Source organism: Amblyomma mixtum, chromosome 9, assembly GCF_055824585.1.
Source record: "Amblyomma mixtum isolate Tamu chromosome 9, ASM5582458v1, whole genome shotgun sequence".
In the NCBI taxonomy this organism is placed as follows: Eukaryota; Metazoa; Arthropoda; class Arachnida; order Ixodida; family Ixodidae; genus Amblyomma; species Amblyomma mixtum.
In genome coordinates, this window is record NC_143020.1 from 62,776,532 (window position 1) to 62,847,857 (window position 71,326).

At 46.0% G+C, this 71,326-nt stretch overlaps 3 protein-coding genes and 1 long non-coding RNA gene across 9 annotated transcripts; 3 read left to right on the forward strand and 1 right to left on the reverse strand.

The window, feature by feature from the left end:
- The first annotated feature begins 1,135 nt into the window (after positions 1–1,135).
- Positions 1,136–12,659, forward strand: LOC149329322 (uncharacterized). 3 transcript variants are annotated; one of them, XM_089561921.1, is made up of 4 exons: positions 1,136–1,300; positions 4,446–4,595; positions 7,171–7,224; positions 7,775–12,659. In XM_089561921.1, exons 2-4 carry the CDS (start codon positions 4,532–4,534, stop codon positions 8,497–8,499), a joined length of 843 nt encoding a protein of 280 aa, XP_089418047.1. In that variant the 5' UTR covers positions 1,136–1,300; positions 4,446–4,531; the 3' UTR covers positions 8,500–12,659. The 3 variants fall into 3 exon arrangements, with proteins under 3 accessions (XP_089418047.1, XP_089418046.1, XP_089418048.1); XM_089561920.1 differs by having other exon boundaries at positions 1,136–4,595; XM_089561922.1 differs by lacking the exons at positions 1,136–1,300; positions 4,446–4,595 and adding an exon at positions 6,246–6,264.
- Positions 12,660–12,978: 319 nt separating this feature from the next.
- On the forward strand, positions 12,979–28,625 carry LOC149329323 (uncharacterized). 4 transcript variants are annotated; one of them, XM_089561908.1, is made up of 4 exons: positions 12,979–15,345; positions 17,505–17,654; positions 20,323–20,376; positions 21,188–28,625. In XM_089561908.1, exons 2-4 carry the CDS (start codon positions 17,624–17,626, stop codon positions 22,078–22,080), a joined length of 978 nt encoding a protein of 325 aa, XP_089418034.1. In that variant the 5' UTR covers positions 12,979–15,345; positions 17,505–17,623; the 3' UTR covers positions 22,081–28,625. The 4 variants fall into 4 exon arrangements, with proteins under 4 accessions (XP_089418034.1, XP_089418035.1, XP_089418036.1 ...); XM_089561909.1 differs by having other exon boundaries at positions 12,979–14,988; XM_089561910.1 differs by having other exon boundaries at positions 12,979–14,363.
- A 10,839-nt stretch (positions 28,626–39,464) lies between these two features.
- Positions 39,465–49,028, reverse strand: LOC149329324 (uncharacterized). Its single transcript, XM_089561951.1, has 2 exons — positions 41,952–49,028; positions 39,465–41,397 (listed from the first exon to the last, which is right to left on the reverse strand). The coding sequence occupies exon 2, from the start codon at positions 41,294–41,296 to the stop codon at positions 40,589–40,591; it is 708 nt and encodes a 235-aa protein (XP_089418077.1). The 5' UTR covers positions 41,297–41,397; positions 41,952–49,028; the 3' UTR covers positions 39,465–40,588.
- Positions 49,029–51,317: 2,289 nt separating this feature from the next.
- On the forward strand, positions 51,318–53,784 carry LOC149329325 (uncharacterized). Its single transcript, XR_016285801.1, has 2 exons — positions 51,318–51,905; positions 53,686–53,784. It is a non-coding gene; the product is annotated as an uncharacterized LOC149329325 (long non-coding RNA).
- Positions 53,785–71,326: the final 17,542 nt, after the last annotated feature.

The following is a 71,326-nucleotide window of genomic DNA, read 5'->3' on the forward strand; positions in this document are numbered from 1 at the left end:
TGTGGACACGCATGCCCTTTGGACTAAAGAACGCCCCTTTAACGTTTCAACGTGCCATGCAACTCATCTTTCAAGACCTTCCACCTCCGGCAAGGTCGGGTGTCAGAGTGTATTTGGACCACATCCTCGTGTTCGCATCGTCCTTCACAGGCCCACCTATCTCCAGGACTATGAAGTGGACCTTTGAAAGTGCTGTGCTTGTACTTTTTGGCTTTCTTTTGTGTTATTCATGCCCGTCTTTGACTTTGCCTTTAATTTGTAGTGCTTTTGTGAACCTGCCAGGCCTATTGTTAGTTGCCATTTGCCACATTGCCATTTCCCACATTGCCCAGGGTTTACTTTCCTTTTTGCGCTCATCAAAAGGGACTTTGATGAAAAAGTGGGGCCGGATGTGAGGTAGTAGCTCCTCTGAAACACACAGTTCGCCACTACCCCACAGATGGCGCCACCTTCCCAGCGACGACGCCTTCCCCGCTGCCGCTCGGAGCTGGGGAGACGACGAGTGTGTTGTTGTGTAGTCGCCCGCCCGCCAAGCGGTGCGCTCTCCTAGCCCCTCTCAAGCCACATGCCCCGTGTAATTATTGTAAATAAGAATTGGCCGCAATAAAGGCTGACTTCTGTAGTACGCCAGCCTGGCACGTGATCGTCAAGCCCCAGCAACGCCCTCACACTGTAAACAGGCCGTGGACATGCAAAAAGTACAGGGTACGCGTGACATGCATTGCGCGCGGCGGCATCGAGCTCGTCGCGTTCTAGTGCTGCGCATTCAGCGCGTCGGCGGAGTGTAGTTTCAATACAGCGGAAAGTACGCAGTGGCGATGAGCAAACCATCGCAAGTATAAGTCAAGCCGGATATAAAATTCGTATACAAAATTTAAGCATTGCGCTCCATCGGGTGCGATATCGAAACCAGAAGTGTCAAAATTCGGTTTTGCTTTCGATCTGCCTGGAAGGTCACAACAGACAGCCACTCTTCAATAAACCATACTTTGCGCACAGTCCAGACTTTTCTTTGTCATTAGTACTAAATTTAGGTTGTCTACATGGTTCACATTATGTTTTTTTTTTATTATTTAATCGTGCGCACCAGCCATGCAGAGAAGATGTATACGATGGCGCAAGCTGCATCGCGGGCGGCATCAGCAATGCACACATTTCGTTTGTTGCCGGTTGTGCCAGTTTCTCAACCTGTTACATTGCATGTTCGTTTTTGTGTGCTCTCAGTCTGTAAGAAGGAGAAGCTGTGCAGAAGGAAATCTATGCGCCTACGGACAGAGCAAGGATAACTTCGTGCAACCCGGTGAACGTCACTTTTGCAGCGTGCGCGTGTGTAGACATGGCCCATCTTTGTGCGCGCATGCCCAAATGTGACCGCGCAGTCACGAAATATTCGGGCTTATTAACGCCTTTACCAGTAAGGTGAAAGCCGCAGAAGTGTAAAAGCCACAATACCAGGCAAATTTTCTTCAGTAAAACTTGCCGGAGTTATTCCTTTAAACCTGTCATTTCGACACTTGCAACTGCGGGGAAGTGGACGAAATAAATTGCAAAGCTTTAATTGGCGTTCATTTATGTAAATTCGTTAGGTATGTATCTTCGACCATGTCCATCTCACTGAATCAATTGCCAGTGAACTTTCCACGCCTTACTTCTCTTGTAGCAGGCTTTAGCAAAGACTGCACGTTCGTGGAGATCGCGCGCCCGTTCGCATTTCTTCTCGGATGTGTGCATTCTTCTGTCTTCGTAATCGCGTAGCAGATGCAACAGATAGTTATTTTGCAGTCTAGAGCTTTGCGGTAAAAAGGCTGATGATTTATGAATTCGGTGGCGATTTGTGTGATAGCCGTTCGTGGTGCGTTAAGGTGACTTGTGGTGAACCATATCCCGATGGCGGTACGTGTAACCAGCAGTTTACGCCCAAAACTGGTACAAACAGCTTTATGGCATATCACCAGTATTTTTTTTGCGTGTGTGTGTACGGAATTAGTCTCCTTGCTCCTTGGCCTGCAAGTATAAAATTCTTTTTCCGCGTCCTAATATACCCGCTTCACAGGAATGAAAAGTGCCTGACATGCTCCGGTTCCACTAAATGGTCTTTTTTAAAAAGGAGGACTACGTCCCACAGCCGTATTGCACAATGCTGGTTTCGTTTTTTTGTGTGTCTGCTGGGCTTCTATTGTGTGTTCTCAGTTTTTCAGACATTGAGAAGCACCAGTAGAAGGGGAAGAAGATTCCAGCGGAACTGCGGCCAGTCTGTGCTGGCCCATAGCTTGATGCTCCTATCCTGTAAAATATGTATTCTGGGTCCTGTCTTTGTTCGATGCACCAAGAGATCTCTCCTAGATAAATAGATAACTATTGGCATCCCCTTTGCATAAGGCCTGTGGCGTGTGCCACCTCGCCTAGTTAGTTAAAGAGGTTGATTGTTTTTTCTACGGAATCATCCTGTTTTTAAGCTTTGATTAATCCTGGCCTGTTTATTTTGTTCCCATTCAAGGCTATCTTTTGTATTCTATGCTATATTCCTTTGATATCTGTGATGTGTTGTGCAATTTTTTCATTCTGCTTTTTCTTATAGTCTGGTGGCTCATTTGCATTGTGTTTTTTATAAGAGTTCCTTGGAAGTTACGCACTATCTCCTCTAGGTTCACAAATTGTCCTGCATTTCTTAGTTGTGGTAATGCCTCTCCTCTAGCCATCATTCAATTTATTTCATATCTGCTTTTTTGTCTGTCATTTGGCATAATATTTGTGCTTGGAAATTTCAGGTGCAAAAATTGCTTAAAAGTAAGCCAGTGGTTATTTTGGCAGTGCAGTTGGATATTCAGCTCGAAATCACAACTGAAGCAATCTTTTTCTGGTTGAGCAAATCCTATATTTGGTACTGCACATCTCACTTCCCGGATTGAAAATGCTCTATTGAAATTGTTTTGGCTTGTTATAGTGCATGATTGTTGCCATATATTTACGTTTAGTCGTGCCTTCAAAGGGTCAGTGGAGGAGGTCTCTTCCTGACCTATGTACTGTATTGCCACATGTCATCACAGCGACCATTAGGCCACAGCCACAAACGTGGTCACGTGGCGTCACAAGTCAAAATTTTTCGGTGGCAAGGCAAAGGGTCGCATTGTAAACTGGCAGTTGGTCGATGCCAAGGTGAAAAAGCCTGAGTGTTGGACGCGGTGCATTATCCCGTGACGTCCCTGCGGCCTCATATGTGGCCAGAATGCGTGACCAGTTTCTTATCTTCTTATCTGCTGCCTGCTTAAGTAATCTGGTCATGCTTTTCCGCCTTGCACATGTGTGACTCTAGAGATCTGAATTAAGGCTCATGAATGCATGTTCTTGGTCTGATGCTCTTTGGTTTAGGTTTGTACCCTGATGTTTTCAGTTACATGTTTAAAGTTGCATGGGCCACATTTTTAAGCACAGTGCTGGTCATTTCTATTTTGCCTTTACGCCACAACTCTCAGCAGTATGGAGGAACTCAGACAAAGCTACCAGCTCATTACTGCACCCACGTAAACTAGCAATGGGGATCGGAGAAAATGCAGTCTTCCCTGCTTCTGCGGTATCCTCTTCTTCGGTCGCCCACAGAAGTCGCCGGCTTGCTTCGCCCTCAGGTGTCCTTGATTGGGGCAGTAGATCATTCCTCCTCTCCGCTGTTTTAAAAAATTGAAAAAAACAGCTAAGCATGCACCGTTGTTGTGAAAACACAGATCGTAATATGAGCCTGAGCGCGGACTTGCTCACGACTCGCATCATAACCTGAATGTGAGTTCGGACTCACTGACGATTCAGATCATCATCTGAATATGAGCCTGAGTTTATGGTTTATGGGAGTTGAATGTCCCAAAGCAGCTCGGTCTATGAGGGATGCCCTAGTGAAGGGCTCTAGAAATTTCAACCACCTGGGATTCTTTAATGTGCCATCACATTGCGTAGTATGGGGGCCTCTAGAATTTCGCCTCTATCAAAATTCGACTGCTGCGGCCGCGATACAACCCACATCTTTTGGGTCAGCAGCCGAGCATCATAATCACTGATCCACCGCGGTTGCTGGATATGAGCCTGAGTGAGAGTCTTCTCATGACTCAGTCCGCTGATCTAGGACTGCATTATATGTATTCAATACACAAAGCATATAAACAATGCTGTGTGGCATTAGAGACTTCTTACACTGCTACGCTCTGTTTAAAATAGCAGGCATGAGGAGGAGTGTTAGGAGGACACAGAGTACATGCCTGATGAAGAACCTTTGAATGCAACCTACTGCTATGAACACATCTAGAACAAAGAAGGTGACAGAATGTGTAGTCAGGCGTGGATTTTGTGCATTCTTGTTCCTTTGTGCATTGCTATTAACATCACAGCACAGACGCCGCTGCTTGTGGCATTTGTGTTTGTTTTACAGTGACGCTTAATTGTTCTCCGTTATTTTGCAGGCCGTTATCGATAAGCCAACGTGTTCAAGGGTCCAGAGCAAGAAACCTTGGATGCCACGGCTGCCAGCCTTCCATGACTCCATTGCATGATGCTCATAACCTGGAAGATTGCTTGTGCAATGATCCCAGTGCACTGTGTTTATGCGCAAAGTGAGGTGGAAGTGTTTTTAATGATTTTGCCTGAAATACAGGGATTTAAACAATAAGGAAAATGGGAACCGCCGTCAAAACAAAATTTTATTTTGTGAACTCATTTCGAAAATGCTTTCACAGGAATGGCATTAGGCTTGGGATGGAGAGGGAAGAAGAGAGTAACGGGAATAAATATAGGCACGAAGTTCTTTCTTCTTCTTAGCTCAAGAGTCGTGTTGGAGAAGTCACTGGCATGCATTGGTTGAACAGTTTGAGTTAAGCTCTCAATGGGATTCCCATACCAGTTGGGGTACTAACAGAACATAGAGCAGTCGAGTGAAGTTCAACTTGTGTACTCTTGTGGTGGGCAATTAGTAGTAATCATAGAATCACATTACTTGGTCACTCAGAGGCAGAATGGCCGTGGAGCATTCCAGAAGACAATGGGTCAGATTGGCATATTTTTTAGGGCAGTTATAACATTCAGGAGATTGTTGCATATTTTTGTAAGAAAGTCTGTGCCAGTGTCGGAAGGACATCGCACGTCACTTAGCAACTTTGTGACACGAAAAATTGAAAAAAAAAAAGCATCTGGTGCGCACCTTTAACAAAAGAGGCCCATGGGTTCCAAAATATTATGCTCAATCAGAAATAGAAATGGCAGAAAATGATTACCTTAAATTTGGTGCAAATTTTGTTGAATTGACCCCATCCTGTTATTGAGAAATCAAAGCAAGATCACCTCTGAGGTGATGGTCATTGTCAAAAACCTCATGTGTGACATCACATGAAACCATGAAATGCAATTATGCTGGTACTTGTGTGATTGTTCTGTTATGTGGACTAAATTATTTTTTCATGTATACAATATTCTTTAATTTTTCAATCGAAGCGAAAACATCCATGATGAAAATTGCATGCTTTGGAACTTTTAGCCTTTCGTGCCTCTGTGTCTGACTTATCAATCTTTTTCCTGATTCTTGTGCTGTAAGGCCTCAAATATGCGATCGGTTGCTTATGCAGTTCAATGTAACTCCACCACTCTGCACACCTGGTTGGGGCTTTGTGATGACTGTAGCTCTGCAAAACCTGTGCTGTATCGTGTGGTGAATTTTATATTGTATTGTACTTGCCGCTGTTTACTGTTTTTTGGGCACCCTTTTAGCTTTGGTGAACAATGCACTATGATTCCTTGTTGTTGTGGAATTCATTGCGTATGGATTTCATTTCATGATGGTGGTACCAGCTTTTATTTTTCTTTATGGTGGAAATTGTTTTATTATAATGCTAAGCCTCTTAAAGACTTCCTAGGCTTTTGTTAACCTGTGTGCTGTAGTGATGCTATGCACTATTGCACAATGCAGCGCCAGTTTTACCAGATTTTCTCACCCGAAGTGTCCGTTTTGTAGTTTTGCCCGACCGGTTCTCTTGCATCACAGGATGTGAAATGATAATAGTTATGCTGTGATTTATGCTCAGAATATTGCAACCATTGATGGCAAGTTGCACCTTTACTCGCTGTTTCTCGCTACATTCACTCTCCCTGCAATGGTGGCCTAGTCATTGGAGCGTACATCTCGCATGTAGGATGTGCAGGGTTGGATTTTCTGTGCCACTGGGTACCCACCAGTGGTACAATACGCAAGCTTCCACCCTGGCTTCTGCTGGAGTGAATGCCTGGAAATGGGTCTTAGACTTCCCCTTGTGTTCGTGATGGTCCGTTATACCACGATGCATCATCAGCTCTCACTCTCATTACTGTCCAATGAGCTCACCTGATCAGCACGTTCTCAGGGATGGACTTCTTCCGTGCTGTCTATGGTGTTCGAAAAGCTGGCCACCTTAAACCTCGTTCAGAGCAGCGCATTGAGAAACTTCCATCACGGTTGTTTCCTCCTTTTTTTCGCCCCGATTTCTTTTCCCGAAATTTGAGATGAGGGTGTCACAAAAGTAAATATGGTATGCTCTAACTGCACTTAAGACAGAGTAGTGTGCAGTTGCAGACGTGCTTCTACTTGATTAGTTGCGCTCTTGGAGAATGTGGAGGCGGAATATTATGTTGGGCATATTGGCAACATTCGTTGGCAGCTGTAACCCGGGCGTTTTTACCAGTAGCTATTCTCTGAAAGTCCTTTTTTTTCTCCTGTTGCAGTATAACGGGTGTAAAATGTTTATTAAAAGAAGAGTGCTCGGTCAATGTGCTGTGTTGTTAAAAATAACTGACACTCGTTAGTTCTTAAGCCTGTGTAGGCAGACATTTACTGCTCTTCTCTTGAAGCCAGAAATTGTGCATGTTCATTCGTCTATATAATGGCTGTTGGCTTTGTTTCGGTAAGCCTATAAATTTGTAGGCAACTGTCAGATTTTCGTGAGCATGAGTATAGTAGTCGTCTGCATGCAGAATTAAAAGTCTGGAATGTTTGCTTTGGAACTCGCTTCTTTTCAAGTTCGCCTTACTGAATGTACACAACCTGGGAAAGCTGTTTTACGAATGTGCATTCCATATTCACCGCCTCATGCAGATACCACCATGTGAGTGTTCACACTCGTAATCTTTTGTGCTAATTAGATGCAATCTGGCTTTCACATGCAGGCTCGAGCTCCGGGGACCACAAACATGGCGTACTTTCATGGCAGAATTCACCAGGTTAGGAACTGCAGTTTTTCTCCCTATATGCTTTTGTTAAGGTTCTCTTTCAAAAAGCAGTCTTTAGGGTATGGAAGCGGTAGTTTAATGAACTGTGGTGGAGTATATGGGCCTTCGATATTCTGGAAAGTTGTTTTCTGTGATATGTCAACTATACTCATCGAACTAGGACCGATATGGGTTCTGTTCATTGCAGCAAGAAATTGTACAGGAGACCAAGGCCTCGTAAGGCTTTTAGTCTTTAGCCTTTTCCTCCTATTAGACACTCTCTGAGGAACAAATAAAAAAAAATGGCATTATGCATTGGGCTAAGCATAGCTGACCGCCACTTGTTTTGCTATTAAGCCCACATGTGACTGTAAAGACATAGAGACATCTTGTTTCAGACCTCCGTTCTCTGTTGCAGATCTCTTGAATAAAACTTTTCATAGACATTCGCAGCTTTTAATCAGTGTGTCCTCTGCATTCAACTTTTCTTCCTAATTCCAAGTGAACTGTTGGATTGTTGGTTCAGGCACTTTATTTGAAGTACTCTGCTTGTGCAACACAGGTTCATTCGTCACACAGAGCGACCATGGCGCATCTCCTGTGCAAGATTCAACCAGTGAAAGGCACCCTGTGAGCTGCTGCGTGGAATCTACTCCTTCTGGCATGGGTAACCAGCGGGATAATCCCACAGGAGATAAGCTGCACAGATGCACCCACTGCAACAAGTTATTCAAAAGAAGATACCAACTAGTGGTGCATCTCCGAGTCCACACTGGCGACCGCCCTTACCATTGTGACGATTGTGGGAACAGCTTTGCAGATAAGTCCAATCTGAGGGCACACCAGCGCACTCACACAGGCGACCGCCCTTACCATTGTGACGATTGTGGGAACAGCTTTGCAGATAAGTCCAATCTGAGGGCACACCGGCGCATTCACACTGGTGAACGACCTTACCATTGCGACCACTGTGGTAGCAGCTTTGCACTGAAGTTCACCCTAGAGCAACACCAGCGCACTCACACCGGCGAGCGTCCTTACCGTTGCGACCACTGTGGTGGCAGCTTTGCAAGCAGGAGTAACCTGGTGAAACACATCCGTACCCACACGGGTGAAAAGCCATATCAGTGCCAGCTGTGCCCCATGGCTTTTGTGGGGCATTCAGATCTTGCAAGGCATATTAGATCCCACAAGGGCGAAAAGCCCTACCAATGTGACTTGTGCCAAAAGAGATTCAACCAGCGAAATGATTTGAAACGGCACAAAAAAGCGATTCACAAAGAATAGCACTGGTTCGGGGTGCCCTTAATCAACAGGTTTTTCTAGGTACCATTTGAATGCAAGCTGACGATATTCTGGCTGAGTACCCTATGAAAGGTGTTGGTAACTAAACTTTATCATTAACTTAATTTGTAAGTTTTGTTCACCCTAACGCAGTTTTCAGAAAACAACATTTGTTCCCTTAGACAACCCAGACAGTCACTCAGTCTTTCCCGAACAAGGAATTTGAGCCTGCTATGCTCGTAAATTTGCATGAATGGAAATAAAATCATGATAGGACGTGGAAGGTATCAATCCTTGTTGGAGCGACACTTTCAGAAACTTTATATCGAATATTTACCGCTAGTGCCTGCATCGGCCTGCCTCACTAAAGACATTTTGTGGAGTAAAAGTGCACAAAACGATTCCTTTTCATCTTTAAGCTCGAGTGGACTAATTTTTGCAACAATGAATATAAATTCAATCATTTATATCCCTGAACCTGTCATGACATGGGTCTAGTTTATTTTGAACATGCGGGGCCGATCGAGTGGCATCTATGAGGTGCCGCTTTTAATGCTGTCAGTGCTGATGAGCGGTCACATAAGAACAAATAAAAGATCTGTGAATGCATCAAACTGTCTGGTTGGGTTCTCATTCATTCTGAACTGTGTCTTTCTCAGTCCCCTTACCCTTAATTTAAAATCGGCATAATTTGCCCATGTGCTGTGCGATGTCAGTGCACGTTAAAGAACCCCAAGTGGTCGAAATTTCCGGAGACCTTCACTACGGCGTCCCTCATAGCCTTAGTTGCTTCAGGAGGTTAAACCCTAATAAACCAAACCTAAACCAAACCATAATTTGAACAGATTTTCAGTCTCAACAGTTTGAAGTACTGACACGTCGAGATTGTCGGGAATTGGGGTGACGCGTACCCGACGGCTCGAGGGGAACGCTTTCGCATGCAGGTTTGAAGAAGAAAACAAATGAATCAAAGAAAACAAAACGAAGCCGTGTTTATACTTTATAGAAAGGAGCCTTTTGAAGAAACAAAAACACGCACTAGACTCGTGCCAAACACTACAGATAAAAAGGAGAGAGTTCACCGGGCACAAAGCGTCCGAGGTGGAGCGGGAATGCCTTGCAGACAGCAAGGACGCGGGTTGGCGACCTGCGATGCGTCTTTGATGTTATGTCCAGGGAGGCGGTGGTAGAGAGCCAGGAGGTGAGGAACGGAAATGGACACAAGAGACACTGATGAACTCCTGTCAGCCGCCCCCAAGAACTGGGTAGCTGCAGCAGGAAAACAGGAGCCAGGTCCCGTCAAGGGCGTTTTGAAACACTGTAGGCTTATGCAGCCTATCCAAGGAAGCCGTGGCAGCACGGACCCTCAATCCGTCGGCTGCCATTTCCAAGCTTCAACGGGGCGCAGTGGTCTTGCGTCGATGATCCAAGGGAAGTCACCGGCAGTACGGACCCAATGTCCGACAGCTGTCACTTCCACTCTTGAATGGGCAGACTTGTGCTGCGGTGTCTTCCTCTACACCTCGGTTTGCTGATACGTCAGCTGTCCGCTCCTAGTGCCTGCCTCGCACGCACGATTCGCACACGCAATGCGGGGCTGGCACACACGGCGCTCCGCTGTCGACACGCCGCATTCCAAAAATCCCTCGATGGTTTGATGTGCACATCACAGAGATATGCCCAACCATTGGTGCTTGGCCTTGGAATGATATATATCCCTTCTATGGCATGTGCACAATTTGGCCGTAAACGTAATGGCCATTGGATATATCGTCTTCATTTTCAAAAGTCTTGTCGCAAATCTCGAGAGTTTACTTGCAACAAACATAAATATAACACTGCTCAAAGAGAGCACGCAGCTACAAAATCACCGTGCCGCACACACGTGTCCACCCTTGCTACCCTTACTTCGAATAGAATTTGACCAAAAGTTTGAGTTAAAAAAGCCGGCACAAAACAACGAGAGTTCACCGTGTGTGCATGTGTTTGAGGAAGGGTCGTGCATAATAAGTTTTACCGGTAAAAGCACTGATCATGGTGGTTGCATGCGGTACAGCGAAACGGTGATACTGATACAAGATGGAAATGTGCCTTATATGTTGTTCCGCAGCTGGCGCTTCTATAGCTCTCGCAATGAAAAGTGGAGGGATTGATATTTCTCTCTGCAAAACAAACATCGATTAGAACCCTGCTGTTACATTCACAGTTGGTGCGTTTTGCCAGTGCTACGTTTTCATATGAGCCAGTCCAGCTGCCATACATCGAAGTCCATGTAAAAACTCGATCGCCTGTATCTGTTACGTAATGCAATTTTTGCATCATTCCCGAATCGTACGTCGCGAGAGTCACCTCACAGTGGTAGTTTACACCATTCCGGCGTTCGTTCAATGTGTGTGCTATGTCGATGCCGGCCAGAAAAAGCTTGACTATATATACACTCTGTTGGCGCTTGTCCTCCGCTATGTCCGGCGACTTCTGGTGGGAAGCGCCCACGCTAAAGCAGCACGCTTACAGACTGTGACATTTTTGGTGATGCTGGCCCAATTCCATCGTCGCTGCGACGCTAGCGCGAATGACCCTAAAGCGCGAAAATGGAAGCATGCCCCAGCAGACGGCAAAAGCGGGACTGTAAGAGATGTGCTTGCGCGGGTTGGCTCCGACGATTTTGTTTCTGCCATCTGCTTTATTCTAGTAACCTGCACCTTAGGATGCGCAGGTTATTCCAACAGGTGATGATTCTAGGCGATTAATGTGACCACTGCGATAGCAGCGAAGAAGAGCGTGCGTACTGCAGCTTCGCACGCTCTAGGCATGCCCCCTCTTCGCTGATAAAACTCTTCCACAGACAGTTGCTCAGAAGTAGAATGGACATTTCAGCTAGTTGGTATGGCATCATAGAAAAAATAGCGCACTCATGTTGCTCGGTCTTCCTTGTCCGTTGTCCTGAGTGCGGTATTTTTTCCATGACAGCTGCTCAGGCTAACCGAGACTCATCACAGTGCGTTTCAGAAGTTTTGTGCATGCAGAATGACCGTGAGAACCACAGCCTTGTTAATTCCAGAGAAGGATATTGTGCACACGTCATAATAATAAAAAAACTTCAGGCAACGGTCCACAATTTTTTGAATGCTAAACATTCAGGTACTGCGTTTCCTGGCTGTTACATTTTTTTTTTCATTTCCAGTCCTATGAAAAATGCTGTAACAATGTTCTGTTGCATTCAACGCTCTGATGCATTTAACAACTATGTGGCCACATGAGTGCATATTCAACTCTCACTTTCGGTTGTATATGGACATGTGTAGCCCAAAAATTCAACTTGATATTGTCTCTGGCATTTTAAATAAAATAAGTGTTTTTTTGCTGTATATAATGAGATCAGATCATCTTTAGAACATCAAATCACACCTATATGATTCAGCACATTAACATGCCAAAAAATCATGTATATACATATGTTAGATTTCACCCCCTTTCATGTCAGCTAAGTGGCAACAGCAACTGCTGTGAAATGGATGGAGCGGGAGGTGTACATGGCCCTAAGAGCGTTCTCTCCCAGATGCATTCAAATCTCTTACATCACCACCTGGCTGACATGACCAGAGATGTCATGCATACTCAAGAATGCTGATTCTATGGCTGCAGCCAAGGTTTTCAGCCAGAAGCATGGGTAACGGGGCGAGCTGGCACAGGTTGATCGCTTGCAACAGAGAAGTAATCTCTGGCGAAATGCGTCGCAGTATAAGCACTGACAATTGCAGCTGAACTGGTTTTTATGCTATGTGAAATGTGTAGAAGTCACTGAACAAATTAAGTAAAGCGTGTATTGCACAACAACAATATCCATTCATCAGGTGAATGTGAGAGTTTTCAATTGCGAAGTATATATGCCGATCCTAACCTATCTTAGAGAAAGTACTCTGTAAGCTATAATCACTCGAAAATTGATCTGCAGAGTGCTTCACCGAAGATGTAATAATTTCTTAAATAGATTTTTTTGTGTTCCTCATAATCACCTTAAAAGATTTACACACGGGCAAATTTTCCTCTGTTATGATACAAACTTTTATAGAATCAGTACTATAAATGCGTGAATTTATACTGATCGTAACAAAAATTAGCCCACTCGGGCTTCAAGATTAAAAGGAATTGATTTGTGCACTTTTACTCCACGAAATTTCTTCACTGAAGGAGGCCGACAGCAGGCACCAGCAGTAAATATTGGATATAAAGTTTCTCAAAGTCTCTCCAACAAGAAGTGATGCCATCCACGTATTACCATGATTCTATTTCCGTTCATGCAAGTTTACGAGAAGAGCAGGCTCACATTCCTTGTTTGGGAAAGACTGAGTGACTGTCGCTGTGTTGCCTAAGGGAAGAAATGTTCTTTTCTGAAAACTGCATTGGAGTGAACGAATTTTACAAATTAAGTTAATGATGCAGGTTAGCTACCAACACCTTTCATAGGGTATTGAGCTAGGATCTCGTTAGCTTGCATACAAATTGGTAGCTACGAAAACATATTGACTAAGGACATCAAGAGCAACAACCAACTGCAATACATATGTGTACTCTCAGTGAGGACTGGTTAATTAGCAAAGTTTTCTCATCACTGTTTATAGAATTTATAGTGGGTACAATCGATGAGATTTATCTTGAAATTTCTTTTTCCTGAAGAGCTTCATTAACCCAAACAATGGAAAAAGCTCTCCATTGAAGAGCAAAAAGTTATCAGCTGGAACCACAAATCCCAGTTCAAATTTAAACCAGGAAGCTGTATATGTAGTTGGGACGAGCAGATTACCGCTGGAACCAATTGGTCCTGTGTACTGTGCACAGGCCCGTGTACTGTCCGATGTGAGCGCACGTTAAATAACACTAAGTGGCCGATACTCCCGGAGCCCTTCACTGCAGCATCCCTCTTAGCCCTAGTCGCTTTGTGCCGTCGCATAAACTTGAACCAAACTACTGAAATCAGCTTAGCAGCACAAACCGGCAGATTGCCAGTTTGGAACCTTCACCTGTGGAAGGAGCTCGGATCCTAGAATATGACCTCCTTTGCTCCACTACGAATGCGCCTATATCCGTTACAACAGGTAGAACGTTAGGACCTACAATAGCAACGAATTCACGTATCTCCAAAGGATCTCATTGCATAGCGTCACCTAATCGCGTTTTCTGAAAGCAAGCCCTGACAGGAGCTGTATTTTAAAACTCTGTACATGATCAGGTCCTTGCAAACAAAGGCCGTGGACATGCAAATCTACAGGGTACGCGTGACATGCATTGCGCGCGGCGGAATCGAGCTCGTCGCGTTCTAGTGCTGCGCATTCAGCGCGGCGGCGGAGTGTAGTTTCAATAAAGCGGAAAGTACGCAGTGGCGATGAGCAAACCATCGCAAGTATAAGTCAAGCCGGATATAAAATTCGTATACAAAATTCAAGCATTGCGCTCCATCGGGTGCGATATCGAAACCAGAAGTGTCAAAATTCGGTTTTGCTTTCCATCTTTCTGGAAAGTCACAACACAAAGCCACTTTTCAATAAACCATACTTTGCGCACAGTTCAGACTTTTCTTTGTCATTAGTACTTAATTTAGGTTGTCTACATGGTTCGCATTATGTTTTTTTTTTTTTGTATTTAATCGCGCGCACCAACCCTGCAGAGAAGATGTATACGATGGCGCAAGCCACATCGCGGGCGGCATCAGCAATGCACACATTTCGTTTGTTGCCGGTTGTGCCAGTTTCTCAACCTGTTACATTACATGTTCGTTTTTGTGTGTTCTCAGTCTGTAAGAAGAAGAAGCTTTTCAGAAGGAAATCTATGCGCCTACGGACAGAGCAAGGATAACTTCGTGCAACCCGGTAACGTCACTTTTGCAGCGTGCGCGTGTGTAGACATGGCCCATCTTTGTGCGTGCATGCCCAAATGTGACCGCACAGTCACGAAATATTCGGGCTTATTAACGCCTTTACCAGTAAGGTGAAAGCCGCAGAAGTGTAAAAGCCGCAATACCAGACAAATTTTCTTCAGTGAAACTTGCCGGAGTTATTCCTTTAAACCTGTCACTTCGACACTTGTAACTGCGGGGAAGTGGACGAAATAAATTGCAAAGCTTTAATTGGCGTTCATTTATGTAAATTCATTAGGTGTGTATCCTCAGCCATGTCCATCTCACTGAATCGATCGCCAGTGAACTTTCCACGCCTTATCTCTCTTGTAGCAGGCTTTAGCAAAGACAGCACGTTCGTGGAGATCGCGCGCCGGTTCGCATTTATTCTCGGATGTCTGTGTTCTTCTGTCTTCGTAATCGCATAGCAAATGCTACAATTATTTATATTGCAGTCTAGAGCTTTGCGGTAAGAAGGCCGATGATTTATGAATTGGGTGGCGATTTGTGTGATAACCGTTGGTGGTGCGTTATGGTGACTTGTGGTGAACCATATCCCGATGGCGGTACCTGTAACCAGCAGTTTACGCCGAAAACTGGTACGAACAGCTTTATGGCATATCTTCAGTATTTTTTTTTGCGTGTGTGTGCGTACAGAAGTAGTCTCCTTGGCCTGCAAGTATAAAATTCTTTTTCCGCGTCCTAATACAGCCGCATCACAGGAATGAAAAGTGCATGACATGCTTCGGTTCCACTAAATGGTCTTCTTTAAAAAGCAGGTCTGCGTCCCACAGCCGTATTGCACAATGCTGGTGTCGTTTTTTTGTGTGTCTCCTGGACCTTTATTGTGTGTTCTCAGTTTTTCAGACATTGAGGAGCACCATTAGCCAGGGGAAGAAGGTTCCAGCGGAACTGCGGCCAGTCTGTGCCGACCCATAGCTTGATGCTCCTATCCTGTAAAATATGTATTCTGGGTCCTGTCTTCTTACCATGCACCAAGAGATCTCCCCTAGATAAATGGATAACTGTTGGCATCCCCTTTGCATAAGGCCTGTGGCGAGTGCCACGTCGCCTAGTTAGTTAAACAGGTTGATTGTTTTTTCTACGGAATCATCCTGTTTTTAAGCTTTGATTAATCCTGGCCTGTTTATTTTTTTCCCATTCAAGGCTATCTTTTGTATTCTATGCTATATTCCTTTGATTTCTGTGACGTGTTGTGTGATTTTTTGATTCTGCTTTTTCTTGGAGTCTGATGGCTCATTTGCCATTGTGTTTTTTATAAGTTCCTTGCAAGTTACGCACTATCTCCTCTAGGTTCACAAATTGTCCTGCATTTCTTAGTTGTGGTAATGCCTCTGCTCTAGCCATCATTTAATTTATTTCAGATCTGCTTTTTTGTCTGTCACTTGGCATAATATTTGTGCTTGGAAATTTCGGGTGAAAAAATTGCTTAAAAGCAAGCCAGTGGTTATTTTGGCAGTGCAGTTGGATATTCAGCTCAAAATCACAACTGAAGCAATCTTTTTCTGGTTGAGCAAATCCTATGTTTGGTACTGCACATCTCACTTCCCGGATTGAAAATGCTGTATTGAATTGGTTTTGGCTTGTTATAGTGCATGATTGTTGCCATATATTTACGTTTAGTCGTGCCTTCAAAGGGTCAGTGGAGGAGATCTCATCCTGACATACATACTGTGTTGCCACATGTCACGACAGCGACCATTAGGCCACAGCCACAAATGTAGTAACGTGGTATTACAAGTCTAAATTGTTCGGTGGCAAGGCATAGGGTTGCATTGTAAACTGGCAGTCGGTCGATGCCAAGGTGGAAAAACCTGAGTGTTAGACGCGGTGCATTATCTCGTGACGTCCCTGCGGCCTCATATGTGGCCAGAACGCATGACCAGTTTCTCATCTTCTTATCTGCTGCCTGCTTAAGTAATCTGGTCATGCTTTTCCGCCTTGCACATGTGTGACTCTAGAGATCTGAATTAAGGCTCATGAACGCATGTTCTTGGTCTGATGCTCTTTGGTTTAGGTTTGTACACTGATGCTTTGAGTTACATGTTTAATGTTCCCTGGCCACATTTTTAAGCACAATGCTGGTCAGTTGTATTTTGCCTTTACGCCAAAACTCTCAACAGCATGAAGGGACTCATACAAAGCTTTCAGCTCATTACTGCACCCACGTAAACTAGCAATGGGAATCGGAGAAAATGCAGTCTTCCTTGCTTCTGCGGTATCCTCTTCTTGGGTCACCCACAGAGGTCGCCGGCTTGCCTCACCCTCAGGTGTCCTTGATTGGGGCTGTAAATCATTCCTCCTCTCTGATGTTTTAAAAAATTAAGGAAAGAACAACTAAGCATGCACCGTCGTTGCGAAAACACAGACCATAATATGAGCCTGAGCGCGGACTTGCTCACGACTTGCATCATGACCTGAATGTGAGTTCGGACTCACTGACGATTCAGATCATCTGAATATGAGCCTGATTTTATGGTTTATGGGAGTTAAACCTCCCAAAGCAACTCAGTCTATCAGGGACATCCTAGTGAAGGGCTCCAGAAATTTCGACCACCTGGGGCTCTTTAATGTGCCATGACATTGCATAGTATGGGGGCCTCTAGAATTTCGCCTCTATCAAAATTTGACTGCTGCGGCCGCGATCCAAGCCACATCTTTTGGGTCAGCAGCCAAGCATCATAACCACTGATCCACCACAGTTCCTGAATATGACCCTGAGTGAGAGTCTTCTCATTACTCAGCCTGCTGATCTAGGACTGCATTATATGTATTCAATACACAAAGCATATAAAGAATGCTGTGTGCCGTTGGAGACTTCTTCTTACTCTGCTGCGCTCTGTTTAAAATAGCAGGCATGAGGAGGAGTGTTAGGAGGACACAGTGTAGATTCCTGATGAAAAACCTTTGAATGCAACCTACTGCTGTGAACACATCTAGAACAAAGAAGGTGACAGAATGTATAGTCAGGCGTGGATTTTGTGCATTCTTGTTCCTTTGTGCATTGCTATTAACATCACAGCACAGACGCCGCTGCTTGTGGCATTTGTGTTTGTTTTACAGTGACGCTTACTTGTTCTCCGTTATTTTGCAGGCCGTTACTGATAAGCCAACGTGTTCAAGGTTCCAGAGGAAGAAACCTTCGATGCCACGCCTGCCAGCCTTCCATGACTCCATTGCATGATGCTCATAAGCTAGAAGATTGCTTGTGCAATGATCCCAGAGCAGTGTGTTTATGCACAAAGTGAGATGGAAGCGTTTTTAATGATTTTGCTTGATTTACAGGGATTTAAACAATAAGGAAAATGGGAACCACCATCAAAACAAAATTTTATTTCGTGAGCTTACTTCGAAAATATTTTCACAGGAATGGCATTGGGCTTGGGACGGAGAGGGAAGAAGGGAGTAACGGGAATAAAAATAGGCACGAAGTTCTTTCTTCTTCTTAGCTCAAGAGTCGTGTAGCAGAAGTCACTGGCATGCATTGGTTGAACGGTTTAAATTAAGCTCTCAATGGGATTCCCATACCAGTCGGGGTACTAACAGAACACCTGACCACATAGAGCAGTCGAGTGAAGTTCAACTTGTGCACTCTTGTGGTGGGCAATTAGTAGTAATCATAGAATCACATTACTTGGTCACTCAGAGGCTGAATGGCCGTGGGGCATTCCAGAAGACAATGGGTCAGATTGGCATATGTTTTAGGGCAGTTATAACATTCAGGAGATTGTTGCATATTTTTGTAAGAAAGTCTGTGCCAGTGTCAGAAGGACATCGCACGTCACTTAGCAACTTTGTGACACGAAAAATTGAAAAAGAAATAAGCATCTGGTGCGCACCTTTAATAAAGGAGGCCCATTGGTTCCCGAATATTATGCTCATTCAAAAATATAAATGGCAATATAAAAATATAAATGGTAAATGGCAAAAATATAAATGGAATTATGCTGGTACTTGTGATTGTTCTGTTATGTGGATGATATGTTTTTTTCATTTATACTATATTTAATTTTTCAATCGAAGCAGAAACATCAATGATGAAAATTGCACGCTTTGGAACTTTTAGCCTTTCGTGCCTCTGTGTCTGACATATCAATGTTTATCCCGATTCTTGTGCTGTATGACCTCGAATCTGCAAATGCTTGCTTACGTAATTCGATGCAACTCCACCACTTTGCACTCATGGTTGGGGCTTTGTGAAGACTTTAGCTCTGCAAAACTTGTGCTGTATCGTGTGGTGAATTTTATATTCTTTTGTACTTGCCGCTGTTTACTGGTTTATGGGCGCCCTTTTAGCTTTGGTGAAGAGTGCAGTATGATTCTTTGTTGTCGGTCACAATTAAGTGACTGACCTCACTTTGTCATTGCATATTGCATTACTGACTCTGTCCAAACTGTATTTATTGCTGCGCTCATTTAGCCTGCATTCTGACATCGTTCATTTTGGCTGTATGGAGTGTGCGGTTATAATGTTTATTTTAGTTTTCTAACAATACTGAATGTTGATCTGCACACGTGGAATTCATTGCGTATGGATTTCATTTCATGATGGTGGTAGAAGCTTTATTTTTCTTTAAGGTGGAAATTGTTTTGTTATAATGCGAAGCCTTTTAAGAAACTTCCCCATATTTTTGTTAACCTGTGTGCTGTAGTGATGCTATGCGCGGTTGCACAATGCATCGAGAGTTTTACCAGTTTTTCTCACTCGCAGTGTCCGTTTTGTAGTTTTGCCCGACCGGTTCCCTTGCATCACAGGATGTCCGTGAAATGGTTATAGTGATGCTGTAATTTCTGCTCAGAATAATGCAACAACTGATCACAAGTCGCACCTTTACTCGCTGTTTCTCGCCACATTCACTCTCCCTGCAACGGTGGCCTAGTCATTGGAGTGTGCGTCTCGCACGTGGGATGTGCTGAGTTGAATTCCCTGTGCCACTGGGTACCCACCTGTGGTACAATACGCAAGCTTCCCTCCTGGCTTCTGCTGGGTGGAATGCCTGGAAATGGGTCTTAGACTTCCCCTGGTGTTGATGATTGTCCCTTATACCACGATGCATCATCGGCTCTCACTCTCATTACTGTCCAATGAGCTCACCTGATCATCATGTTCTCAGGGATGGACTTCTTCCATGTTGTCCATGGTGTTGGAAAAGCTGGCCACCTTAAACCTCTTTCAGAGCAGCGCATTGAGAAACTTCCGTCACGGTTGTTTCCTCCTTTTTTTCGCCCTGATTTCTTTTCCCGAAATTTGAGATGCGGGTGTCACAAAAGTAAATATGGTATGCTCTAACTGCACTTAAGGCAGAGTAGTGTGCAGTTTCAGACGTGCTTCTACTTGATTAGTTGCACTCTTAGAGAATGTGGAGGCGGAATATTATGTTGGGCACATTGGAAACATTCGTGGGCAGCTGTAACGTGGGCGTTTTTACGAGTAACTATGCTCTGAAAGTCTTTTTTTTTTTTCCCCTGGGTGCAGTAAAACGGGTGTAAAAGGTTTATTAAGAGATGAGTGCTCTATCAATGTGCTGTGTTGTTAAAAATAACTGTCACTCGTTTGTTCTTAAGCCTGTGTAGGCAGACATTTACTGCTCTTGAAGCCAGAAATTGTGCATGTTCATTCGTCGATGTAATGGCTGTTGGCTTTGTTCCGGTAAGCCTATAAATTTTTAGGCAATTGTCAGTTTTTCGTGAGCGTAAGTGTAGTATTCATCTGCATGCAGAATTGAAAGTCTGGAATGTTTGCTTTGGAACTCGCTTCTTTTCAAGCTCGCCCTACTGTATTTACACAACCTGAAAAAGCTGTTTTACCAGTGTGTATTCCATATTCACCGCCTCATGCAAGATAACACCATGTGAGCGTTTGCACTCGTAATCTTTTGTGTTAATGGATACAATCTGCTTTTCACATGCAGGTTTGAGCTCCGGGGACCACAAACATGGCGTACTTTCATTGCAGAACTCACCAGGTTAGAATCTGCAGTTTTTATTCATATATGCTTTTGTAAAGGTTGTCTTTCACAAAGTAGCTTGTAGGGTATGGAAGCTGTAGTTCAATGAACTGTGGTGGATGATATGTGCCTTTGATATTCTGGAAAGTTGTTTTCTGTGATATGTCAACTATGCTCATGAAACTAGGACTGATATGTGTTCTGTTCATTGCGCCAAGAAATTGTACAGGAGACCAAGCCTTCTGAGGCTTTTTAGCCTTTAGCCTTTTCCTCCTGTTAGGCATGGTCTGAGGAGCAAATAAAAGGAAAAAATGGCATTGTGCACTGGGCTAAACATAGCTGACTGCCACTTGTTTTGGTATGAAGCCCACCTGTGACTGCAGAGACATCTTGACTGCATAGACATCTTGTTTCAGGCCTGAGTTCTCTGTTGCAGATCTGTTGAATAAAACTTTCGATAGACATCCACAGCTTTTAATCAGTGTGTCCTCTGCATTCAACTTTTCTTCCTAGTTCCAAGTGCATTGTGCCGCCACGGTGGCTCAGTGGTTATGGTGCTCGGCTGCTGACCCAAAAGACGCGGGTTCGATCTCGGCCGCGGCGGCTGGAATTTCTTTGGAGGAGAAATTCTAGAGGCCCGTGTACTGTGCGATGTCAGTGCACGTTAAAGAACCCCAGGTGGTCGAAATTTCCGGAGCCCTCCACTACGGCGTCTCTCATAGCCTCAGTCGCTTTGGGACGTTAAACCCAATAAACCAAACCAAACCAAGTGCATTGTGGATTGTTGCTTCAGGCACTTTATTTGAAGTACTCTGCCTGTGCAACACAGGTGCAGTCGTGACACAGAGCGACCATGGCGCACCTGCTGTGGAAGATTCAACAGGTGAAAGCCACCCTGTGGGCCACTGCACGGAATCTACTCCTTCTGACATGGGTAACCACTGGGGCAATCCCACAGGAAATAAGGTTCACAAATGCACCCACTGCAGCAAGGGATTCAAAAGAAGATACCATCTAGTGCAGCATCTCAGAGTTCATACAGGCGACCGCTCATACCATTGTAACGACTGTGGAAATAGCTTTGCAGAAAAGCACCATCTGGGGAGACACCAGCGGACTCACACAGGCGACCGCCCTTACCGTTGTGACGATTGTGGGAACAGCTTTGCAGTTAAGTCCAATCTGAGGGCACACCAGCGCACTCACACTGGTGAACGACCTTACCATTGTGACCATTGTGGCAGCAGCTTTGCACAAAAGGCCCATCTGGAGAGACACCAGCGCACTCATACAGGCGAGCGACCTTACCGTTGTGACAGCTGTGGTAGCAGCTTTGCACAAAAGTTCACCCTAGAGCAACACCAGCGCACTCATACAGGCGAGCGTCCTTACCGTTGCGACCACTGTGATAGCAGCTTTGCACAAAAGTTCACCCTAGAGCAACACCAGCGCACTCATACAGGCGAGCGTCCTTACCGTTGCGACCACTGTGGTGGCAGCTTTGCAGGCAGGAGCATCCTGGTGAGACACATCCGTAGCCACACGGGCGAAAAGCCGTATCAGTGTCAGCTGTGCCCCATGGCATTTGCAGTACATTCAGTTCTTGCGAGGCATGTTAGATCCCATAAGGGTGAAAAGCCCTACCAATGTGACTTGTGCCAAAAGGGATTCATCCAGAGCCATAATTTGAAACGGCACAAAAAGGCGGTTCACAAAAAGTAGCAGTGGTTCGTGATGCCCTTAGTCAAAATGTGTTTCTAGTTGCCATTTTGTATGCAAGCTAATGAGATTCTAGCTGAATGCCCTATGAAAGGTGCTGGTAGCTAACCTCCATCATTAACTAAATTTGTAAGTTCTGTTCACTTTGAGGGAGTTTTCAGAAAACAACATTTGCTGTTCCCTTAGGCTACATATTCCTGCTAAGTATTTCCGGAACACGGAGAGTCAGCATGCTGTGCTCGTAAACGTGCATGGATGGAAATGAAATCACTGTCATACCGGTATGGCATCACTTTCTGTTGGAGAGTGCCTTCCAAAAACTGATCTCCAATGTTTATCGCTGCTGGCAGTTGTCAGGCTGCCTCAGTGAAGAAATGGTGCGGAGTAAAAGTGCACAAAACAATTATTTTTAATCCTTAAGCCTGAGTGAGCTAATTTTTGTGAGAATGAGTATAAATTCAATCATTTATATCACCAAACTTATATATTGTCACAGATGGGTCCTTAATCACACAGGCTAGGCACAGGCCGCAAACAGAGAAACAGTCTCAGCTCCGAGAGCACGCGAGTTACTCACTTCTTCGTCCTTTAGGCGCCGCACGGGGACACCTGGCGGCATTATTCCCCCTCCCCCAAAAAAAGAAAGCAAAAACGTGGGCGCACATTGAGTGAACGGGAGGAAGTAAGCAAGTGAACAAACGGTCACATGCCGCTCAACGGCTGCAGGTACAAATAAAAAGAACACACGGAAGAGGCTACGTTCCTTACTGTGTACAGTAAGGCTTCATGCGCAGTACGTGCACGACCTCAGGCTGAGGTCGACGGCGCGAACTCGGTAGAGTGCCATCGGGGAGGACTTCATACGTCACATCCGTGATACGGCGCAACACTGTGTACGGTCCAAAGTAGCGGCTCAGGAGCTTCTCCGACAGTCCTGGGCGACGTACTGGGGTCCATACCCACACTTTGTCGTCGGGGTGGTACTCTACGTGTCGATGTCGTTGGTTGTAGCGTTGTGCATCCGTGGCCTGCTGCCGTCGGATGTGCATACGGGCCAGTTGCCGGGCTTCCTCTGCGTGCCGGGTAAACTCCTCGGCGTCCGACGTGAGCTCCTGGTCGTCAGGGGCGCACGGAAGCATGGCGTCGAGCATTGTCTGTACCTCACGCCCGTAGACGAGGCGAAACGGCGTAAAGCGAGTCGTTTCCTGAAGCGCCGTGTTATAGGCAAACGTCACGTATGGGAGGATCTCGTCCCAGGTCTTGTGCTGTACATCGACGTACATGGCGAGCATGTCCGCTAAGGTTTTGTTGAGGCGCTCCGTGAGCCCGTTTGACTGCGGGTGGTATGCAGTAGTCTTGCGGTGGGTCGTGTGACTCAGCTGGAACACCTCGTGCATGAGCTGTGCAGTAAACGCAGTGCCTCTGTCGGTGATTACGGAAGACGGGGCGCCGTGTCGTAAAACGATGTGGTGTATGAAGAAATGCGCGATTTCCGAGGATGTACTGCGCGGCACCGCCTTGGTTTCCGCATAGCGCGTCAAATAATCAGTCGCAACTATAATCCACTTATTGCCAGATGCTGATACAGGAAATGGGCCCAGAAGATCAATGCCGACTTGGTCAAAAGGTGTGCGGGGTGGTTCAATTGGATGGAGCAAACCTGCAGGCTTTAGCGGTGGCGACTTACGACGCTGGCACTCACGGCAACCTCTGACGTAGCGATGGATGGTCGCTGCAAGTTTAGGCCAATAATAGGCCTGACGCACTCGAGCGAGCGTGCGTGCAAATCCCAAGTGGCCAGATGTGGGCTCATCATGACACGCTGAAAGGATGTCGTCGCGGAGGTCTGATGGCACAACTAGGAGGTAGGTCCGGTCACCGTTACGTGAGTTTTTCTTGTAGAGTACGCCATTGCGAATACAAAAAGAGGACAGGTGGCGGGAAAAGGGTCGAGGTACGTTGGAAGCATGGCCCTCTAGGTGATCCATGACAGACCGCAGGTCAGCGTCAGCACGCTGCCTTGCCACCAAGTCCGAACTGCTGACCACACCTAGGAAACGATGGTCGTCCTCTGTGCTGTCATCAGCTTGCTCGACGGGTGCGCGCGAGAGCGTGTCGGCATCTTCGTGTTTACGTCCGGACTTATAGACAATTGTATAATCAAATTCCTGAAGGCGAAGGCTCCAGCGTGCCAGGCGGCCTGATGGGTCCCGGAGATTAGTCAGCCAGCACAAGGAATGGTGGTCTGTGACGACTTTGAAAGGGCGACCGTAGATATAAGGCCGAAATTTCATCGTCGCCCAGATGACGGCGAGGCACTCCTTTTCTGAGGTGGAATAGTTGATTTCGGTGCGCGAGAGTGCGCGACTCGCATACGCGATCACACGTTCCACGCCTTCTTGATGCTGAACGAGGACGGCACCAAGCCCAATATTGCTAGCGTCGGTGTGTATCTCGGTAGCAGCCTCCTCATCAAAGTGAGCAAGCACAGGGGTAGTGTGCAGCCGTCGGCGCAGCTCTGTGAAAGCAGCCTCTTGCGCGGCAGTCCAGACGAACGGTGTATCTTCACGCGTTAAGCGGTTCAAGGGTTCAGCGATGCTGGAGAAGTCTGCGATAAAACGGCGGTAGTAGGCGCACAAACCCAAGAAGCGCTTGAGCGCTTTCTTTGTAGTAGGACGGGGAAACTCGGCTACGGCGGCTGTTTTCTCGGGGTCGGGTTTTACACCGTCGGCGCTCACAACATGGCCAAGAAACCTGAGCTCTTTGTAGCCAAAGTGGCACTTCTCGGGTTTAAGTGTTAAGTCGGCCAATCGCAGGGCATCCAGCACGGTTCGCAGGCGTTCAAGGTGTTGGTCGAAGGTTTCTGAGAACACCACCACGTCATCTAGATAAACCAAACAGGTTTGCCATTTGAGGCCAGCCAGGACAGTGTCCATCATGCGCTGAAACGTCGCAGGCGCTGAACAAAGGCCGAAGGGCAACACCTTAAATTCATATAGGCCGTCGGGTGTGATGAAGGCAGTTTTTTCGCGGTCACGTTCATCAACCTCAATCTGCCAATATCCGCTCTTGAGATCGATCGATGAAAAATACTTGGCGCGGCGAAGTCTGTCGAGTGAGTCGTCGATGCGAGGCAGCGGGTAGACGTCCTTTTTCGTTATGGCGTTCAGCTTACGGTAATCAACGCAAAAGCGCAAAGTCCCATCCTTCTTCTTTACCAGAACAACAGGCGACGACCATGGGCTCTTAGAAGGCTGAATTATGCCGTCTGTAAGCATCTCCTTCACCTGCGTTTGGATGGCGTCGCGTTCCTTCGGAGAAATGCGGTATGGCTGCTGTCGTATGGGGCGAGCATCATCGGAAGTGATGATTCGATGCTTTGTGACCGCCGTTTGCCGCACTTTCGAGGAGGATGCGAAGCAGGTTTGGTATTGAAGCAGTAGAGTGCGTAGGTCGCGCTGTTGAGTCGCTGATAGCCCGGAGCTAATATCGATGCGATCCAGGGACGTGTCCGGTTGTACCATGTCCTCGGACGCAAAACACTCAGTAACATCTGCCAATTGGTCGGCCCACGCGATGGCAGTAGCTCGGAAAAGGCGACGAGGTTCGTTGGTAAAATTAGTAATCAGGAGCTCCGACCGACCGTTATGGAGGTGGACAAGGCTTCGGGCCGAGCAAATGCCGTGTGTCAGTAGCAAGGAAAGGTTACCCTCGGCGACTGCAGGTCCATCACGTAGCCTATCATCGCATTCAACTCTTGCAAAAACACTGGCGCGCGGCGGGATTAAAACACTCTCAGTGGAAATACGAAGGGCGGACCTGCGTTGACGAACATCGGAGGTGTCGTCGGCTTTCGCTGTAGAAAACGTAACGGTTCTGTTCCGCAGGTCGATAACGGCCCCATTCTCACGGAGAAAATCTACGCCCAAAATCAGGTCCCGAGAACAGTCGCGGAGCACCAGGCAGCTCACTACGAACGTCGAATCGATGATCTGGACCCTAGCCGTGCACTGTCCAAGCGGAGTAATGATATGGCCCCCCGCCGTCCGGATCTGCAGACCAGAGCAGGGAGTCGTGACTTTCTTGAGAAGCGCTGCCAATTTGCCACTAATAATTGAAAACTCTGCTCCTGTGTCCACCAACGCGCTAATGCTGTGACCGTCGAGAAGCACGGGTATGTCGAGTGAGAATCGCTCCTTTAGATCACCTGCTGTCGTCGACGTCGACAAAGCTCTATCATCGGATGTCGGCGTCGTCGGGGGGTCCTTGCAGCATCGATATCCAGCGACCACGCCCCCGGAGGTCGCTGTCTTCAGTTTTCCCGACGAGGACTGGGCGAGCGGTCCGCTGTCGCTCGCGAAAAGTTCTGCGGTTTCGGCGAAAATGATGACCGGCGAGGGGACGGTGATCGGGACTGACGGCGCGCCATGGACCACATAGGTTGCTGCGTCACGTACGCTTCAATCGCAGGGGGCCGTTGACCAAATCGGGGTCTTGGCGCATCGGGGGAAAAACCCTGCAGGCCAAGTTCACGATATGGGCACCGCCGGAACAGGTGACCGGGCTCCCCACAATGGAAACACAAACGTCGTCGGTCTGGGCCACGCCAGACGTCCGCTCTGCGCAGGGATCGTCGGTCACTCGGGATGTGCTGCACTGGCTGCACCGAGGGTAGCGGGACGTCGTGATTGGCTTGAACAAACGCCGTTGCATTTGGGGCAGGGCGTCGTAAAGCGTCAGCATACGTCGGGCGGCAGTAGTCCGTCTCGATAGGCTGTGTAAATGCCGCTGGATTCGGTGCAGGGCGTCGCAGAGCTTCAGCGTACGTCGGGCGGTAGTAATCTGGCTGTACTGGCTGTGGTTCGCCGCGTAGCAACTGTGGCCTGATAGCCTGCTGCACCTCGTCGCGGATAACGCCCATAAATGAGCTGGCCGTGGTCTGCGACGTACCACAGATCTTCTGCAGCTCCTCGCGGACGACAGTGCGGATCATGTCACGGAGGAAGTCGGTATTGGTGTTGAACGCCGGGAGAGGCTCCGTAACAGAAGCAGAAAGGACGGGCCGGTCGTACGCGGTGGAACGCTGCCGGAGAACCTGCTCCATCGTGATAGCCTCTGCTAGAAACTCGGCAACAGTGCTTGGGGGGCTGCGCACGAGGCCGGCGAAAAGCTGTTCTTTCACACCACGCATTAGGTGGCGCAGCTTTTTGGCTTCCGACATGGCTGGGTCAGCCCGTCGGAAGAGACGCGTCATGTCTTCGACGTACATGGTAACCGTTTCATTGGGCATCTGCATGCGGGACTGCAGGGCGCGTTCAGCTCGCTCCCGACGATCAGCGCTGACATACGCGGCGAGCAGTTGACGTCGGAACTCATGCCATGACAAAAGAGCGTCCTCACGGTTTTCGTACCACGTCCGAGCACCGTCCTCCAAGCTGAAGAAAACGTTCCTCAGTTTGGCGGCGTCATCCCACTGGTTAAATGTGGCGACACGTTCAAACTGGAGGAGCCAATCTTCCACGTCCTCCAGCTGAGTCCCGTGAAAGGATTTTGGTAGCCGTGGGTTGTGGAGGGTGTAGTACGCGGCGCCTTGCATAACTGGTTGAGGGGCAGGCGCCGAGGTAGTGTCAAATGGCCTGAGCTCAGGAGGCAGCCGGCCAGGTGTCGAGGTAGTCTCCAACAGCCCCTGCTCAGGCGGCAGTCCTAGATTGCCGCGACTGACCCGATGCACTGGCGTGTCGATAGGGAGAGGTCTGGGGTGGTCCTCGGTGTTAGGAGGGGTGTGCGACATATTCCAGGGCGATGTACCCAGCACCTCCACCACAAATGTCACAGATGGGTCCTTAATCACACAGGCTAGGCACAGGCCGCAAACAGAGAAACAGTCTCAGCTCCGAGAGCACGCGAGTTACTCACTTCTTCGTCCTTTAGGCGCCGCACGGGGACACCTGGCGGCAATATGTTTCTATGACAACCGAAGAAAACTTGTTCTTGTGTAAATCTTTGTGTGTTTATTCCAGCAGTGTTAGTGGCAGGAATGAGGGAGGACAAGCAGGTGTCCAGCCTCAAAATGATGTGTTTTATGTTAGTTTGGCGGTTTGAAGTGTTCTCTGTTGTTTGGAATGAGGACTAACAAAAGATTTAACTAACATCTGCTTTACCATTACAGAGAGCCCTGTCTGCTGGATATAAATGGCATAATATTTGTGGAGCATTGTGTCGGCACCATTTTTAATCTTTTTTCGTTGTCATAATTTCAGCTGTTTGTGACCATTTGACAGTCTGGTAGCTTCTCTCTTGTTTTGGTGTTACTTGAAAATGCCTTCTCGATTTACATAAAGTGTTCGTGATAACACGCTACAAGAGTCGTGGCTGCTGAAACAAAGAATACTGTGATTAGAGCCTGCAAAAAGCACTGTAATCTTGTAGTGTATTGTAAAGCTCGTAATTTGGATCCATTGTAGGAAATTCCTCAGTGCACATGAATAGTATTTTGTAGCAGTTTCTATTCAAAATGTTGAATATATTCTGGCTGTTTGTAAAACTCACTTGCTTGGCATATTGTGCATTAAAATTCAAAAGCATTGCAGTTCTTCAAAAAGCTGTTGTTTTCTTTATTTTGTTGTTATACTTCGAGCATCCTTAAACATCATCGTGCGTTGCATCCAGGATAGAATTGCTATCACTTACAGATGACAGCACTAGTAGCAGCACTAACTGACAGCACTAACTGACAGCACTAACTTATAGATGACAGCAGTAAAGAATACCGCAACCACAAGTAGTGTTTTTTCAGAAGCTTCTCCAAGTTTTTGTCCCGTACTACAAACGGGTCATACCTTGAAAGAAGCCAGACACAGTATTGGATGGTAATGAGTTGGGTTACCGGTTGAGATTAGGAAGTTTTTTGGGATGAGGTTGCTCGATCTGTCTGGAAGAGCACAGGGTGTATTTGGGGTGAACGAGAGACTTTTGTTGTGCAGTGGATGTAGTTCGATGCACAGAATTGAAGAGAAAATGTTTTTCAGTAATTATACCCGTCGCCTTGTTTCCATGAAGCCACACTGAAGCCACCATTGCTGCAGAGTGGCTCTAAACACTGCCATTTTCATCGCAGACCTTTGACCGTACAAGGTCCAGGCTAGGAGCGTCCCTTCCGACGCGCTAAATTTATTCTTTTACCTTCTCTTCTTAGCGCAAAGTTCAGAGAAGAGCCTCATAACAGCCCCTACTAGACACTTCAAACTGACTGGAGTAAATGGACAATGAAAGGGCCTGTCTGCCTCCGCTTGGGCTCCAGGAACCACTGGGCACTGGTTTGTCAGTCTACGCACATCCCCCTTAAGCAAAGCTAAACCTAGGAGCCTCCTGATGACGAAGGCTCCACTTAAAGAAAAAGGAAAACTAAAATGGCTGTGGTGCATCACTGTATGCAACACTGAGTAAGAAAAGCAGAATGTTTAGAATAGGGGTATGAATGCAGCCTATGCTCTGAGCTTAGGTCAGTGTTACACTCCCATAGTTATGTGCTGCTGTCAGGTTGTGCCTGAAGAACGATCATAAAAGAACAGTGGAAGAAAAGAAGCAAACCAAGATGCTTCCCACTACCAAGCCAGCGTTGCGTGTTGTTTCAGGAGGATCATCCATCCTGCGAATGTTGCTTTCAAAACTTTAGTGGCATCAAATAGAGAAAAGACTGATTGGGGAGATATGGGAAACTCCCAGTTCATCTTTAAAAGATGTGAGGAAGACTACCTAGATGCTGCAGCAGAAAAATTTTTTGCTTTGAAGCCCCAAATGGTTGAATGCATCAGAGGGAGGGCATACTCGTGAGTATGCACCTGCAGGTGATGTGGTGGCTCAACAAGAGTGGTGGTTCTTTGAGTTTAATTTTAGCAGGAAAACTAAACGGCATCTTTGAGGAACTGCACAACTTGTCCACCTACCAATCCAGGCCTTCGGCTGCTTCAGCAACTGGCAATGGGGCCAGCCCATTGTTTTGGCTGCTTGGACAGCCAGTCTGGAAACTGTACGTGCGAGTGTAACCAGTTTATCATCATTTATAGAAAATCCAGGCCTGTGCCAATGATCTGAATTGCTTCTAAAGAACACAGGCCTTAATGCTATATTGTACATACTTCCCTTTAATGCAACATTGACGCATTTTCAGAAAAAATATACGGCTAATGAACAGATATTACAAGAATATTTAAGAAACTAAAAATACGATGAATATGCAGCATTTTTTGCCAATGGTTCAAAATCAGAATGCCACCTTGGCAGTGCCGCAGTACAAAACAATTGTGAAAGACATTACTACTACCCCAGAGTGCACCCATCTTCTTCACAGAGCATTACGCCCTCTCTCAGAGACTCTAGAAAAATTAATAAATGATAACATTGTGAACGGCATCATTTCGACTGATTCTCTAAGCATACTCACGTGCCTGACTTCACCATACAAATGCAGTTACACCAGAAATCGGCGACATCATACGCAACGTAACAGGAGCCGTTTGCAGAGTTCTGAGCGACATCGGAATCAGTGGCAATTAGAAAGCAGATGAAGTTGCTGCACAAGCTCGGCACGAAGAAATCAAGAGTGAACATTCCCTACAAACGGCACTCTATAAGCTCTATACTTTATAAGCTTTCAACCACAATCGTTGAAATCATTAGCTTATGTAACATTTGTACTGTCGGGACTAGAGTGTGCATGAGTAATTGGGACCCTAATCTTAATAATTGAAGAATACACTGGAAGCAATGCAAAACCACGCCGCTGTAGGTTCATCTTCTCTGCTTGTTCCTATCGTGAAAGTGTCACCAAACTAACATGCAGTGCTCATCTCACAAATTTAACTAAATGATGTCACATCACAAGACTATGTCGATGCCATGAATTCTGTTATGACATAGCGCACAAGTCTTATCATCCCTGCCTACCACAACTCGAGGCACACGAACCATGAAAAGACCACCTATCCTCACCCGCCCGCACATCTGTCTACATTTTTTGTACGCACTGCGAAAGACATGAAGTGACTCTGCTGCCGACATCGTGCTCCACACTGACCCCATCACTATTGGTTTGGTTTGGTTTAAAGATCCTTCAAGTAAGTGCTCAGGTAAAGTAATACCCACTTCATTTTTAATTAAAGGTAAGGTATTTTATTGAAATAGAGAGAGCAAGGGTTAAAACTTTCATGCAGGACTTTGGTCATGTGATTACGTAATTGGGCATCATGCAGCTGAACTGGTCTGATTAAAGGGAAATAATAATTTGCTTATTAAGTTTTCAGGTCGAAAGCTCTTGGCGTTTGTTATCAAAGTTGCTCATTTAAGCAAGAAAACTGTGTAAAGCATATATCGAATCCCAATGAATGTGAAGCCTGGAGGAATATACTATCAGATGAATCTGTGCTCTCAGCAGAAATGGTGCTGACAACACAATAAGTGTCAAAGCCCCTATAGAAGAATTTAAATGCCCAGGTTACAGTATAAATCTATCATAAATCAATAATATCTTCAGAACAATGCATGCAAAGTTGCAAGTCTGTTCATTTGTTAAGAACAAAAGAAAAGGCTCTGCACCATTTCTGTCTATACATTGACTTAAAGGCATGAATGTCTGAGAGTGCACGGGCTCTCATTCCTATTGGAGGCACTCACTGTAGTCATTTTCGTACAAACATATACACATAGCTTAACGTGCAAAGCTGGACAAAGTTATCAGGAAAAAACATTTTCCACTGTTTTATTTATTTTCGCTTTTGATTTTCGCTCATTGGAGAAAGTGCTTGTGGACATGTCTTGTGTTTTCATATTTTTAAAAGAAGAAAGCTTATCAAACTGTCAGATTTTAAGCACCATCGAAGTTTCTTGAAAGCAAATAAATTCTATGCTTTGGTTGGCGGAAGATAGTCGTAGTCGCTGATGGGCCCTAAAACTCAATGCAAACACTATCTTGTCAGCAAGGTTTGGTCTTGATTACAGGACATGATATTGCACCTAGAATTTTTTTTTTACTGTAGAAGAACTGCAGATTGGGCTAGTTGGTGTAAATTCATAGTGATGCTTCAACAGCGCAAACACACACAGACCAAGAAGGAGACAAGGCACACATAGCGCTGTGTGTGTCTTGTCTCCTTCTTGGTCTGTGTGTGTTTGTGCTGTTGAACCATCACTGTTTTTTTTTACTCTGGCAGATAAATACTGAAGGCCCTTTATGATGAGGGAAAAGGAAGGGTACTTCGAAATTGAAGGAAAAGCACACAACTGGCCCCCCTTGGACAATGGACACCTACGAAACCAATGAAGAGCGGCAGCTTTGAAAGCAAAGGAAAGGCGCAAAACTGTCCCCCTGGGAGAGTTGTTTCGCAGCTCAAAGCGTACCGGCCGCGATGGCTCCTTGGTTGAGGCGCTCGTCTACTGAGCCCGAGTACCCGAGTTCGAACTCGACCGCGGCGGCAACGTTCGATGGAGGCGGACGTAAAAAACGCCCATATGTGCTGTGTGATGTCAGTGCACGTTAAAGAAACCCAGGTGGTTGAAATTATTCTGGAGACCTCCACTACGTCACCTCTTTCTCTCGTTCTTCTTTTATCCCTTCCCGTTACGGCGCGGTTCAGGTGTCCACTGAGATATGTGACACAGATACTGCGCCATTTCCTTTCCTCAAAAAAACAATTTAGCTTAAAGCGCGATCGTGATGAAAACTTTATTTGCAACAGGGGAGTTTGGGCACAGTGTGCCTCCTGAAGATTACATTACAAACTCTCCAGCAGAGCTGCACTTCATTCCGAAGTCTGTCCGTAACAAATTGCGGGAACTGAATCTCAAAGCTCGCATGTTTGACAATCAGTACTTTGCACGCATCTTCAAGCCACGGAGCTTACAAAAGGTCCGTGGGCCTCCGCACGGCCCCACTGCACTCAAACGTTCATGTCCCGGAGGCTCATGACGCTGGCAGCCCGGCTTGTGGTGATGGATTGCTTGGCCGGGTCCTCAGAATGCAGTGTGGTCTCCCAAGCCTCCCAAGTGGTAAGGTCCTCCAGGCCCTGCGGGGGAGGATCCGCCGGGCAGAGGAAAATGATATGGTCGAGAGTGGCTTTGGGGTGGGCAGAGGGTGCAGAAGGGGTTTGTGTAAACTTGGTGGTAGCGCGAGCGTGGGGAGGGTAAAGTGCGTGCTTGGAGCCGCGTCCAAAGTGTCTAATGATAATTGTCGAGGGAAAGGTGGGGTGGAGGGTATAGAGCCGACGCTCGGCTTTGCAGGCCTGCGTCATTTCACTGAATGAGTGCATGCGTACCTGCGAGAACACATTAAAGAAACCCAGGTGGTTGAAATTATTCTGGAGACCTCCACTACGTCACATCTTTCTCTTGTTCTTCTTTTATCCCTTCCCATTACGGCGCGGTTCAGGTGTCCACCGAGATATGTGACACAGATACTGCGCCATTTCCTTTACTCAAAAAAACAATTTAGCTTAAAGCGCGATCGTGGTGAAAACTTTATTTGCAACAGTGCCTCCTGAAGATTACATTACAAACTCTCCAGCAGAGCTGCAATGTTTGACAATCAGTACTTTGCACGCATCTTCAAGCCACGGAGCTGGCAAAAGGTCCGTGGGCCTCCGTATGGCCCCACTGCACTCAAACGTTCATGTCCTGGAGGCTCATGGCGCTGGCAGTCCGGCCTGTGGCGATGGATTGCTTGGGAGAGGCCTTTGCCCTGCAGCGGACGTAATCAGGCTGATTATGATGGTCCATAGTCAAAAAGAAATGCCAGAAATTGAAAATAGCCCCGAAGGAATCTCCCAATTAATCAGTTACTCAAGCTTTTAGCATCTGCAGGACGCGAACAAATAAGCAGTAAACTCCTTAAAAACACTCCATCATTATCAATCCAGATCTTACGTCTAATATTTACCCAATCTTTAGACACCGAAAGCATTCCTGATAATTGGAAGATAGGTTATTAAATTGTTCCCACTTTGAAAACAGGTGATCGCGCATGCCCAGCTAACTATCATTCAGTATCCGTTAATAGCATATCTTCTAAACTTCTAAAGCATGTTATAGCCTCAAGCTTAAATGTCCCACCTTGATTCAATTAATTTCTTTAATCCTCATCAGCATGGCTTCAGGAAATCACTTTCATATGCGAAACACAGCTGGCTCAGCTTTCACCCAAGGCATACTTAAGGACGTGGAAAATAACCTCCAAATAGATGCAATCTTTACAAACATATTTCAAAGGGATTCGATCGCATATCTCACAACCATCTGCTGCCGAAACTTTTGTGCCTCAGGATTCCTGCAAATCTAATATGCTGGCTAGAACATTTTATAAAAGGGCGCTCACAGTTCACATCTGCCAATTACATCCAGTCATCCTTAACAGATGTAACATGGGGTGTCCCCCAAGGGGTCAGCCTATCACCATTACTTTTCTTAGTATACATTAACTACCTACCCTCTGACATTCAATGTAAAATTCGCCGCGCGCACCCGCCCCGCCACATGGAGCTGATATGGGTGCATGCCCACTCCGGGAATCCCGGAAACGAGGCCGCCAACGCTTTAGCCCGAGGTTCTCTCAACCGGGCACCGGCGGCCTTCGACCTGGGGTTCTCGCGGGAGCGCATGCACTCATTCAGTGAAATGACGCAGGCCTGCAACGCTGAGCGTCGGCTCTGCACCTTCCACCCCATCCTTCCCTCGATCATTAGACACTTTGGAGGCGGCTCCAAGCCCACACTTTACCCTCCCCACGCTCGCGCTATCACCAAGTGCACACAAACCCCTCCTGTACCCTCTGCCACCGCCCCAAAGCCACTAGATCTCGACCATATTCTTTAACCCTGCCCGGCAGATCCTCCCCCGCGGGGCCTGGAGCACCTTACCAGGCTTGGGAAACCCCACTGCGTTCTGAGGACCCGGCCAAGCAATCCATCACCACAAGCCAGGCTGCCAGCGTCATGAGCCTCCGGGACATGACGTTTGAGTACAGTGGGGCCGTGCGGAGGCCCACGGACCTTTTGCCAGCTCTGTGGCTTGAAGATGCGTGCAAAGTACTGATTGTCAAACATTGCAGCTCTGCTGGAGAGTTTGTAATGTAATCTTCAGGAGGCACTGTTGCAAATGGCGCAGTATCTGTGTCACATATCTCGGTGGACACCTGAACCGCGCCGTAATGGGAAGGGATAAAAGAAGAACAAGAGAAAGATGTGACGTAGTGGAGGTCTCCAGAATAATTTCAACCACCTGGGTTTCATTAACGTGCACTGACATCGCAGAGCACACGGGCGTTTTTTACGTTCCGCCTCCATCGAACACTGCCGCCGCGGTCGGAGTCGAACTCGGGTACTCAGGCTCAGTAGACGAGCGCCTCAATTAACCACGGAGCCACCGCGGCCGGTACGCTTTGACCTGCGAAACCACTCTCCCAGGGGGACAGTTATGCGCTTTTCCTTTGCTTTCGAAGCTGCCGCTCTTCATCGGTTTCGTAGGGGGCCAGTTATACGCCTTTCCTTCAGTTTTGAAGTACATCCTTTTCCTTCAACATACACGATCTTCAGTGTTTACCTGCGAGAGTAAAAAAAAAAACATTCTGGGCACTATATAATGTCCTGTAATCAAGACCAAACCTTGCTGACAAGATAGTGTTTGCATTGAGTTTTAGGGCCCATCAGCGACTACGACTATCTTCCGCCAACCAAAGCATAGAATTTATTTGCTTCTAAGAAACTTTGATGGTGCTTAAAATCTGACAGTTTGATAAGCTTTCTTCTTTTAAAAATATGAAAACACAAGACACATGTCCTCAAGCACTTTCTCCAACGGGTGAAAAACAAAGGCGAAAACAAATAAAACAGTGGAAAGTGTTTTTTCCTGATAACTTTATCCAGAAGGGTATATGCTTGGGCTTGTTGGTTCATATTTGAAAGGTAACAACGTAGCGCACAGAGACAAGGACACAGAAAGACAGACAACACACGGCGCTAACTTACATCTCAGCAAGGTATCGATGCCTGCCGAAACACACCGGTCAGCCTCTTGTTCAGGGACGATTCGGGAAATCTGGTGAACGAACGTGAGCCGCTCCGACGAAGACGAACTTGGCTCCAGAGCAAACTTAGGACCCAACGACAGAACAGATTTCACATGGTTGGTGATATGTAAGTGAGCGCCGTGTGTTGTCTGTCTTTCTGTGTCCTTGTCTTTGTGCGCTACGTTGTTACCTTTTAACTTTATCCAGCTTTGCATGTTAAGCAGTGTGGATATGTTTGTACGTCTAATATGCGAGGGTGGCATAAAATGACTTCAGAGAATGCCTCCAATAGGAATGAGAGCCCGTGCACTGTCAGGCATTCATGCCTTTACGTCAATGTATAGACAGAAATAGTGCACAGCCTTTTCTTTTGTTCTTCTCAACAAATGAACAGACTTGCAACTTTGCATGCATTGTTCTGAAGATATTATTGATTTATGATAGATTTATACTGTAATCTGGGCATTTCTTATTGTGTTGTCTGCATCATTTCTGCTGAGAGCACAGACTCATCTGATAGTATATTCCTCCAGGCTTCATATTTAATAGAATTCGATATATGCTTTACACAGTTTTCTTGCTTGATTGAGCAACTTTGATAACAACCGCCAAGAGCTTTCAACCTGAAAACTTAACAATAACCAAATTATTTTTATTTACCTTTAATCAGACCAGTTCAGCTGCATGATGCCCAATGACGTAATCACATGACCCAAGTCCTGCATGAAAGTTTTAACCCTTGCTCTCTCTATTTCAATAAAATGCCTTACCTTTAATTAAAAATGAAGTGGATATTACTTTACCTGAGCACTTACTTGAAGGATCTTTAAACCAAACCAAACCAATAGTGATGGGGTCAGTGTGGAGCACGATGTCGGCAGCAGAGTCATTTCATGTCTTTCGCAATGCATACAAAAAATGAAGACAGATGTGCAGATGTGCGGGCAGGCGGAGGATAGGTGGTCTTTTCACAGTTCGTGTGCCTCGAGGTGTGGTAGGCAGGGATGATAAGACTTGTGCACTAATATGATAACAGAATTCATGACATAGACATAGTCTTCTGATGTGACATCATTTAGTTAAATTTGTGAGATGAGCACTGCATTTTAGTTTGGTGACACTTTCACGATAAGAACAAGCAGAGAAGATGAACCTACAGTGGCGTGGTTTTGCATTGCTTCCAGTGTATTCTTCAATTATTAAGATTACGGTCCCAATTACTCATGCACACTCTAATCTCAACAGTACAAATGTTACATAAGCTAATGATTTCAACGATGGTGGTTGAAAGCTTATAAAGTATAGAGCTCATAGAGTGCCATTTGTAGGGAATGTTCACTCTTGATTTCTTCGTGCCGAGCTTGTGCAGCAACTTCATCTGCTTTCTAATTGCCACTGATTCCGAAGTTGCTCGGAACTCTGCAAACAGCTCTTGTTACGTTGAGTATGATGTCGCCGATTTGTGGTGTAACTGCATTTGTACGGTGAAGTCAGGCACGTGAGTATGCTTAGAGAGTCAGTTGAAATGATGCCGTTCACACTGTTATCATTTATTAACTTTTCTACAGTCTCTGAGAGAGGGCGTAACACTCTGCGATGATGATGGGCGCACTCTGAGATAGTAGTAATGTGTTCCTCAATTGTTTTGTACTACGGCACTGCCAAGGTAGCATTCTGATTTTGAACCATTGGCAAAAAATGCTGCATATTCATCGTATTTTTAGTTTCCTAAACATTCTTGTAATATCTGTTCATTAGCTGTTTATTTTTTCTGAAAATGCGTCAATGTTGCATTAAAGGGAAGTATGTACAACATAGCATTATGGCCTGCGTTCTTTAGAAGCAATTCAGATCATTGGCACAGGCCTGGATTTTCTATAAATGATGATAAACTGGTTACGCTCGCACGTACAGTTTCCAGACTGGCTGTCCAAGCAGCCAAAACAATGGGCTGGCCCCATTGCCAGTTGCTGAAGCAGCCGAAGGCCTGGATTGGTAAGTGGACAAGTTGTGCAGTTCCTCAAAGATGCCGTTTAGTTTTCTTGTTAAAATTAAACTCAAAGAACCACCACTCCTGTTGAGCCATCACATCACCTGCCGGTATATATGAAGCGCATACTCATGACTATGCACTCCCTCTGATCCATTCAACCCTTCGGGGCTTCAAAGCAAAAATTTTTTCTTCTGCAGCATCTAGGTAGTCTTCTTCACATCTTTTAAAGATGAACTGGGAGTTTCCCATATCTCCCCTACCAGTCTTTTCTCTCTATTTGATGCCACTAAAGTTTTGAAAGCAACATTCGCAGGATGGATGCTCCTCCTGAAACAGCACGTATTGCTGGCTTGGTAGTGGGAAGCGTCTTGGGTTCCTTCTTTTCTTCCACTGTTCTTTTATGACCGTTCTTCAGGCACAAGCTGACAGCTGCACATAACTATAGAGCTGAAACACTAGCCTATGCTCACAGCATAGTCTGCATTCATACCCCTATTCTCAGCATTCTGCTTTTCTTACTCAGTGTTGCAATACAGTGATGCACCACAGCCATGTTAGTTTCCTTTTTCTTGAAGTGGAGCCTTCGTCATCAGGAGGCTCGTAGGTTTAGCCATGGGCGAGGGGGATGTGCGTAGACCGACAAACCAGTGTCCAGTGGTTCCTGGAGCCCAAGCGGAGACAGACAGGCCCTTCCATTCTCCATTTACTCTCGCCAGTTTGAAGTGTCTAGTAGGGGCTGTTATGAGGCTCTTCTCTGTACTTTGCGCTCGGAACAGAAGGTAAAAGAATAAATTTAGCGCGTCGGAAGGGACGCTCCTGGCCTGGAGCTTGTACGGTCAAAGGTCTGCGATGAAAATGGCAGTGTTTAGAGCCACTCTGCTGCAATGGCGGCTCTAGTGTGGCTTCAAGGAAACAAGGTGACTGGTAAACATTTTCTCTTCAATTCTGTGCATCGAACTACATCCACTGCACAACAAAAATCTCTCGCTCACCCCAAATACACCGTGTGCTCTTCCAGACAGATCGAGCAACCTCATCCCAAAAAACTTCCTAATCTCATCTGGTAATCCAACTCATTACCATCCAATACTGTGTCTGGCTTCTTTCAAGGTATGACCCATTTGCAGTATGAAACTAAAACTTGGAGAAGGTTCTGAAAAAACATCACATGTGTTTGCAATATTCTTTAGTGTTGCCATCTATAAGTTAGTGCTGTCCGTCAGTGCTGCTACTTATGCTATCATCTGTAACTGATAGCAATTCTTTCCTGGATGCAAGGCACGATGATGTTTAAGGATGCTCGAAGTATAACAACAAAATAAAGCAAACACCAGCTTTTTGAAGAACTGCAATGCTTTTGAATTTTAATGCACAATATGCCAAGCAAGTGAGTTTTACAAACAGCCAGAATTTATTCAACATTTTTTAATGGAAGCTACTATAAAATACTACTCATGTGCACTATGGAATTTAACACAATGGACTCAAAATACGAGCTTTACAATACACTACAAGATTACAGTGTTTTTTGGAGGCTCTAATCACAGTATTCTTTGTTTCAGCAGCCACGACTCTTGCAGCGTGTTATCATGAACACCTCATGTTAATAGAGAAAGCTTTTTTCAAGTAACACCAACACAACAAAGAAGCTAGCACAATGTGAAATGGTCACAAACCGCTGATATTCTGACAATCAAAAATTATTAAAAATGCTGCCGACACAATGTTCCAAAAATATTATGCCATTTATATCCAGCAGAGATAGTGCTCTGAGTAATGGTAAAGCAGATCATGTTCGTGAACTCTTTTGTTAATCCTCGTTCCAAACAACAGAGAACTCTTCAAACCGCCAAACTAACGCAACAGATCATTTTCAGGCTGGACACCTGCTTGTCCTCCCTCATTCCTGCCACTAACACAGCTGGAATAAACACAGAAAGATTTACACAAGAACAAGTTTTCCTCGGTTATCATACACACATTTACAGGTTCAGTGAGATAAATGATTGAATTTGTATTGATCGTCACAAAAATTAGCTCACTCAGGCTTAAGGATTAAAAATAATTGTTTTGTGCATTTTTGCTCCGCAAAATTTCTTCACTGAGGCACGCTAACAACTGCCAGCAGCGATAAACATTGGATATCAGTTTTTGGAAGGCACTCTCCAACAGGAAGTGATGCCATACACGTATGACAGTGATCTCATTTCCATCCATGCACGCTTACGAGCACAGCATGCTGACTCTCCGTGTTCCGGAAATACTTAGCGGGAATGTGTAGTCAAAGGGAACAGCAAACGTTGTTTTCTAAAAACTCGCGCAGAGTGAACAAAACTTACAAATTTAGTTAACGATGGAGGTTAGCTACCAGCACCTTTCATAGGGCATTCAGCTATAATCTCATTAGCTTGCATACAAAATGGCAGCTAGAAACACATTTTGACTTAGGGCATCACGGACCACTGCTACTTTCTGTGAACCGCCTTTTTGTGCCGTTTCAAATTATGGCTCTGGATGAATCTCTTTTGGCACAAGTCACATTGGAAGGGCTTTTCACCCTTGTGGGATCTAACATGCCTCACAAGAACTGAATGTACTGCAAATGCCATGGGGCACAGCTGGCACCGATACGGCTTTTCGCCCGTGTGGCTACGGATGTGCACCACAAGCTTACTCTTCTCTGCAAAGCTGCTACCACAGTGGTCGCAACGGTAAGGACGCTCGCCTGTATGAGTGCGCTGGTGTTGCTCAAGGGTGAACTTTTGTGCAAAGCTGCTACCACAGCTGTCACAACGGTAAGGTCGCTCGCCTGTATGAGTGCGCTGGTGTCTCTCCAGATGGGCCTTCTGTGCAAAGCTGCTGCCACAATGGTCGCAATGGTAAGGTCGTTCACCAGTGTGAGTGCGCTGGTGTGCCCTCAGATTGGACTTATCTGCAAAGCTGTTCCCACAATCGTCACAATGGTAAGGGCGGTCGCCTGTGTGAGTCCGCTGGTGTCTCACCAGATGGTGCTTTTCTGCAAAGCTATTTCCACAGTCGTTACAATGGTATGGGCGGTCGCCTGTATGAACTCTGAGATGCTGCACTAGATGGTATCTTCTTTTGAATCCCTTGCTGCAGTGGGTGCATTTGTGAACCTTATTTCCTGTGGGATTGCCCCGGTGGTTACCCATGTCAGAAGGAGTAGATTCCGTGCAGTGGCCCACAGGGTGCCTTTCACTGGCTGAATCTTCCACAGCAGGTGCGCCATGGTCGCTCTGTGTCACGACTGCACCTGTGTTGCACAGGCAGAGTACTTCAAATAAAGTGCCTGAAGCAACAATCCACAATGCACTTGGAATTAGGAAGAAAAGTTGAATGCAGAGGACACACTCATCAAAAGCTGTGGATGTCTATCAAAAGTTTTATTCAACAGATCTGCAACAGAGAACGCAGGTCTGAAACAAGATGTCTCTAGAGTCAAGATGTCTCTCCAGTCACTGGTGTGCTTCACAGCAAAACAAGTGGCAGCAGCTATGCTTAGAAAAATGCATTCTGCCATTTTTTTTGTTTTATTTGCTCCTCAGAGAGAGTATAATCGGAGGAAAAGGCTAAAGGCCTTACGAGGCCTTGGTCTCCTGTACAATTTCTTGCTGCAATGAACAGAACCGATATCGGTCCTAGTTCGATGAGTATAATTGACATAGCAGAGAAAATAACTTTCCAGAATATCGAAGGCCCATATACTCCACCACAGTTCATTAAACTACAGCTTCCACACCCTAAAGACTGCTTTTTGAAAGAGAACCTTAACGAAAGCATATAGGGAGAAAAACTGCAGTTCCTAACCTGGTGAGTTCTGCCATGAAAGTACGCCATGTTTGTGGTCCCCGGAGCTCGAGCCTGCATGTGAAAGCCAGATTGAATCTAATTAGCACAAAAGATTACGAGTGCAAACACTCACATGGTGTTATCAGCATGAGGCGGTGAATATGGAATACACTCTCGTAAAACAGCTTTCCCAGGTTGTGTAAATACAGTAGGGCGAGCTTGAAAAGAAGCGAGTTCCAAAGCAAACATTCCTGACTTTCAATTCTGCATGCAGATGACTACTATACTTACGCTTACGAAAAACTGACAATTGCCTACAAATTTATAGGCTTACCGGAACAAAGCCAACAGCCATTACAACGACGAATGAATTTGCACAATTTCTGGCTTCAAGAGAGGTGCAGTAAATGTCTGCCTACACAGGCCTAAGAACTAACGACTGTCAGTTATTTTGAATAATACAACACATTGACAGAGCACTCATCTCTTAATAAACCTTTTACACCCGTTGTACTGCGCACAGGGAAAAAAACTTTCAGAGCATGGCTACTGCTAAACACACAAAGGACACAGCTTCCCACGAATGTTGCCAATGTACTCAACATCATGTTCTGCCTCTGTCGTCTCGAAGAGTGCAATTAATCGAGTAGAAGCACATCTGAAACTGCACACTACTCTGTCTTAAGTGCAGTTAGAGAATACCATATTTACTTTTGTGACACCCACATCTGAAATTTCGGGACGAGAAATCAGGGTGAAAAAAGGAATAAACAACTGTGACGGAAGTTTCTCAATGCGCTGCTCTGAGAGGTTTAAGGTGGCCAGCTTTTCCAACACAATGGACAGCACGGAAGAAGTCCATCCCTGAGAACATGATGATCAGGTGAGCTCATTGGAGAGTAACGAGAGTGAGAGCTGATGATGCAGCGTGGTATAAAGGACCATCATCAACACCAGGGGAAGTCTGATACCCATTTTCAGGCATTCCACCCAGCAAAAGCCAGGGGGGAAGCTTGCGTATTGTACCACTGGTGGGTACCTAGTGGCACAGGGAATCCAACCCAGCAGCTCCTACATGCGAGAAGCATGCTCCAATGACTAGGCCACTGTTGCAGGGAGAGTGAATGTAGCGAGAAACAGCGAGTAAAGGTGCAACTTGCCATCAGTTGTTGCATTATTCTGAGCAGAAATCACAGCATCACTATAATCCTTTCACGGACATCCTGTGATGCAAGGGAACCGGTCGGGCAAAACTAAAAAATGGACACTGTGTGTGAGAAAATCTGGTAAAACTGTCGCGGCATTGTGCAACCGTGCATAGCATCACTACAGCACACAGGTTAACAAAAATATGGGGAAGTTTCTTAAAAGGCTTCACATTATAACAAAACAATTTCCACCTTAAAGCAAAAAAAAAAGCTTGTACCACCACCATGAAATGAAATCCATACACGATTAATTCCACGTGTGCAGACCAACATTCAGTATTGTTAGAAAACTAATATAAACATTGTCACAGCACACTCTATACAGCCAAAATGAACGATGTCAGAATGCAGGCTAAATGAACACAGCCATAAATACAGTCTGGACAGAGTCAGGAATGCAATATGCAATGACAAAGTGAGGTCAGTCGCTTAACTGTGACTGACAACAAGGAATCATACTGCACTCTTCACCAAAGCCAAAAGGGCGCCCATAATCCAGTAAACAGTGGCAAGCACAACAGAATATAAAATTCACCACACGATACAGCACAAGTTTTGCAGAGCTACAGTCTTCACAAAGCCCCAACCATGAGTGCAAAGTGGTGGAGTTGCATCGAATTACGTAAGCAAGCATTTGATGATTCAAGGTCATACAGCACAAGAATCGGGATAAACATTGATATGTCAGACAAAGAGGCACGAAAGGCTAAAATTTCCATAGCGTGCAATTTTCATCATTGATGTTTTTGCTTCGAATGAAAAATTAAATATTGTATACATAAAAAAATAATTTAGTCCACATAACAGAACAATCACACAAGTACCAGCATAATTGCATTTCATGGTTTCATGTGATGTCACACATTAGGTTTTTGACAATGACCATCACCTCAGAGGTGATCTTGCTTTGATTTCTCAATAACAGGATGGGGTCGATTCAACAAAATTTGCACCAAATTTAAGGTCATCATTTTCGGCCATTTATATTTTTGATCGAGCATAATATTTTGGAACCAATGGGCCTCCTTTGTTAAAGGTGCGCACCAGATGGTTACTTTTTTTTTCAATTTTTCGTGTCACAAAGTTACTAAGTGACGTGTGATGTCCTTCTGACACTGGCACAGACTTTCTTACAAAAATATGCAACAATCTCCTGAATGTTATAACTGCCCTAAAACATATGCCACTCTGACCCATTGTCTTCTGGAATGCTCCACGGCCATTCAGCCTCTGAGAGACCAAGTAATGTGATTCTATGATTACTACTAATTGTCCACCACAACAGTACACAAGTTGAACTTCACTCGATTGCTGTATGTGGTCAGATGTTCTGTTAGTACCCCGACTGGTATGGGAATCCCATTGAGAGCATAATTTAAACTGTTCAACCAATGCATGCCAGTGACTTCTGCTACACGACTCTTGAGCTAAGAAGAAGAAAGAACTTCGTGCCTATATTTATTCCCGTTACTCCCTTCTTCCCTCTCCATCCCAAGCCTAATGCCATTCCTGTGAAAATATTTTCGAAAATGAGCTCAAAAAATAAAATTTTGTTTTTATGGTGGTTCCCATTTTCCTTATTGTTTAATTCCCTGTAATTCAAGCAAAATCATTAAAAATGCTTCCATCTCACTTTGTGCATAAACACACTGCTCTGGGATCATTGCACAAGCCATTTTCTAGCTCATGAGCATCATGCAATGGAGCCATGGAAGGCTGGCAGGCGTGGCATTGAAGGTTTCTTGCTCTGGAACCTTGAACACGTTGGCTTACCAGTAACGGCCTGCAAAATAACGGAGAACAAGTAAGCGTCACTGTAAAAAAAACACAAATGCCACAAGCAGCGGCGTCTGTGCTGTGATGTTAATAGCAATGCACAAAGGAACAAGAATGCACAAAATCGACGCCTGACTACACATTCTGTCACCTTCTTTATTCTAGATCTGTTCACAGCAGTATGTTGCATTGAAAGGTTCTTCATCAGGCATGTACTCTGTGTCCTCCTAATGCTACTCCTTATGCCTGCAATTTTAAACAGAGCGAATTCAGATTGTGACCCGAGTCGTGAGCTAGTCCGGGTCACGCTCACATTATGATCTGTGTTTTCACAACGACGGTGCATGCTTAGCTTTTTGCCTCTATTTTTAAAAACAGTGGAGAGGAGGAATGATCTACAGCCCCAATCAAGGACACCTGAGGGCGAGGCAAGCTGGCGACTTCTGTGAGAGACCGAAGAAGAGGGTATCAGAGAAGCAAGGAAGACGGCATTTTCTCCGACACCCGTAGCTAGTTTACGTGGGTGCAGTAATCAGCTGGTAGCTTTGTCTGAGTCCTTCCATGCTGTTGAGAGTTTTGGCGTAAAGGCAAAATACAACTGACCAGCATTGTGCTTAAAAATGCGGCCCACGCAACTTGAAACATGTAACCAAAAACATCAGGGTACAAACCTAACCCAAAGAGCATCAGGCCAAGAACATGCGTTCGTGTGCCTTAATTCAGATGTCTATAGCCAAACATATGCGCGGCCGAAAAGTATGACCAGACTACCAAGCAGGCAGCAGATCAAAGGATGAGAAACTGGTCATGCGGTCTGGCCACATATGAGGCTGCAGGAACCTCAGGGGATAATGCACCGCGCCCAACATTCAGGGTTTTTTCCCCATGGCATCGACCGACTGCCAGATTACAATGCGACCGTATGCCTTGCCACAGAAAAAATCTTTGACTTGTGATGCCACATGACTACGTTTGTGGCTGTGCCCTAATGGTCGCTGTCGTGACATGTGACAACACAGTACGTAGGTCAGGATGAGATCTCTTCCACTGACCCTTTGAAGGTACTACTAAACATACAAATATGGCAATATTCATGCATTACAACCAGCCAAAACAAATTCAATACAGCCTTTTCAATCCGGGAAGTGAGAAATATGTGCACTACCAAACAAAGGTTTTGCTCAACCAGAAAAAAGAAAACTTCAGTTGTGATTTGAACCCCTCGGAGGAGCAGTGGGAGGCTATTCTGCTCAGCGATGATCCTGACCGTCCGCACTGGCTGGTGGGGAGGGCCAGCGCAGCAGCAGCAGCCAGTGGACTACCGGACTAGGTGGCCCACCCACATGTTCTGAGAATACTGAACAAATAAAGATGTTTTTAATCCATCAATCAATCCATAACTGCACTGCAAAAATAACCACTGGCTTACTTTCACGCGATTTTGTCAGCTGAAACTTCCATGCACAAATATTTTGCCAAATAACAGACAAAAAAGCAGATATGAAATAAATGAAGCGATGGCTAGAAGAAGAGGCGTTACCACAATCAAGAAAGGCAACAATTTGTGAACCTAGAGGAGATAGTGCGTAACTGTCAAGGAACTCTTACAAAACACACAATGGCACATGAGCCATCAGACTCCAAGAAAAAGCAGAATCAAAAAATCACACGACACGTCACAGAAATCAAAGGAATATAGCGCAGAATACAAAGGATACCTTGGATGGGAAAAATAATAAAAAGACCAGGATTATTTAAAGCTCAAAAAAAAAAGAACAGCCAGTAGAAAAAAAAACAATGTACCACTTTAACGTACTAGGCGAGGTGGCACTCGCCACCGGCCTGATGTAAAAAACCAACATGCCAACAGTTATCTATTAATCAGGGGAGATCTCTTGGTGCGTGGTACAAAGACACATCCTACAATACATTGTTTTACAGGACAGGAGTATTAAACTATGTGTCAGCATAGACTGGCTGCAGTTCTTCCTCTGCAGTGCTCTTCCCCTGGCTACTGGTGCTACTCCAATGTCTGCAAAACTGAGAACACACAAAAAAGGCACAAAACTCACACAAACGACACCAGCATTGCTGGATATGGCTATGGTTGAAGTTGAAGTTGAAAGTTCATTAAGGAATTCAAACAAAATTAGGAGCGTATACAGCGAAGTTCAAGACCACAGGCAGGACCTCCCATGAAAATAATTTTCAATAAGCAACAAAATACACCACACATTAATAAGCGACACAGAGAATAAATAAGGTACATAGTGTAAAATGAGTCACTGAAATATTTAAATACAAACAATATAATGCAGGAGAATGTACAATAAAACGCTCACAGATGCCGCGATACATGTGATCAATAACAAAAAAATCCCACATTCTTCATTGCCTGCAAAACCGAGAACACAGAATAAGGCACAGCACACATACAAAAAAAGACACTGGCATTGTTTAATATGCCTAAGGGATGTAGTCTTCTTTTTAAGTAGACCATTTAGTGGAATTGAAGGGTATCATGCATTTTTCAATCCTGTGAAGCGGCTGTATTAGGACGCGGAAAAAGATTTTATCCGCATACAAACAAACAAAAAAGATGGTGATATACTGTGAGGCTGTTTGTACCAGCTTTCGGCGTAAACTGCTGGTTACAGGTACCGCCATCGGGATATGGTTCACCAGCTTCCATATGTCACCATAACGCACCACGAAAGGTTATCACACACATCACCACCGAATTCATAAATCATCAGCCCTTTTACCGCAAAGCTCTAGACTGCAAAAACACTAACTGTTGCATTTGCTATGAGATTACGAAGACAGAAGAATGCAGACATCCGAGGAGAAATGCGAACGACGCGCAATCTCCAAGAACATGCTGTCTTTGCTAAAGCCTGCTACAAGAGAAATAAGGCGTGAAGTTCACTGTCTATCGATTCAGTGAGATGGACATGGCTGAAGATACACACGTTATGAATTTACATAAATTAATGCCAATTACAGCTTTGCAATTTACTGAGTCTACTTGCTAGCTGTTTCAAAGTGTTGAAGTGCCAGGTTTAAAGGGATAACTCCGGCAAGTTTCACTGAAGAAAATTTGTCTAGTATTGCGGTTATACACTTCTGCGGCTTTCATGTTACTGGTACAGGCGTTAACAAGTTTGATTCTTTCTTGACTGCGCGGTGACATTTGGGAACGCGCGCACAAAGACGGATCATGTCTTCACTAGCGCACGCTGCAAAAGTGAGGTTCACCGGGTCCCACGAAGCTATCTTTGCTCTGTATGCGCACAGATTCCCTTCTGCAAAGCTTCTCCTTCTCACAGACTAACAACACACAAAATCGAATAAGTAAAGCAAGAGCAAGAGATTGAAGAACTCGCACAACCGGCAACAGACACAAAGCGTGCGATTGTTGATGCCGCCCGCGATGCCGCTTGCCCCGTCGTACATTTTTCTAATGGTTGTATTAACTCTATGGTTGACATGGGCACACTCAAATAAACAAAAACAAACATATCAGGATCACGCAGACAGCCTCAATTAAGTACTAATGCCGCAGCAAAGTTTGATCTGTGGTATAGTAAGATATAGTTGATTGAAAACTGGTTGCCAGTTGTGACTTTCTTGCGCGATCGGAAGCAAAACCAATTTTCAACGCTGTTCGTTTCGATATCGCAGCCGATGGAGCGCAATGCTTGAATTTTATACCGCTGTCACACGGCCAGTTTCAATGGCCATCGAGTCGAGGGCCATCGAGATTTCCGATCGCCATCGAACTCGAGGGGAATTTTATATCCGCGGCTTAGCTTTTACGTGCTATGGTTTACTCATGTGTAAAGATATTTCTCCATCGTATTGAAACTACTCTCCACAGACGCGTTGAATGCGCTGCACTAAAAAAAAAAAATAGAACGCGTCTAGCTCGATCCCGCCGCGCGTAACGCATGTCACGCGCGCCCTGCACTTTTTGCGAGGCCCGGGCCTTTGTTACAAGGTCCTGATCATGCGTAGAGTTTTGAAATATCCGGGCTTATTTTCGGAAAACGCGATAAGGCGACGCTATGCAACGAGATCTTTTGGATAATTGCGATTGTAGATGGTAACATTCTACTTCGGCAGTTGTAATGGATTTGAGGAGTGTTACCCTAGCGTGCAAGCTCCCTCTTCCCTTTCCCGCAAACGCACAAAGAATTCCGTACATCTGCCGGATTAAAAACAAAAATTCTGGGTCGAGCAATCCAATGGCCTGTAATCAGGGCCAAATATCACTCAGAAAATATAGCTTACGTAGGACAATTGCAGATTGAGTAAGTTGGTGTAGATTGATAATGGTGGTACAACAGTGCAAACACACACAAACCAAGGAACAGACTAGACACACAAACCAGCAGTGGTTTCTGCGTCTTGTCTTTTTCTTAGTCTGTGTGTGTTTGCGCTGTTGAACTGCCATTATAGCTTACGTATTGGCTGGTGGTGAGTTTTATGGAGTTTTATATTTTATATATATAACACGAGACATTTCCACAAGGGCACTTTCTCCAATGAGCAGAAGAGGATGAAAAGACCTGCAAACATTCAGAATAAAACAGTGCAAAATATTTTTCCTCACTTTGTCCAGCTTTGCGCTAATTACAGCTTTGCAGCCGATTGCATCTATTTCCCCGCAGATGCAATTAAGTAGCAGGTTTAAAACCCCGGCAAGCTCCACTGAACAAAATTTGTCTGTTATTGAGGTGATACACTTATGCGGCTTTCATGTTACTGGTAAAGGCGCTAATAAGCCTAAATCTTTCGTGACTGCACGGTGACATTTGTGCACGCTGCAAAAGTGACGTTCACAGGGTCGCATGCAGTTATCCTTGCTCTGTAGGCACATACATTTCCTTCTTCAAAGCTTCTTCTTCTCACAGACTGACAGCACGCAAAATCGAATATGTAAAGCAACATATTGATGAACTGGCACAACCGCAACACACAAAAAGTGTGTGATTGTTGATGCTGCGCGCAATGTAGCTTGTGCAATCGTACACATTCCCTGTACATATTCCCTGTATTTAAACGTGCCCATGGGCACGTTTAAATACAAAAAAAAAGCATAATGAGAACCATGTAGACTGCCACAAAAAGTTTGATCTGCGCACAAGGTGTACATCATTGAAAACTGACTGTTAGTTGTGACCTTCCAGCGTGATCGAAAACAAAACCGAATTTTGACACTGTTCGTTTCGATCAAGATTGGTTTCGATATCGCACCCGATGGAGCGCAGTGCTTGAATTTTATACCCGAATTTTGTATCCGCGGCTTAACCGGATGGTTTATGCATCGAGCGTACTGCACGCATAGAAACCATAAGTGGAGGTATTTCTCCACTTTGTTGAAGCTACACTCCACAGACCCATTGTGAACAATTTTTTATTTGCTGAATCCAACATAGAAGGGGTAAGCTTGGTGTTACCACGCGCAATAGTACATCCTCTACGGAGAGCATATACTAGCGGCAGTGGAGTTCTACATGCAAGTTCTATAGGTATTGTAGTTTGTTGTTGCTCTTGTTGCTGCTTGCTGAGTGGGCTTGGAAGCTGTACATGTGCTCTCGCTATGAAGGCAACATCTGTGCTGTCCTGCAAGGTGACTGTTATTTTATCGTAGGTTAAAGCGGCGGCTGGTTCCAACAGCTGCTGGTCAAAGATTTGTTGGGAATGTACTAATAACCCAACACTGCTTGAACCAGCAGATTCCCAGTCTGAAATTTTCATATTCCCTTTTCTGCAACATACAGAGACTTCATATTCATATGGCAGATTAAAAAAAAAATTTCTGTGGCAAATTAATTCACCTATAATCGAGACCAAACATTGCTGATAAGATGGCGTAAGTGTTGTATTGCATTGAGTTTTATGGCACATAAGCGACTATGACTATCATACGCCAACCAAAGGATAGAATTTGTTTGCTTTTAAGAAACCTCTGAGATGTTTAAACTCTCATAGTTTGTTAAGCTCGCTTCTTTCAAAACTATAAAAACACTAGACATGTCCACAAGCGCACTTTCTCCAAAGAGCAAACAAGGGTGAAAAGACATAGGTTGTCTACGGTAAGTCTTGTAAGTCTTTGTAAACTTGATGTAGCCAGAAGTGTAGACTCGGGTTTCTGTTTAGGTTAATAGTTGCATTAGGTGTATGCTCAGTACTGTTGCCTTTCATGGAAGCTTAGAAAGGGTGGCACTCTACTAGACATCTAATAGGTTTGGCCAGCTGAGCTGTTTATTGACAATTAATTCATGACACATCGTGTTGTGTGTCGCAGTAATTTTTAAGTATGTGGAGACATTTTTGTCGGGCAAGGGAGGCGTCAAAATGCCCCCCCCCCCCCCCCCTTTCAAAGCTGTTGCTGTTTCCGCCACCACTTCCACCATCAGGTGCACAAAGAGGTTAGCAAACAATACAGCGATGCCTAGAGCATCTATTGGAACAGACTATATTACTAGATGTATTGCTGAGGCCAAAAAGGCATAATTATTTGTGTAGCACTCAGATGCAGCAGTGTCTTGCTAGGCAACAGGGCTGTTCTAGAAAATTGGCCTCCTGGCCAAGTCGACAGCACTTAGTTAAGCCAAATGTAAATACCATGTCAATAAATACATCACTTAGTGTTCTGAAGGTTTGTAGGCAGGTATAGTTACCAAAATACCTGTCATCAATTTCATGTATAGAAATAACCGCGGCATGCAGCATGTCAGACAGCTAACTTGGGCATCATGTTGATTGTTGAGCTCAACAAGCTTATACAGGGGATTATGCTATAATGCAGCCTCTTACTGACTACATTTGTAAGTACAGAATGTGAATCTTGCATTCTCTTTTCTTGAATATATTGCCTTGCAGGCGCGGTGCGGAAGACATTCCAGGATGCTACAGATGTGGCCATGCAAGCACTTGTTGCTGACTGGCTACGGTACGCTCCGTTCAGGGTTAAGAAGAGGTATGAATGGTTTTATTTTGTATATTCTCTTGCGGACCATTGGATAGCTGAATAGAAAAAGTGCATTACAGTCCCTAGGCAGGAACATTTACTGAAGTGTAGGCACTCAACACTTATTGCTCGCCTGTCAAGAGGGTGCTACCTGTATTAGATGCTTTCTTTTAGTTTGCACCGGCATCAGGCATCAACATGGGTAGCAGTTGTGATATACGTTTTGCCATCTGACGGCCATTTTCCAACTTTGCTAGGAAGTCACAGGCCCATGACAGTTAACCAAGGTTGTAAGATTACTGGGGAACTGAAAAGTTTACCATATTTGATTGCAACAATATGAAGCAAATCAAATTAAATTTAAGTCAACACACGAAATGAAATAAATTGAGGCAGCATTTCATATTAAGGCACTACTTGTCAGTGCTTTCATTAACTATGGCCACATAGTGGTTTCTGTTTTGAAAAATGTGCATAACATTTTATTGGTGCTTACGCTTTCTCCAGTGCATTTCCTAAAGCAAAGAAAGCTTGTTTTGAAAAGTAGCACTGCCGTAATTACGATATACAGCAGAAAAATGGAACAGCGGCAGCCCTTATAGCCTACAGTGGTTGAGTTCAATTCTTTTGCAAGATGAACGCTGGCAGCTGGCTCGGCAGACAAGTGAGCAGCCAGCGGCCACTAATGCTCATCTTGTATCCAGCAGCAGTGTAGAGCTCTGTCGTGGGCAACACATAAAGTGCAAATCTGGCATTGGTTTGCCAAGTTTTGGATGAAAACGCTGTAATCTTAGTGCATTTGGATGCATGGGCCCACACTGGCATTTGTGTTTTTAAAATTTTGCAAGCTTTCATTTTTGCCAAAGGAGGCCACTGTGGGAAGCTCACCATTTTCACCATTCTCACGCACTCAACTTTCCTGTTCACACCTGCAGATTTAATTGAACTTCATAAACAAGGCTTTAATGTCAACTAATTATTGTGGGTGGAATAAAAAAAAATACTAACCAGTACTTAAACGTGCACTGAAGAGGAATCTGAACTGATATTTTTGCCACAGGAACTCGATCTACACATTCCCAGCATTCTTGGAAACTTCGACTTATTTCCCTGTGTGGCCGATTTCCCTAATTAAATGGAATTAACGTCCGGCTCCCGCCTTTATTTTTTGAATTCTCCCCGTACGATGGGCTGAGTCGACAAACGGGTGGAGTGCCTTTTAGCCAGCTCCGTGGAGACTTTCCTTTTGCTTTATTTTGTTTTCTATGTTTCCGTGAATAAATTGTTTCATTCGCAGATAATATAGCCGCAAAATAAGCCCGCAGAAATAAAAATACGCGCGGACTATTTGCTTCTACGGATTACTACGTATTACTCCGCCGATGGCAGAGCGGCAAGCTGCCACGGCACTGGGTGAAAGGCACTCCACGCGTTGGTCAACTCCGCCCGTCGTACAGGGAGACTTTTAAAAAAAGGTGAGAGCCAGACGTTAATTCAATTTAATTAGAGAAATCGGCCACACAGGGCAATAAATCGAAGTTTCCAAGAATGCTCGGAACGTGTAGATTGAGTTCCTGCGGCAAAAAGACGAGTTCAGATTTCTCTTCACTGCACTTTTAATAGAACTCCCAACATCACTTACTCGGTTTCTTTTCAGAAAGTTTTTTTTTTTAAATCTTCATCCCCTTTATCTGTGGTCAACCTTTGTATATATGTATATATAATTGTTAGGAGACAGTGCCATGATATTGACTACATTCAAGTAATGTGGCTCTCATTTGTATTTCAGTGCTGCCAAGGAGTTCAAGACTGGAGCGGACCCATGATGTAAATAATTTAGCAAGTGTAGTGGCACTTGTTTACTGCAATAAAGATGCCTCCTCATGCAGCAGCAGCACATCTTCTTGCACATACAAATTACACTGCACCAGTCAGTGCCTATGCACTTTTTGTGCAATGTAGTATACGACTGATTTGCATGCCCTTGCAACATCGCTGTAACTGTCATGCAATGTTGTCTGCATGTTGAAAAAATGTTACTCTAATATTGCAGCAATGTGGCGGCCATGTTTCTACCAACGTTACCGGAATGTGGTTTAGGGAGGACATTAGCCATGTTTTAGCAACATTGCAGGGCCACATTCTAACGTTGCAGCAACATACCGTGCTACCAGGGATTCAACAAAATGCCTTACCTTTAATTAAAAATGAAGTGGGTATTACTTTACCTAAGCACTTACTTGAAGGATCTTTAAACCAAACCAAACCAATAGTGATGGGGTCAGTGTGGAGCACGATGTCGGCAGGAGAGTCATTTCATGTCTTTCGCAATGCGTACAAAAAATGAAGACAGGTGTGCAGACGTGCGGGCAGGCGGAGGATAGGTGATCTTTTCACGGTTCGTGTGCCTTGAGGTGCGGTAAGCAGGGATGATAAGACTTGTGCACTATATCATAACAGAATTCATGACATAGACATAGTCTTCTGATGTGACATCATTTAGTTAAATTTGTGAGATGAGCACTGCATGTTAGTTTGGTGACACTTTCACGATAGGAACAAACAGTGAAGATGAACCTACAGCGGCGTGGTTTTGCATTGCTTCCAGTGTATTCTTCAATTATTAAGATTAGGGTCCCAATTACTCATGCACACTCTAGTCTCGACAGTACAAATGTTACATAAGCTAATGATTTCAACGATTGTGGTTGAAAGCTTATAAAGTATAGAGCTTATAGAGTGCCATTTGTAGGGAATGTTCACTCTTGATTTCCTCGTGCCGAGCTTGTGCAGCAACTTCATCTGCTTTCTAATTACCACCGATTCCGAAGTTGCTCAGAACTCAGAAAATGGCTCTTGTTACATCGTGTATGATGTCGCCGATTTGTGGTGTAACTGCATCTGTACTGTGAAGTCAGGCACGTGAGTATGCTTAGAGAGTCAGTTCAAATGATGCCGTTCACAATGTTATCATTTATATTATTTTTTTTACATTCTCTGAGAGAGGGCGTAATGCTCTGTGAAGAAGATGGGTGCACTCTGGAGTAGTAGTAATGTCTTTCTCAATTGTTTTGTACTACGGCACTGCCAAGGTAGCATTCTGATTTTGAAGCATTGGCAAAAGATGCTGCATATTCATCGTATTTTTACTTTCCTAAACATTCTTGTAATACATGTTCATTAGCCGTATATTTTTTCTGAAAATGTGTTAATGTGCAGTAAAGTGAAATATGTACAGGATAGCATTATGGCCTGCGTTCTTTAAACAGCAATTCTGAACACCGGCACAAGCCTGGATTTTCTATAACTGATGAAAAACTGGTTACGCTCTCACGTACAGCTTCAAGAAAGGCTGTCCTAGCAGCCAAAACACAGAGCAGTGCACCACTGCCAGTCGGTGAAGCAAGCGACTGCATGGCATGGTAGGTGGACAAGTTGTGCAGTTCCTCAAAGATGCCGTTTAGTTTTCTTGTTAAAATTAAACTCAAACAGCCACCACTCCTGTTGAGCCATCACATCACCTGCAGGTATGTATGAAGTGCATACTCATCAGTATGCACTCCCTCTGATGCATTCAAACATTCTTGTTTTAGAAGCACAAATTTTTTCTGCTGCAGCATCTAGTCTTTCCTCACATCTTTTGAAGATGAACTGGGAGTTTCCCATATCTCCCCTATCAGTCTTTTCTCTATTTGATGCGACTAAAGTTTTGAAAGCAACATTCGCAGGATGGATGCTCCTCCTGAAACAACAAGTATCGCTGGCTTGATAGTGCGAAGCGTCTTGGGTTCCTTCTTTTCTTCCACTGTTCTTTTATGACCGTTCTTCAGGCACAAGCTGACAGGAGCAAGTCTTGGGCTGTAACACTGACCTAAGCTCAGAGCATAGGCTGCATTCATACCCCTATTTCTCAACATTCTGCTTTTCCCATTCACTGTTGCATACAGTGATGCACCACAGCCATGTTAGTTTCCTTTTTCTTGAAGTGGAGCCTTCGTCATCAGGAGGCTCGTAGGTTTAGCCATGCGCAAGGATGATGTGCGTAGACTGACAAACCAGTGCCCAGTGGTTCCTGGAGCCCAAGCGGAGGAAGACAGGCCCTCCCATTCTCCATATACTCCAGCCAGTTTGAACTGTCCAGTAGGGGCTGTTATGCGGCTCTTCTCTGTACTTTGAGCTCGGAAGAGAAGGTAAAAGAATAAATTTAGTGCGTCGGAAGGGACGCTCCTGGCCTGGAGCTTGTACGGTCAAAGGTCTGCAATGAAAACGGCAGTGTTTAGAGCCACTCTGCTGCAATGGCGGCTTCAGTGTGGCTTCATGGAAACAAGGCGACTGGCATAATTACTGACAAACATTTTCTCTTCAATTCTGTGCATCGAACTACATCCACTGCACAACAAAGTCTCTCTCGCTCACCTCAAATACATCCTGTGCTCTTCCAGACAGATCGAGCAACCTGATCCCAAAAAACTTCCAAATCTCATCAGGTAATACAACTCATTACCATCCAATACTGTGTCTGGCTTCTTTCAAGGTATGACCCGTTTGTAGTATGAAACTAAAACTTGGAGAAGGTTCTCAAAAAACACTACCTGTGTTTGCGGTATTCTTTACTGCTGCAATCTATAAGTTAGTGCTGTCAGTTAGTGCTGCTACTAGTGCTGTCATCTGTAAGTGATAGCAATTCCTTCCTGGATGCAAGGCAACATGATGTCTAAGGATGCTTAAAGTATAACAACAAAATAAAGCAAACAACAGCTTTTTGAAGAACTGCACTGCTTTTGAATTTTAATGCACAATACGTCAAGCAACTGACTTTTACAAACAGCCAGCTATACAACATTTGTGATGCCGAGACAGCAAAGATGAAGTAGAGAGGAAAGACGCGTGCGGAAGAAGACGAGGAAGTGGGATTAAAGAAAGGCTAGGCAATCGAGCGGACGCTCAGCTCAGCGCGTCTCAGTGTCAGTCATTACAATCGCGCAGTCGACCAACGTCGAGCCCGGCCCGGACCTCCACGACCCGTCGCTCCTCCTTCGAAGCGGCCGGGCAGTCCCACGGCCGGCTCCCTCGGCGCCTGGAACCCCTATTCCGCCCGAGAACGGCGTCCATGCCTCCTCGGCGGATTCGGCCTTAGCCCTTCTTCCCGAAGCCCTCTCCATCCTCCGGGAGTTATCTGCTTCTTTCACAGCAGCGCTTGGCCGCGCTTCACTGTCCTCTGGATACCGAGTAACCCCGGTACATATTCCGGAGTTCCGTGGATTTTCTGACGACGCCGAAGCGTGGATTCAAGTGGTGGATGCTGCTGCCCGGCGTTTCGCCTGGTCTCCAGCCACCACGCTCGCCGTCGCGGAAGACCATCTCCGAGGTGCCGCCCGCGCCTGGCACCAGTACGAAGGCCGGCGCTACACCACTTGGCCGGCCTGGACTTCTGCCCTTCTTACCGCGTTTCCACCCCTGCCCAGTGCGCACAACGCCAAACTCACGACGATGAGAGCATGGCGCCAGGCTCCAGATGAAGACGTCGCCCTTTACAATCATGATAAGGTCGGCTCCAACACAATCGTCAGTCCGCCACCGCAGTCACCGCAGCCGACGAGCGGATACGCGTCCCCCGTGGTGCACCGCTCTCAGATGACCGCCTCGCTCACCGAGGTGTCGGCAGTTCCCGACCAAAGTGCAGCCAGCGCTCCTCCCAGTTCCATCAGGAGCGCGGGCTCCGTCTCAGCAGTGCAACCGTCCCCGCTGCTGTCTCGGCCTCCGTCTCATGGACCGATGAGGCATCCCAACATTCCGGCATCGACGTTTGATGGGCGCTGCTTCGGGCGGTCCGCGGCGCAGCCGCCTCTTGTAGGCAGTGCTGGATCCGTGACGCCACCTTTGCCACGGCACCCGTACTTCGCTAGCTCGGCAAGGGTACCCAATGCGAAAAGATAGCGGCCAACTCCGGCTTCATGCACATCTCTTCCGGTGACCTGTTGCGGGCGGAGGTGCAGTCCGGCAGCAACCTGGGCAAGGAGGTGAACGGGATCATGACGAAAGGAGAGCTCGTCCCACTGGTCATGGTCTTGCAGCTGCTGAAAGAAGCAATCAGGAAGAGCGTGGCGACAGCCAAAGGGTTCCTGATCGACGGTTACCTCAGGATCACCGAGCAGGGTGACCGCTTCGAGGCTGAGGTGTGCAAGTGCACCAACCTGCTCTACGTCGAGGTGAAGGACGAGACCATGAAGGAGCGGCTGCTGAAGCGGGGCGAGACGAGTGGCCGCGTGTACGACAACGAGGTCTGGGTGCGACGACGCCTACAATCAACAGGGCGTCCGCAGTCGTGGCCGAGTGTGATGCCGAGACAGCAAAGATGAAGTAGAGAGGAAAGACGCGTGCGGAAGAAGACGAGGAAGTGGGATTAAAGAAAGGCTAGGCAATCGAGCAGACGCTCAGCTCAGCGCGCCTCAGTGTCAGTCATTACACATTTTATAATGAAAACTGCTATAAAATACTACTTGTGCACTATGAAATTCAACACAATGGACCCAAATTACGAGGCTTACAATACATTACAAGATTACAGTGGTTTTTGTAATCACTAATCACAGTATTTTTTGTTTCAGCAGCCACGACCCTTGCAACGTGTTATCATGAACACCTTGTGTAAATAGAGAAAGCTTTTTTCAAGAAACACCAAAGCACCACAGAAGCTAGCACAATGTCAAATGATCACAAACAGCTGATATTCTGACAACCAAAAAAGAAAATGGTGCCGACACAATGATCCACAAATATTACACCATTTATATCCAGCAGAGATAGTGCTCTGAGTAATGGTAAAGCAGATCATGTTAGTGAACTCTTTTGTTAGTCCTCGTTCCAAACAACAGAGAACTCTTCAAACCGCCAAACTAGCATAAATCACATCAATTTGAGGCTGGACACCTGCTTGTCCTCCCTCATTGCTGCCACTAACACTGCTGGAATAAACACCCAAAGATTTACACAAGAACAAGTTTTCCTCGGTTATCATACAAACATTTACAAGTTCAGTGATCTCAATGATTGAATTTGTACTGGTCACAAAAATTAGCTCATTCGCGCTTAAGGATTCAAAATAATTGTTCTGTGCATTTTTGCTAAACAAAATTTCTTCAGTGAGGCAGGCTAACAACTGCCAGCAGCGATAAACATTGGAGATCAAGTTTCTGAAAGGCACTCTCCAACAAGAAGTGATGCCATACAGGTATGACAGTGAGTTCATTTCTATCCATACACGCTTAAGAGCACAACATGCTGACTCTCCGTGTTCCGGAAATACTTAGCGGGAATGTGTAGTCTAAGGGAACAGCAAACGTTGTTTTCTGAAAACTCCCTTAAAGTGAACAAAACTTAAAAAGGTATTTAATGATGCAGGTTAGCTACCAGCACCTTTCATAGGGCATTAAGCTATAATCTCGTTAGCTTGCATAAAAAATGGTAGCCAGAAAAACATTTTGACTACGGACATCACGAACCACTGCTACTTTTTGTGAATCGCCTTTTTGTGCCCTTTCAAATTATGGCTCTGGATGAATCTCTTTTGGCACAAGCCACATTGGTAGGGCTTTTCACCCTTATGGGATCTAACATGCCTCGCAAGACTTTAATGTACTTTAATGTACGCCATGGGGCACAGCTGGCACTGATACGGCTTTTCACCCGTGTGGATACGGATGTGTCTCACCAGGTTACACTTCTCTGCAAAGCTGCTACCACAGTGGTCGCAACGGTAAGGACGTTCGCCTGTGTGAGTGCGCTGGTGTTGCTCAAGGGTGAACTTTTGTGCAAAGCTGCTACCACAGCTGTCACAACGGTAAGGTCGCTCGCCTGTATGAGTGCGCTGGTGTCTCTCCAGATGGGCCTTCTGTGCAAAGCTGCTGCCACAATGGTCGCAATGGTAAGGTCGTTCACCAGTGTGAGTGCGCTGGTGTGCCCTCAGATTGGACTTATCTGCAAAGCTGTTCCCACAATCGTCACAATGGTAAGGGCGGTCGCCTGTGTGAGTCCGCTGGTGTCTCACCAGATGGTGCTTTTCTGCAAAGCTATTTCCACAGTCGTTACAATGGTATGGGCGGTCGCCTGTATGAACTCTGAGATGCTGCACTAGATGGTATCTTCTTTTGAATCCCTTGCTGCAGTGGGTGCATTTGTGAACCTTATTTCCTGTGGGATTGCCCCGGTGGTTACCCATGTCAGAAGGAGTAGATTCCGTGCAGTGGCCCACAGGGTGCCTTTCACTGGTTGAATCTTCCACAGCAGGTGCGCCATGGTCGCTCTGTGTCACGACTGCACCTGTGTTGCACAGGTAGAAGACTTCAAATAAAATGCCTGAAGCAACAATCCACAATGCACTTGGAACTAGGAAGAAAAGTTGAATGCAGAGGACACACTGATTAAAAGCTGGGGATGTCTATCAAAAGTTTTATTCAACAGATCTGCAACAGAGAACGCAGGTCTGAAACAAGATGTCTCTAGAGTCAAGATGTCTCTCCAGTCACTGGTGGACTTAATAGCAAAACAAGTGGCAGTCAGCTACGCTTAGAAAGATGCATTCTGCCATTTTTTTGTTTTATTTGCTCCTCAGAGAGAGTATAATAGGAGGAAAAGGTTAAAGGCTAAAAGCCTTACGAGGCCTTGGTCTTCTGTACAATTTCTTGGTGCAATGAACAGAACACATATCAGTCCTAGTTTCATGAGTATAGTTGACATATCACAGAAAACAACTTTCCAGAATATCGAAGGCCCATATCATCCACCACAGTTCATTGAACTACAGCTTCCATACCCTACAAACTACTTTTTGAAAGACAACCTTCACGAAAGCATATGGGAAGAAAAACTGCAGATTCTAACCTGGTGAGTTCTCCCATGAAAGTACACCACGCTTGTGGTCCCCGGAGCTCAAACCTGCATGTGAAAACCAGATTGTATCTATTAGCACAAAAGATTACAAGTGAAAATGCTCACACTGTGTTATCTGCATGAGGCGGTGAATATGGAATACACACTCGTAAAACAGCTTTCCCAGGTTGTGTACATTCAGTAAGGCGAACTTGAAAAGAAGCGAGTTCCAAAGCAAACATTCCAGACTTTTAATTCTGCATGCAGATGACTACTGTACTCATGCTCATGAAAAACTGACAATTGCCTACAAATTTATAGGCTTACCGAAACAAAGCCAACAGCCATTACATCGACAAATGAACATGCACAATTTCTGGCTTCAAGAGAAGAGCAGTAAATGTCTGCCTACACAGGCTTAAGAACTAACGAGTGTCAGTTACTTTTAACGACACAGCACATTGACAGAGCACTCTTCTTTTAATAAACCTTTTACACCGGTTGTACTGCGCACAGGGAAAAAAAACTTTCAGAGCTAGGCTACTGGTAAACACACCCAGGAAAAAGCTTCCCACGAATGTTGCCAATGTGCTCAACATCATGTTCTGCCTCTATCGTCTCGAAGAGTGCAACTAATCAAGCAGAAGCACGTCTGCAACTGCACACTACTCTGTCTTAAGTGCAGTTAGAGCATACCATATTTACTTTTGTGACACTTGCATCTCAAATTTCGGGAAAGAGAAATCAGGGCTAAAAAAAGGAATAAACAACTGTGACGGAAATTTCTCAATGCGCTGCTCTGAAAGAGGTTTAAGGTGGCCAGCTTTTCGAACACCATAGACAGCACGGAAGAAGTCCATCCCTGAGAACGTGCTGATCAGGTGAGCTCATTGGACAGTATTGAGAGTGAGAGCTGATGATGCATCGTGGTATAACGGACCATCACCAACACAAGGGGAAGTCTAAGACCCATTTCCAGGCATTCACTCCAGCAGAAGCCAGGGTGGAAGCTTGCGTATTGTACCACTGGTGGGTACCCAGTGGCACAGAAAATCCAACCCTGCACATCCTACATGCGAGATGTATGCTCCAATGACTAGGCCACCATTGCAGGGAGAGTGAATGTAGCGAGAAACAGCAAGCAAAAGTGCTACTTGCCATCAATGGTTGCAATATTCTGAGCATAAATCACAGCATAACTATTATCATTTCACATCCTGTGATGCAAGAGAACCGGTCGGGCAAAACTACAAAACGGACACTTCAGGTGAGAAAATCTGGTAAAACTGGCGCTGCATTGTGCAATAGTGCATAGCATCACTACAGCACACAGGTTAACAAAAGCCTAGGAAGTTTTTTAAGAGGCTTCGCATTATAATAAAACAATTTCCACTATAAAGAAAAATAAAAGCTGGTACCACCATCATGAAATGAAATCCATACGCAATGAATTCCACAACAACAAGGAATCATACTGCACTGTTCACCAAAGCTAAAAGGGCGCCCAAAAACCAGTAAACAGCGGCAAGTACAATACAATATAAAATTCACTACACGATACTGCACAGGTTTTGCAGAGCTACAGTCATCACAAAGCCCCAACCAGGTGTGCAGAGTGGTGGAGTTACATTGAACTGCATAAGCAACCGATCGCATATTTGAGGCCTTACAGCACAAGAATCAGGAAAAAGATTGATATGTCAGACACAGAGGCACGAAAGGCTAAAAGTTCCAAAGCATGCAATTTTCATCATGGATGTTTTCGCTTCGATTGAAAAATTAAAGAATATTGTATACATGAAAAAATAATTTAGTCCACATAACAGAACAATCACACAAGTACCAGCATAATTGCATTTCATGGTTTCATGTGATGTCACACATGAGGTTTTTGACAATGACCATCACCTCAGAGGTGATCTTGCTTTGATTTCTCAATAACAGGATGGGGTCAATTCAACAAAATTTGCACCAAATTTAAGGTAATCATTTTCTGCCATTTCTATTTCTGATTGAGCATAATATTTTGAAACCCATGGGCCTCTTTTGTTAAAGGTGCGCACCAGATGTTTTTTTTTTTTTCAATTTTTCGTGTCACAAAGTTGCTAAGTGACGTGTGATGTCCTTCCGACACTGGCACAGACTTTCTTACAAAAATATGCAACAATCTCCTGAATGTTATAACTGCCCTAAAACATATGCCAATCTGACCCATTGTCTTCCGGAATGCTCCACGGCCATTCTGCCTCTGAGTGACCAAGTAATGTGATTCTATGATTACTACTAATTGCCCACCACAAGAGTACACAAGTTGAACTTCACTCGATTGCTGTATGTGGTCAGATGTTCTGTTAGTACCCCGACTGGTATGGGAATCCCATTGAGAGCATAATTTAAACTGTTCAACCAATGCATGCCAGTGACTTCTGCTACACGACTCTTGAGCTAAGAAGAAGAAAGAACTTCGTGCCTATATTTATTCCCGTTACTCACTTCTTCCCTCTCCATCCCAAGCCTAATGCCATTCCTGTGAAAATATTTTCGAAGTGAGTTCACAAAATAAAATTTTGTTTTGACGGCGGTTCCCATTTTCCTTATTGTTTAAAGCCCTGTATTTCAGGCAAAATCATTAAAAACACTTCCACCTCACTTTGCGCATAAACACAGTGCACTGGGATCATTGCACAAGCAATCTTCCAGGTTATGAGCATCATGCAATGAAGTCATGGAAGGCTGGCAGGCGTGGCATCGAAGGTTTCTTGCTCTGGACCCTTGAACAACTTGGCTTATCAGTAACGGCCTGCAAAATAACGGAGAACAATTAAGCGTCACTGTAAAACAAACACAAATGCCACAAGCAGCAGCGTCTGTGCTGTGATGTTAATAGCAATGCACAAAGGAACAAGAATGCACAAAATCCACGCGTGACTACACATCCTGTCACCTTCTTTGTTCTAGATGTGTTCACAGCAGTAGGTTGCATTCAAAGGTTTTTCATCAGGCATCTACTCTATGTCCTCCTAACGCTCCTCCTCATGCCTGCAATTTTAAACAGAGCGCAGCAGAGTAAGCAGAAATCTCCAACGCCACACAGCATAGTTTATATGCTTTGTGTATTGAATACATATAATGCAGTCCTAGATCAGCAGGCTGAGTAATGAGAAGACTCCCTCGGGCTCATATTCCGGAACTGTGGTGGATCAGTGGTTATGATGCTCGGCTGCTGACCCAAAAGATGTGGGTTGGATCGCGGCCGCAGCAGACGAATTTTGAGACAGGCGAAATTCTAGAGGCCCCCATACTATGCAATGTCATGGCACATTAAAGAGCCCCAGGTGGTCGAAATTACTGGAGCCCTTCACTAGGATGTCCCTGATAGACTGAGTTGCTTTGGGAGGTTTGACTCCCACAAACCATAAAATCAGGCTCATATTCAGATGATCTGAATCGTCAGTGAGTCCGAACTCACATTCAGGTCATGATGCAAGTCGTGAGCAAGTCCGCGCTCAGGCTCATATTATGATTTGTGTTTTTGCAACGACGGTGCATGCTTAGTTGTTCTTTCCTTAATTTTTTAAAACAGCAGAGAGGAGGAATGATCTACTGCCCCAATCAAGGACACCCGAGGGCAAGGCAAGCCGGCGACCTCTGTGGGTGACCCAAGAAGAGGATACCGCAGAAGCAAGGAAGACTGCATTTTCTCCGATTCCCATTGCTAGTTTACGTGGGTGCAGTAATGAGCTGGTAGCTTTGTCTGAGTCCCTTCATGCTGTTGAGAGTTTTGGCGTAAAGGCAAAATACAACTGACCAGCACTGTGCTTAAAAAATGCGGCCCATGCAACTTTAAACATGTAACTGAAAACATCAGGGTACAAACCTAACCCAAAGAGCATCAGACCAAGAACATGCATTCATGAGCCTTAGTTCAGATCTCCGGAGCCACACATGTGCAAGGCGGAAAAGCATGACCAGATTACTTAAGCAGGCAGCAGATAAGAAGATAAGACACCGGTCATGCGTTCTGGTCGCATACGCGGCCGCAGGGACGTCACGGGATAATGCGCAGTGTCCAACACCCAGGTTTTTTTCACCATGGCATCGACCGACAGCCAGTTTACAATGCAACCCTGTCCCTTGCCACCGAAAAATTTTTAGTTCTAACGCCACATGACTACGTTTGTGGCTGTGGCCTAATGGTCGCTGTCGTTAGATGTGGCAACACAGTACGTAGGTCAGGATGAGATCTCCTCCACTGACCCTTCGAAGGTACGACTAAACGCAAATATATGGCAACAATCATGCACTATAACAAGCCAAAACCAATTCAATACAGCATTTTCAATCCGGGAAGTGAGATGTGCAGTACCAAACATAGGATTTGCTCAACCAGAAAAAGATTGCTTCAGTTGTGATTTCGAGCTGAATATCCAACTGCACTGCCAAAATAACCACTTTCTTACTTTTAAGCAATTTTTTCACCTGAAATTTCCAAGCACAAATATTATGCCAAATGACAGACAAAAAAGCAGATATGAAATAAATTAAATGATGGCTAGAGGAGAGGCATTACCACAACTAAGAAATGCAGGACAATTTGTGAACCTAGAGGAGATAGTGCGTAACTTGCAAGGAACTCTTATAAAAACACAATGCAAATGAGCCACCAGACTATAAGAAAAAGCAGAATGAAAAAATTGCACAACACATCACAGATATCAAAGGAATATAGCATAGAATACAAAAGATAGCCTTGAATGGGAAAAAAATAAACAGGCCAGGATTAATCAAAGCTTAAAAACAGGATGACTCCGTAGAAAAAACAATCAACCTCTTTAACTAACTAGGCGAGGTGGCACTCGCCACAGGCCTTATGCAAATGGGATGCCAACAGTTATCCATTTATCTAGGGGAGATCTCTTGGCGCATGGTACAAAGACAGGTCCCAGAATACATATTTTACAGGATAGGAGCATCAAGCTATGGGTCGGCACAGACTGGCCGCAGTTCCGCTGGAATCTTCTTCCCCTTCTACTGGTGCTTCTCAATGTCTGAAAAACTGAGAACACACAATAAAGGCCCAGCAGACACACAAAAAACGACACCAGCATTGTGCAATACCGCTGTGGGACGTAGTCCTGCTTTTTAAAGAAGACCATTTAGTGGAACCGGACCATGTCAGACACTTTTCATTCCTGTGAAGCGACTATATTAGAACGCGGAAAAAGAATTTTATACTTGCACGCCAAGGAGCAAGGAGACTACTTCCGTACACACACACGCAAAAAAAAATACTGGTGATATGCCATAAAGCTGTTTGTACCAGTTTTGGGCGTAAACTGCTGGTTACACGTACCGCCATCGGGATATGGTTAACCACAAGTCACCTTATTGCACCACGAACGGCTATCACACAAATCGCCACCGAATTCATAAATCATCAGCCTTTTTACCGCAAAGCTCTAGACTGCAAAATAACTATTTGTTGCATTCGCTACGCGATTACGAAGAGAGAAGAACACAAACATCCGAGGATAAATGCGAACGGCGCGCGATCTCCACGAACGTGCTGTCTTTGCTAAAACCTGCTACAAGAGAAGTAAGGCGTGGAAAGTTCACTGGCGATAGATTCAGTGAGATGGACATGGCTGAAGATACATACCTAGCGAATTTACATAAATGAACGCCAATTAAAGCTTTGCAATTTATTTCGTCCACTTCCCAGCAGTTGCAAGTGTCGAAGTGACAGGTTTAAAGGAATAACTCCGGCAAGTTTCACTGAAGAAAATTTGTCTGGTATTATGGCTTTTACACTTCTGCGGCTTTCACCTTACTGGTAAAGGCGTTAATAAGCCCGAATATTTCGTGACTGCGCGGTCACATTTGGGCATGCGCGCACAAAGATGGGCCATGTCTACACAAGCGCACGCTGCAAAAGTGACGTTCACCGGGTTGCACGAAGTTATCCTTGCTCTGTCCGTAGGCGCATAGATTTCCTTCTGCAAAGCTTCTTCTTCTTACAGACTGAGAACACACAAAAACGAACATGTAATGCAACAGGTTGAGAAACTGGCACAACCGGCAACAAACGAAATGGATTTGGATTGGATTGGACTTGGGGCTTATCCCTTTGTAACGGGCGGACATTACACGAACGTCCTAGCCAACTTTGTGACGCTACGGCGAAGACTGTCCCGCCGTGTTATCACCACCACCTAACGCTTCAGTCCACTCCAATGTTCAAGGCGGCGCTTTGTTGTTTCGACCGCCCTGGCCTTGGTAATGGCTTCCTGGTTGTTCATTTCACTGTCGCCCGCACCGCCCTCTGCCGGTTGCCCTGTGTCAAAACCTAGCGCCTGCGGAAGGGTACATCCCCTCGGTTGGCAGGGGCGGAGCGATCGACATGACAGCACCACATGCTCGATCGTCTCCTCTTCCTGTCCACACATCGTGCACAAGAAGACCGCATTGCCCTGGCCGGCAATCCGGGCTTGCCACTTCTTAGTGCGCAGCACTCCCGCCCGAGCCTCGAAGAGTAGGGCACTGCCAAGGGAGTTGTCGTAGAAGCGCTCCTGCGCAATCTCTCGCTTGTGCGCAGAATACAATCCGAGAGCTGGCTTGGCTTCTGCATTGGTCTGCCACAGCGCTGTCTCCGTCGCCACTACACGTTGCCGCACCTTCCCTTTTCTCCAGCAGGTGCCCTCGGTGTCGGTGATCGTAGGTAGTGGCACACCGTATTTGCTCCCCAACGCTCGTACCCTCCTCTTCCAGCGCGTGCACATACCAGAGTACAGCAGACACCGCTGTACTTTATGGGCCCAGCGTTCTTCCCCAAGCGTCCACGAGCGCATCTCGAAATTGAGCTTCGCCGTCGCCTCCCGTGCCTCGAAGGTGGACCACCCCACGTCTCCCTGCACGGCCTCGTTTGGGGACGTACGGGGGGCACCCAGAGCCCGCCGTCCCACCTCTCTCTGTCGTCGCTCCAGAAATTCACGGGTCCCCGATGAGACACATAGCACCGCGTTCGCATAAGTCAGTCCCGGCACCATCACCGCCTTCCAAATGGTGCGCAGTATTTCCAGTCTGTTGAACGACCATAGCGCCTTGGCTCTCAGGACACATTGCTTCCGAAGCGCCTTCGCGCGGAGGCCACTCTCATACAGCTTCAGGTATGCCCGCTGTGTCGTGAGCTCTATTCCAAGGTATCTGTAGGAATGCGCCCACGGTAGCTCACGTCCCTGTAGCAACAGCTACAGCTCCACGCCCGTCGGGGCACGGGACCAGCACAGCACTGCGCTCTTCCGTGCACTGAATTGGAGACCCAGCTGCCCTGCATGTGTGGTGCAGATATCCAGCAGCTTCTGGAGGCCTGGTTCCGAGCCCGCCACCAGCACGATGTCGTCAGCGTACAACAGGCCTGGGAGGACCTGTCGCACCACCCGCCCATCGCTCATGTAGGTTAGGTCGAAACCTGCACCACACCGCTCCAGTTCACCTTCCAGGTCGCTCAGCAGCAGCATGAACAGCAGAGGGGAAAGTGGGCATCCTTGACGAAGGCCCCGCCGTACCTCAATCGGACGAGACCGGAGGCCCTGCCACTCCACAACAACTTTAGTGTCTGTGTAGAGTGCGCGCAGCCGGGAGACTACCTCTTCGGGCAGTCCTTTGAGACGTAGCCTATTCCAAAGGATCCCGTGGTGCACGCAGTCATAGGCCTTTTCCACATCCAAGAAGGCCGCCCACAACTCTCTACCCTGACCTGCCGCGAGCTCTATGCACTGGGTCAGGATGAACAGGTTGTCCTCCAACCGCCGTCCCTGGCGAAAGCCCTGCTGCAACTCGCCCAGCACCTTTTCTCGCTCCGCCCATGCTTGAATCCGTCTGCGCAGGACTTGAGCGAACAGCCTGTATAAAACAGGATTCACCGTGATCGGTCTATAGGCCACATAGCTACTGCGGTCGCCGGAGCCCTTGTACAGGAACAACATTCTTCCCAGTTTCCAGCCCGCAGGTATTTCTCCGGACTCCAGGCAGGTACTCAGGGTTTCTTTCAGTGCCTGTCGCTGAACCGGGCCTAACTTCTTGAGAAGCGATGCTGGGACGTCATCGGTGCCAGGTGCAGAATCAGTTGAAAGTCGCCCGATAACGTTCTTCAGCTCCTGATCCCCGACTTGTCCCAACCATTCTCGTACTTCCGGCCCCGGTCCAATTTCCGGATCCGGCCCCTCTTCCGGTAATCCACTGCTGCTACTGAACTTTGCTGTTACCTGCGTTGCCACCAGCTCCATGCTGTCCTCAGGTGAGAGCAGTTGAAGAGATTGGGGGTCGCGTAACTGCTGCTTCAGAGTTGTACGGCCGTACAACTTTCTCACATGCCGCCAGAATGTACGAGGCGCGTTCCGCCCGCTTCTCTTTATTTCATCCAAAAACTTCCTGTCCGATGTACGGATCTTCTGCTGTATTAGCCTAGCTGCTTTCCCCTTCTTCTCTCTATATTCCTCCCATAGGTGCAGGATTGCTTGCTCAGGCTTTGTTCTCAGTGCCTGTTGATGCTTCCGGCACGCCTCCTTCCTTTCCCTGATTGCCCTTTGAGCCTCACCGTCCCACCAACGCTTGGGAGTGTGCCTGCCACGTTTATCACCCCTACGCCGCTTGTTACGAAGCACTGTCTGCACCCGTTCCACCAATCCTTCATAGTCTTCTGCTGGTGTAGTTTCCAACTCGTCCGCCAGCTGTTCGGCGTCTCGGTCAGACAGGAAAAACCGTCTCTCCTCCACAGGCCTTAGCGTCCGGGAGTTCCCACCAAACTCCAGCTGTATTCTGTTATGGTCGCTTCCACAGCTAAACGCCCCATCCTCGTCGATAGCCATTCGCGTCAGGCATCCGTACAGGCCCGGCGACATCAGTATGAAGTCTATTGAGGACCTCTGGTCCCTTGCAGCCCAGGTGGTCTGGCCCTCACACTTTGACTGCAGGTTTCCTATAACCAAGTCAAATTCTTCGGCAGCGCTGAGTAGCTCTCGACCGTTCGCATCCGTCGCACCGTCCAATTCCTCCAGGTGGCCGTTAAAATCTCCCATTATCAGTACCTGGTGGTCTCGTTGAAAACTACCAATGTCATGTCTCAGACATTGCCATAGGTCTTCGTTCTTCTCCTTGCTCGAACTTCCAGTCCACATATACACTATGCCCACTGCTGTCCTCTTTCCACACAGCATCCCGGTGATCCACATGTGTTCCTGGCACTCAAGCTTTGCCCTCGTCCACCCTCGGGCTGGGTGTAGGAGGACCCCGACTCCTCCCCCTTTCCTCTCTCCTGCCCTCCTGTTACAGCCCTCCCAGCACAGTTTGGGATGACTTGGCGGTTCCTCCTCGTCACGCAGATGGGTCTCCACCACGGCACACAACTCTAACCCTTCCGCTTGTGTTGCCTGGAACAGCTCTTCCCACTTGCGCTGGGTTCTGCCTCCCTGCAGGTTTAGAAAAGCCATGCTCACTCCCTTCCTCCTCCGTCGTCTTTTCCTCCTCTCCCTTTGTGATGCTTCTGTTGTCGCTGCACCTTTGAACGATACGTCCCGCCTAGCGTCTGGAGCAGCAACCGCCTCAGTGATACCATGAGATGATCGGTTGAGGCCTTGGGGGGGCCCTGTCCGTGTCTGCTGCGGGACGATCCTAGCGGTGCCAACCCTAAAAAAATACATAGCCGGCGACCCAATCGTTGCCCAAGCACGTCAGCTGTATGCTCGGCGTAGGGCCTGCCCTGTTCATTAGGTAGTACTACCCAGTTCGTGGCAACAAATTCCACCATTTGCCCCAACTCCATGCATGTGTTCTTCATGTCGGAATTCCACTTCTCACATTTTGCACGGATGTTCTCTTCCGCAACTGCTCTCTCCGGAATAGCATAAATGACAAAGTGGTGCCTGCTGGCTCGCTCTTTCCACTTAACGAGCGCCGCGCGCAGCTCCTGGACCGATAGGCTAGGATCGGCACTCTTGTGTATCATGTCGTTCAGGCCCGCGTGAACTACAACAATGGCCTCTGGCACAGCCCACAACTCCGCGTCCCCTTCAACGGCTGCTATTACATCTTGTAATGTAGCCTCTGTCTCCGTCCTGAATTGCATGGACTTGTTCCACCTGGTCACCCGGAGTACCGGTTGTTTCAGGCGGCACGCATCCCGGTCCCCATAGACGAAGGCCGACCGGCCCTGCTTTGCTCGTTTCCTTATATCACCTTCCTGCGGTCCCACCTGCGCATCCGGAGCCAGGCTGGAAAGTGGAGGCTGCATCACGCCCCCCGTTTTCCCTGCCTGCTTCTGCGAGTCGCACGGAGCTGTGGTCATTGGCCGGCTAGCCGCCTGCAGTCTCTTTTTTCGGTGCTTACGACTCTCTACTGGCCGATAGCCCGCTAAATCATCTGGCAGGGGGTGTAGGGCAGGATCCCTCTCAGGCGCCCCGGCTCTCTCGGTGCTCTGGGCGATGTCAACCTCGGATGCGACACCCGCCGGCAGGGGCGATTCGGACAGCCCGGTTTTCACTGCCGTGCTGTTCTGCTCCTCCATC

Excerpts from the sequence above, each read along its gene's own strand:
- LOC149329322 (XM_089561920.1), top strand. The coding sequence starts at position 4,532 with ATGATGCTCATAACCTGGAAGATTGCTTGTGCAATGATCCCAGTGCAC. Across the intron at positions 4,596-7,170 it reads GCACTGTGTTTATGCGCAAA|GCTCGAGCTCCGGGGACCAC; the intron begins GTGAGGTGGAAG and ends TTTCACATGCAG. Across the intron at positions 7,225-7,774 it reads TTCATGGCAGAATTCACCAG|GTTCATTCGTCACACAGAGC; the intron begins GTTAGGAACTGC and ends TGTGCAACACAG.
- LOC149329323 (XM_089561907.1), top strand. The coding sequence starts at position 17,624 with ATGATCCCAGAGCAGTGTGTTTATGCACAAA. Across the intron at positions 17,655-20,322 it reads GCAGTGTGTTTATGCACAAA|GTTTGAGCTCCGGGGACCAC; the intron begins GTGAGATGGAAG and ends TTTCACATGCAG. Across the intron at positions 20,377-21,187 it reads TTCATTGCAGAACTCACCAG|GTGCAGTCGTGACACAGAGC; the intron begins GTTAGAATCTGC and ends TGTGCAACACAG.
- LOC149329324 (XM_089561951.1), bottom strand. The coding sequence starts at position 41,296 with ATGGGTAACCACCGGGGCAATCCCACAGGAAATAAGGTTCACAAATGC.